Raw genomic sequence first — 72,089 nt, 5'->3', positions numbered from 1 at the left:
CAAAAGCGTGTGCCATTTTGTCAAAAAATAATTATTTTTTATTCGCATCAATCACCAGGAAAATTTTTGTTCGTGACTCGTGACCTCTCTCTATGGCTTCCCTCTCACAAAGATGTTGCTGTTGAACATGTATATTTGGCAAGGAAAACTCTTCTTCTTCTTCTTCTTCTTCTTCTGATCTTAGTAACTATTTGGTTGTGCATGTATTTTCTCATGCCACTTGTCTCATTGCCATATCTGTCTCCTTTCCTCACTTGCAGATCTATTTCAATGCAATATTGGGTTCAAATAATTAGTAGACAATGGTATCTGAAAAAGAGTGGTAACTCAGGATATATAATCTTAAATAAACGCTGCACGAATTATTTTGAACCATTAAGCAAGAAACATATGTATATACGTAAATGTAGAGCCTCTATAACAACACGACTTGCATAGATTTCACTAGCTAGAGCTTCCCATGGGTATCCCATTGCACTTTAATATACATAATATGTTTTTCCAGAAAAATTAGAAACTATATTGTTTCAAAAAATGGTTACAATTATTATCCTTAGCATCGGAGGAAAAGTAGTAAGATCAGAAGGGAAGTCCTCCCTCCCTCCAAAAACCATCCACCTTATGAGTCCGAGCATTATTTGCTAGTCAATTTACTGAGTGATTTGTCACCCTAAATTCATATATCACTTTAAACTTCTCAAACATACTTAGAAATCTAAAATATTTTCAGTAAAATTAAAAAAAAAAAATCTTGAATATTCTCATTTTACTTTTCATATTAGATAATATGATTGATGAAAGTTATACGAGTGCATGGTAACACGATCAAATTCGAATAGAATGAACATAAAGTTATTGTTTAATAACTACAAAACGAAAAATTTAAAACCCAACTATCATTCGTGTTCACAATCCTGTTACCACTCCCAAGCAACATAATGTACCCAAATCTAAGATGCTTAATTGAAGATAAAAATAACTTCCAAGTCTAGCTAGTCTTTCGAAAATGTTAGCCTTGAAACATAAAAGAGATAATCAACATATAAGAGATGACAAACTTCTTATCATGATATAAGGGTTATGACCTTCTCAAAAGTTTTCTCCAAATCAATTTTTGTCATGATATAAGGGTTATGACCTTTAGAATAAAAAAAAGAGTGGCAAGCTCCTGAGACATAAGAACATTATCACAGAAACAAACTATTCCATATAAATCATAGAAGGGAGAATAGTTTTCAAACAGTTGGCAGGGACTTTAACAAAGATACGATAGTTCACATTAAATAAAGAAATATGTTTGGAATACTTAATTTCATGTAGAGAAAAGTCCAATCATGAAATCATTTAATAGCCATAGATACAAAATCCTTAATGATTATTTCTCATTTTTTTTATAAAACTTGATAGTAAAAAACCTTCTTTTACCCTTGTCAATAGATCTCTTAAGACCCCAAAAATTTCATCCATAGAAAAGGATTTAATAATGGAATTTCTATCACTATTGAAAAGCACATTAAGGGAAGGCCTAGAAGAAATACCAAGAGACATAAAATGAGAATCATTTCAAAAATTGATGAAAAGAGAAAAAAAGCATCTCTAAAATATGACTAATGAAATTATTCCATCTACAAATAGAAATAAGGTTGTGATAATACGTAAAATTGTCCCTCTATTTAGTGTTAATCTGCCTAAGAAGAGTTCCATACTATTTGGGCAAGACAAATAGATGGAGATGCTGGTTTTGACTCAAAGAAGAATTGGCCTCATCCCTCTTAAGGGCCACAATCTATGGCGTGGTAAACAGGAGAGATCCAAGTCCACCCAAATAATATTTGTTCCGATAAGAAAGCTCGCCCCTAACCCTACCAAGGTTTTGAGAAAATAAGACAAGGGCATCAAAAGGACTAAACAAAAATTTCAAAGACTGATTAATGATATGCTCGACCTCCTCATAATCATTCTAAAATTTTTGATATTTAACGAAATCTTTTTTATAAGAAGCATGACTAGAGTATTGGATATGAACAACAATTTCAATTTTACAAAATACATGGGCTCAATTTCACTTGTGCCTATCAAATTGGATCAAGATTGTGATTCAATTCAATTGAACCAAATCGATTTAGTTCTGTCTCACTTAACAATTTCAACTTTATCCGACATAACAACTTCAAGAGCCTTTCTCAAGTTGGCAAGCAGTAGTTCAACAATATCTTACATAGAGTAATATATCATTTAGCTAAACCAACAAGACTTAACCAACAAGAAACTTAAATTTACTGACTCTTCCAACAATACTTTAATATCTTTAACAATAACAATACTATCGATCATTCTGCTGATCGAGATTCAGACCATAGGATTGATAGGAGTACATGATCAAATCTCAATAGGATGCACCAGTAACAAAGAAATATTGTCTCTAGTATAAGTAGACGAGTTGGTGTATCCATCAATATCCTTGTAAATATCATTAAATAGGCATAGAAAATTGACTATCCTTTCAAGCAAAGGCACGGATGCTGCAGTCGGATTGAGGCACTCTTCGTTTACATCTTTCCATGCGTCTTCAACCAAAACTTGGAGATTCTCGCATGCCACATGCACATTTGTACCAAACTCTTTCATGTAGCATTGGATTGTGGAGGCAACATGTTCCCTGGTTTGCTCCAGCTGCAAGTTTCACAACATAAAAAAGCATGGAATTCTAAATAATTGAAAGTAATAAACTTAGCTTTGCAGTATATTCTGGAGTTGAAATCATTTTGTCTTGGGAGCAATATCCTCATGCATGGAGTTTTGTAGGATTAGGAGTTCAAATAAAACTATAGGTTAGTGCATAATTAGAGGACTGATGATGAATAAAGTTATATTATTTAGTTTTTCCTCTTCTCCCTTCCAATCTTTATATTATCCTCTCCTGTGATTATATTATTAAGTTTTACATTGTCTACCGTACATAACATCAGGTTGCAAACTGTCGTTTAATAAACTCCTAAAAATTATAGTTCTTTGTTTTGTTTCAGAATTTTTTCTCTTTAAATTTTTGGTGTTTATATAAGAAAATATGATATATTTTATTTTGTAAGATCAATAAGTATGTTAAATAAGGTTTTCAAAATTCAAAATTAATAATAAGTTACCTCATGTGAAACGAAGTCATTGACGATACGAGCAATTAATGCAGAAGCCTTGACGATCTTAGGGAAACTAGCAACCCACTCGAATGCCTCCTTTGTTGCTACTTCCCCCATTCCAACAAAACAAGCACAAACAAGCATAGGATAGGCTGAACTGATGAGCGAGATTTGCAGATGTTCTTCTAATTTTGGCACATACTGTTTGACAGCCCATTTGTTTTCCTCGAGATAGGATCTTGATAAACCTTTCATCTATGATAATGGTGAGGAAACGGTGACATTGTGTAAGAAATAAGAAGCCAAAAAACACTTGAAGTATAGCACGACTTGGAATTTGTAGAGTAGATAAAAAACGAAATGTGCAATCAGATTTTTCTTGTTTACCAAATATTAATTCATTACATTAGTCTAAATTGAAATCCATTAAAATAAAAAAAATTACCGCTTCCTTAAGATAAAATAAACGATACTTCTCACTGGGTGCTAGCAAATTTTTGAATTCCTCAAAGGTATGGATTAGGTTTAGAAAATAGCCCTTCATATACTCTGGTAGCTGATGAACAGCCTTGGCATCCCACCTACATATGAATTAGCTTTATCCACAAATAATCAAACTATTATGCCATATCTGTCATGGCACCCGCTGTTCTAATCAATTGAGATAAGATATCTCATTCCCGACAATAATAAAACAAAAAAACGCTATCCAATAACAAGAGATATCCAAACCTTTGAATTGCTTGAGTGAGTAGTTGACTCTCCTCCAATGTGCTATAGAGATCATAGATATCATCCAAGATAGAAGTCATGGCCATCACCTTGGTGGTAATCACTCGTGCACGAGAATAGTGAGGTTCAAAGTACACCGCAAGTATCCAATAATAACATTCCACCACCCGATCTCGTGCAAAACTTAGATTTTTGGTGAGGAATAAATCATTCCACCATCTTCAATGCAATCCACAAACCACAATGTTGTTGCCAATCCAAACATCGATAAAAAAAGATGAACACAATCAAACTTTTCTACAATAACAGTGTTCTACGTATTCAAGTGTACTCAACCTGAACTCTCAATCAATCTAACTGTGGGAAAGAACTTACATGGAGATGCTCTTAATCTCGTCGCGATGAAGACATTGCAGTAGATTGAGGTCAAGCTTTGCCAGCTCTAGTAAGGCATCATTTTGTGTCGCACACTCTTGGTAGATGGAGATGTAATTTCGTGCCAAGAGCCTTTTCATTCTTCTACAGAGAGGACTCTCAAGGAAGAGTCTCACTTGCGTTGCTAATGGTGGTGTGAGATCACTTAACATGGACGCAAGCTGGTCCCTTGTAAAAGAAATAGCTTCATTGAGTATGGTCTCCTCATGTATCCGTAGATAAGCCGCATTGTATAAGCTTAAAAGTCCCTTTGGATCATCCTTCAAGGTGGACACTAAATTTCCTTCCTCATCTTTGAACTTGTTATCATCTGTTGAGCCATGATAGTAAAAGTTAATCTGTCCATGGATATGAGATTTACGAACCTTTGAATTGCCTCAGTTAGTCTTTGATTCTCCTCCAATGTGCTATAAACATCATATATGTCCTCCAAAATTGAAGGGCAATCACTTTGGTTGTTATCTCTCGTGCACGAGAATAGTAGGGTTCAAAGCATACTCCCAGGATCCAGAAGTAGCATTCCACCAAACAATCTCGAGCAAAACTGAGATGTTTTGAGGGGGTTACAAATCAGTTTAAGTTTGATGGGAGGAGGAACCAATCTCAGCAATTAGCCTGCACTTGTTTACATTTGCAATTTGATTGTATCTTTTTTCTTTATGAAAATCCAGAAGAAATATGGCTCCAAGGAATTCAGAAGTGAGGAGGAGCTTACTTGGTGATGTTCTCAAGTTCCTCGTGATGAAGAGACTACAACAAATTGTAGTCCAACTTTGCAAGCTCCTGGGTGGCATCTTCTTGGCATCATTCTTCTACAGAGAGTTGTCTCGAGGTGGAGAGACACTTGCGTTGTTAATGGTGGTTTAAGATGGCTTCATCAAGAATGATCTCACCATGAATCCCAAGATAGGCTGCGTTGTACATGCTTAGTAGTCCCTTCACATCACTGCCCAACGTAGACATGAAACTCGCTCCCTCAGCTTTGAACTTGTTAAAGGCATCTGCAGAAAAACAAAATATTTTTTGTTTTGAGAAAAAAAAAACATAAAGCCATATTATCAAAATAAATTCGCTGTTCTAAATGATTATGTGATAATCAAAATAATGACTTTTGTGAGTGATTTTTATGTTTATTTTACCAAAGAAAATATTTTTGGTACTGTCAACATCTATGATTGAATTAAATAAAAGATGATAAAAAAAAGATCGTATTGTTTTGGACCACACCTACAAATACTGCTTTATTTGAAGGAATTAAGCATATTACTTGGGGACACATAATATCCTTGTTTCCTTGGGGACACATAAAATACTGCTTTATCATGGATTTGACATAAAATCCTTGGGGACACATAAAATACTGCTTTATCATGGATTTGACTTAATGCTTCGCTTATTCCCTTTTGAAAGTGATAATCCAATCCAAGAAGCTGGATTGAATCAATCAGTTCCATGGTCTGCAGCCGATCAGTAGTATCATTGAACATGCTCTTTACTTGCCCCCTCAGCTCTTCGGCTCTTTATTTCATCCTCTGCTTCATCCTTGAATATATATATATATATATATATGTTCATTTTACTGCAGCCTTCAGTTTCCAAAGGCTTAAATATATTTTAGAATAAATTGATATATTGCAATTCAAACTATTAAATATGGATTTATATCCATACATTCCTTAAACAAGAGATCCTATAGCAAACTAATATAGATAGAGTTTCCTAATGATTTATTGGCTAGAGTTTCCCATGGCTGGCTAGCACAAGAAACTTAAATTTACTGACTCTTCCAACAATACTTTAATATCTTTAACAATAACAATACTATCGATCATTCTGCTGATCGAGATTCAGACCATAGGATTGATAGGAGTACATGATCAAATCTCAATAGGATGCACCAGTAACAAAGAAATATTGTCTCTAGTATAAGTAGACGAGTTGGTGTATCCATCAATATCCTTGTAAATATCATTAAATAGGCATAGAAAATTGACTATCCTTTCAAGCAAAGGCATGGATACTGCAGTCGGATTGAGGCACTCTTCGTTTACATCTTTCCATACGTCTTCAACCAAAACTTGGAGATTCTCGCATGCCACATGCACATTTGTACCAAACTCTTTCATGTAGCATTGGATTGTGGAGGCAACATGTTCCCTGGTTTGCTCCAGCTGCAAGTTTCACAAAATAAAAAAGCATGGAACTCTAAATAATTGAAAGTAATAAACTTAGCTTTGCAGTATATTCTGGAGTTGAAATCATTTTGTCTTGGGAGCAATATCCTCATGCATGGAGTTTTGTAGGATTAGGAGTTCAAATAAAACTATAGGTTAGTGCATAATTAGAGGACTGATGATGAATAAAGTTATATTATTTAGTTTTACCTCTTCTCCCTTCCAATCTTTATATTATCCTCTCCTGTGATTATATTATTAAGTTTTACATTGTCTACCGTACATAACATCAGGTTGCAAACTGTCGTTTAATAAACTCCTAAAAATTATAGTTCTTTGTTTTGTTTCAGAATTTTTTCTCTTTAAATTTTGTGGTGTTTATATAAGAAAATATTATATATTTTATTTTGTAAGATCAATAAGTATGTTAAATAAGGTTTTCAAAATTCAAAATTAATAATAAGTTACCTCATGTGAAACGAAGTCATTGACGATACGAGCAATTAATGCAGAAGCCTTGACGATCTTAGGGAAACTAGCAACCCACTCGAATGCCTCCTTTGTTGCTACTTCCCCCATTCCAACAAAAGAAGCACAAACAAGCAAAGGATAGGCTGAACTGATGAGCGAGATTTGCATATGTTCTTCTAAGTTTGGCACATAATGTTTGAAAGCCCATTTGTTTTCCTTGAGATAGGATCTTGATAAACCTTTCATCTATGATCAAGATGAGGAAACGGTGACGTTGCGTAAGAAATAAGAAGGCAAAAAATGAAAATGGTTAAAGATAGTTTGCTAAATGAAAATGCCAGAAGGAAAGAACAGGGTGAATCTTCTTCTGGGGCATTTGTTATTGAAAAACAAGAAAGACGTGGAAGAAGTCATAGCAGAAATCCACATGGATATAGAGGAAGATCCAAGTCTAGAAGAGATATCAAATGTTTTCACTATAACAGGCCAGGTCACATGAAGAAAGAGTGTAGGTTTTGGAAGCGAAAACAAAATGAAATGAAGACAAATGAGAAAGAGACCAATACGATTGCTACTGAAGGTAATATCACTATTGTCTGTAATGAAGGTTGTGTTAGTCTTGTAGCTCAGGACAGTAATTGGGTAATTGACTCTAGTGCTTCATTTCATGTTACTTTTCATGGTGATTTCTTTAGATCTTATACTGCTGGTGATTTTGGTAATGTCAGCATGAGAAACAGTGGTATATCTAAGATTGTGGGTATTGGAGATATTTGCTTGGAGACCAATATTGGGAGCAAATTGATACTCAAAGATGTAAGGCATATTTCAGATATTCGTCTTAACTTGATATCTACATGTAGGATGATGAGGGTTTTGCACACTATTTTGATGAAAGCAAATGGAAACCTACTAAAGTGTTAGAACCCTTGCAGATTCTAAACTTGGGGTTGATCTCTTTAGGGGATCGGCCTCCTTGGAACTCTATAGGGGTTCCTCCCTCCAAGTTGCTGCTCAAAGGCTGCAGAAAAGATTCATCTATTGCTTAAGAAAAGAGATGGAATACATAGCTATTTATAGGGCTTCTAAACCCTAACTCCTAATAGGACTCCTACTTAAGACTCTTACTTCTAACCAACTCCTAATAGAGCTCCTACTCAAGACTCCTATTCCCTTACAACTCCTAATTCTTCTCTAAGAAAAAACCTCCTACATGAATGCCCCTCACAATTAGGACTCTCGTAGCTAGAGTCCTAATAGAATGTCCCTCTCAATTAGGACTCTCCTAGCTAGAGTCCTAACATTTTTACATGAATGTCCCTCTCAATTAGGACTCTCCAAGCTAGAGTCCTAACAGACCCGCCATCTTCAAATCAGCCTTGTCCTCGAGGCTGATGATTCATGAATTCTGGGAATTTGATCTTCAAGTCGTCATAGTTCTCCCAAGTGGCATCTTCTTTTGGTAGGTTCGCCCACTGTATTAGCACTTCATTAGTGGGTCGTCGTCGTCGAGTCACGATCCGTCGATCAATAATGGCACTTGGCTGGGTCTCGAGTTCTCTTTGGGTAGTCATATTTGGTGGGTGGCTTTGGGCTGTCTCCAAGCACCTGTTTAAAACTTCCGGTTGGCTGTTGGTTTATGAGTGATATGTCGTACTCCTTTTCAATTTAGTACCCTACATATAGAATAACTTTGTCCAAAATCTGCTATTGAAGATACAAGTAGAATTTGTCACAAGCACAATGCGTCCCTTATAGTATAATTCTTTTGAGTCCCAATTGTAATGAGCCATGGGGCTTGGTGCTTCCTCCAATTTTTTTATAATCTTACTAGTATCTGAATCTTCCTGCCATTCCATCTTAATGTCCTCAAGGAAGTCGCTGGTCGGAAGTGAAACGGTCGAAACTTCAACTTGCTCGGGTAGCTGCGAAAGCGCATTTGCAAGAACATTCTCTTTCCCCTTTTTGTAAGTTATTTCAAAATCAAATCCAAGAAGTTTTGTTACCCATTTTTGCTGCTCGGGGGAAGATATCTTCTGCTCCAAGAGATATTTTAGGCTTTTATGGTCAGTCTTGATTTGAAAGTATCGCCTGATCAAGTACAATCTCCACCTCGTTGCTGCGCGCACAATGGCGAGCATCTCCTTATCATATGTTGACATATTTTGATCGGAGGGAGATAATGCCTTGCTAGTGTATGCGAGTTGTCGACCATCTTGCATGAGAATGGCTCCAATTCTGACTCCAGATGTGTCGGCCTCAATAATGAAGGGTCGGTTGAAATCTGGTAGTGTTAGCACCGGCGTCGTCGTCATGGCTGCCTTAAGTTTGTCGAAGGTAGCGGAGGCTCTGTCCAACCATTGGAAGACATCTTTTTCTAATAAGGAAGTAAGTGGTGCACTGATCTTTCCATAGTTTTTCACGAACTTGCAGTAGTAGCCTGTTAAACCCAGAAAGCCATGTAGCAATTTTATGTTTCTCAAGGTCGGCCAGTTTTGCATTACTCCAATTTTGAAGGGGTCCACTGCCACACCTTCCTCTGATATGATATGCCCAAGATATTCCACCTTTTGTTGAAGAAAGCAAAAATTCATGGTTGTTGTGTGTTCAAAAGGTGGTTTTCCGTATGTCTTCTTCGCATGCTCGTATTTGATGATACCCGGATCAAAGGTCCAGCTTTGTAAAGATTTGTGCTCCCTTTCATCTAGCAATTCATCTACTATTGGAATAAAGTATTTGTCCTTGATGATTATGTCATTGAGAGCTCGGTAATCAACACATATTCGCCTTGTTCCGTCTTTCTTGCGTACAAGTAGCACCGACGAAGAGTAGAGGTTGCAACTTGGCCGAATAACTCCTGTTTCGAGCATCTCTTTTATAATCCTTTCTATTTCATCCTTTTGGAGATGTGGATACTGATATGGCTGAGCATTTGCTGAAGATTTGCCTAGAAGAATCATTATACAATGATCATGCCGACAGGTAAGAGGTAGGTTGCGCGGTTCGTCAAATATATTTGAAAATTCAGTAAGCAAAGGAAGTAGATTTGGATCTTCAAATTCTGTTGGCTCTCCCTTAGTTTGCTGCTCAAGTTGTACCAAAAAGCCACTGCATGCTTTATGCAAAACATTCTCCATTTGTTGTGTGCAAATCGTTGTTATGTCGCCCTCACGTTTCCCGTGCAATGTCACCTGTTTCTCCTTACTGTAAAATTTCATAATTAGTTTCATAAAATTCCAAAAAATATCACCTAATGTTGTCAACCATTTAATTCTGAGCATGGCCTCATGATTGTTAAGAGGGAGAAGGAAGAAATCTGTAATTATCTCTTGGTCCTGCAGCAATAGTTTCTCCTGCAAGCGCCTATGATCACAATTCAAAATCCGTCCGTCGGTGACCTTAACATCAAACCTGCAGCGATTATCGATAGGTAATGATATCCGAACAGCAAGCTTACTATTTAGGAAGTTAGTAGTACTGCCCGTGTCGATGAGAACATTGATTGGTTGTTGTTTGAGAAGGCCTCCAATTTTCATCGTTTGCGGGTTTGAGTAGCTAGCTAGTGTATGTACCGTAACTTCGGTCGGTTGTGGCTCTTCTTCTGCATCTTCTTCTTAATGTTCAAGGCTCTTTTTTAGATGTTCAATGACCTCTTCTTCTATCGGTTCAATCATAAAACGTCTCCCTTTACTACAGCGATGCTCACGGCTCCACGGCTCGTCACAATGCCAACATAACCCCTTCGCATATCGCTCCCGAAGCTCTTCTCTTGTTAACCTCTTTAGTGTAGGGACTTGGTCGACAGTAGGGGGGCTAAGGGCTTTAATATTACTGGTTGAGGAGAGACCCTAGTCCTCCGAGCTTCATGGTTCAATTGCTCCTCTTGATGTCGTGCGAAAGAGATGGCTACCATAAGCGTATACGGTTATCGCGCTTTAACTTCTCCTCGGATCTCTGGCTTCAAGCCCTCAATGAAGGTCCACAATAGCTATTTTTGAGACCAATCATGAGTTTGATTAGATAACCTTTCAAACCTGGTTTGGTACTCCTGAATGGTGGAGGTTTGTTGGATCTTTGCTAGTTGTTCGTCAATATTCTCGTAATCGGTTGGTCTGAAGCGAATCAGCAGTCCTTCATTGAATTGTCGCCATGAAAGGACTCCATAAGTATGTTCAAACCAGTTAAACCACTGTATAGCATCCCCTTCAAGATGTATAGCTGTAATTTTCACCATAGATACATCCGCGGTTTTGTGGTACCGAAAATATCGCTCCGCGCGCGAGATCCAACCAATCGGGTCTCCTTCTTCCCATCTAGGGAAGTCCACTCTCATGCATGGATAGTTGGGGTTGGTCATAGAGCTTTCCCTCTCTTGGAAGTCATATCTTCGGGCTTGGTGTGATTGGGCAAAGCTCTCTCCTTGATGTGATTTCTTCGGGCTTAGTAGTCGGCCTAATCTGAGTTCGGTAAAGAGCATCTGAATCTTATCCTCCATTCGCGCCTCCAAGGCTTCGAATTTAGCATCGATTGCCTCCTTAGATGCCATAGTATATGCCTCCAAATCTATGATGTTAAGATCTCTCTTTTGTTGTCAGGTTAAAGGCATGTATAGGTTGAGAGAAGTGATGGTCGAAAGGGTTGGTGGATTGGTGGATGTAGGCTGCGGTTTAGGCTTGTTTTGTGGTTGTTTTGGGTGCAGTTTGAGGGTGTGGTTTAGTAGAGTTTTAGGGCTGTGGATGAAAGTTTTGGATCTGTGGTAGATGGTAGCAAAGGTTTGACAGAAATCCGTGGAAGTTGCAGCAAGTATGTGCTGTCTTGTAAGAGTAGAATTGTCGTCGAAGAAACAATGGTTTCTGCAATGTATCTTTCGTCGTAGAGATGAAAACTTTGTGACGAAAAGTTTATGCAGCAATATAGGAACGATTTTTTTTTTTTTTGGATTTTAGAATAAGGATAACTAAATTGCAGTAGCAGTAAGGTAGGAAACCAGAACCTGTTGCAATTCACGGGCAGATCAAAGGATGATCCGTGGTGGTGGAGATGATGACGGAATTCGGTGACGATCTTTTAAGAAATCGTGGGAATTGCTTTGGATGGTTGTAGAGGGTTGATGGATGGCTGTGGAAGGACAGTGAGACACCAAGAACGCTGCTCTGATACCAGGTGTTAGAACCCTTGCAGATTCTAAACTTGGGGTTGATCTCTTTAGGGGATCGACCTCCTTGGAACTCTATAGGGGTTCCTCCCTCCAAGTTGCTGCTCAAAGGCTACAGAAAAGATTCATCTATTGCTTAAGAAAAGAGATGGAATACATAGCTATTTATAGGGCTTCTAAACCCTAACTCCTAATAGGACTCCTACTTAAGACTCTTACTTCTAACCAACTCCTAATAGTGCTCCTACTCAAGACTCCTATTCCCTTACAACTCCTAATTCTTCTATAAGAAAAAACCTCCTACATGAATGCCCCTCACAATTAGGACTCTCCTAGCTAGAGTCCTAACATTTTTACATGAATGTCCCTCTCAATTAGGACTCTCCAAGCTAGAGTCCTAACATAAAGGTTCTCTGATTGTGGCAAGAGGAAAGAAACTTAACTCCTTTTATGTCATGGAAGCTAAGCTACACAAAGGAGAGATTAATGCAATTCAAAAAAGTGAAAGTATAGATCTTTGACATAAGAGGCTTGGACATATCAACGAGAAGGGACTTCAAACTCTTGCTAGAAAGCAATTCTTACCAGAGTTGCAAGGTACATTTCTTAAATCTTGTGATCATTGCTTAGTTGGAAAAATGCATAGAGTTATATTTCAGACATATCCATCATCTAGAAGATCAGATGTTATTGATTTAGTTCATACTGATGTTTGTACTATGCAAACTAGAACTCTTGGAGGTGCTCTTTATTTTGTTACTTTTATTGATTACCATTCTAGAAAAGTGTTGGGTTTTGCTTTGAAATCTAAAGACTAGGTACTCGATGTTTTCAAGGAGTTTCATGTCAGTGTTGAAAGAGAAACTAGTAGAAAACTAAAGTGTATTCGATTAAATAATGGTCGCGAGTACAGGGGTCCTTTTGAGAATTATTATACGTCTATGGTATCAGGCTTGAGAAAACAGTTTCTAAAACTCCTCAACAGAACGGTGTGGTAGAAAGGATGAACAGAACCATTGAAGAAAGGATTAGGTGTATGCTTTCCCATGCCAAGTTACCAAAGTCATTTTGGGGGGAGGCTATGAGAACTACAGTTGACCTCATAAATCTTTCTCCATTAGTTTCTCTGGAAAGTGATGTTCCAGAGAGAGTATGGAAAAGAAAAGATATATCTTATAATCATTTGAGAGTCTTTGGGTGTAAAGCATTTGTTCATATTCCTAAAGATTATAGGTCCAAGCTTGATAATAAGGTAAAAGCATGTATCTTCTTGGGATATGGTTATGAAATGTTTGTGTACAGATTATGGGATCCAGTGAACAAGAAAATTATTAGAAGCAGAGATGTTGTGTTTCTTGAAGACCAATTATTTGATGATGGTGATAATATTGAGAGGCCAGAAACCTCTGTTTATATTCCTTGGAGTTTGGGTCCAGTTCCTTCACCTGTAGTTCATGATGATCATGGGGGAGATGAACAAGAAGATTGTGGTGAGAATACTAGTGATGATACACCTATAGTTGATGATGTTGAACAAACTGAACAAGCACCTCCACCACCAGTTGAGAATCCATTGAGAAGATCCACTGGAGAGCGACAACTATCTACCAGATATCCTTCACATGAGTATGTTATGCTTACTGATGGGGGAGAGCCAAGAAGCTATTCTACATGAGAATAAGAGTGAGTGGGTTAAAGCCATGCAAGAAGAGATGAGATCCTTGCTTGAGAACCACACCTATGACTTGGTAAAATTGCCTAAAGAGAAAAAAGCTCTCAAGAATAAGTGGGTTTACAAATTGAAGACTGAAAATAATAGCTCACAACAAAGATACAAGGCACGACTAGTTGTGAAAGGATTTAGTCAGAAGAAAGGTATTGACTTTGAAGAAATATTTTCTCCAGTTGTGAAAATGTCCTCTATCCGAGTTGTTCTTAGTTTGGCTGCCTGCTTGAATTTAGAAGTTGAGCAACTTGATGTGAAAACTACATTTCTTCATGATGACTTAGAAGAAAAAATTTACATGGAGCAACCAAAAGGTTTCAAAGTCTAAGAAAAAGAAAATATGGTATGTAAGCTTAGGAAAAGCTTATTTGGACTCAAATAGGCACAAGTTTGATTCATTTATGATGAGCTAAGGGTATGATAGAACCACATCTGATCATTGTGTGTTTATGAAAAAAATTTCAGATGATGATTTTATTATTTTACTGTTATATGTTGATGATATGCTGATTGTTGGCCATGATGTTAGAAAAATTGGAAAGCTTAAAAGAGAGCTAAGTAAGTCTTTTGCCATGAAAGACTTGGGATTGGTGAAATAAATACTTGGCATGAAGATTTTTCGTGATAGGAAGAAAAAGAAGATTTGGCTATCTCAGGAGACTTACATTGAAAAGGTTCTTGAAAGATTCAACATGAGTAAAGCCAAAGTAGTTTGTTCTCCACTTGCAGGTCATTTCAAACTTAGTTCGAAACAATTCTTGTAGTGATCCACTCATATGAGTTGGTTCATTTTGGGATGCTTCATCTTTATTCAATCATCAAACCTCCAATTTGATTAATCGATGAAAAAATTCTCATTTTATAAAATAATAAATTAAAAAAATAACATGACATAACATAACGAAAAATTAAAACACAAAAGGGTTCATGCTAGAGAAGGTGTTTGGGACCAATTTTGAGCATAAGACTGAGTGAGGAATTCCAAATCCTATCAAAGTAGATATTAAGATCAATAGTTTCATTTTGATTTGTTGTTAAGATTAAGATATAACCAAGGAATCTATAGATTTTGTTGTTCGGAGTAATCAAGTTTCAGTAATAGAATTCTCAAATATTTTTCCCACATGTGGATGTGTGTGGTTGGTTGCACGGCATAGTACTAAAGCAGCAATGACTAATTTCAAAGAGATCGTCTCTTTGATATAAATATGTTAACATACAAAAAAAAAAAGTTCACATGAGATTTTTAGATGAAATGATTTGGAAGTTGATTGCCCATATGTTGGCGAGGCCGACATGGGATAAACTTAAATCTATGAATTATTCGAATATATATTCATGCCATCATTACAAAACCCAAGGATGTATGACCTAAGCAATTTTGATCCAATAGAGTATTTCTTTTTTTTTTTCACCATTGGCAAGCAGGATTTGATTTCATGGCCTTACTATTAATCGTCAGGTTTGTTATCAGCTTAGCTGCTGTGTACATACTATTCATTGAACATTTTGGAGATTGTCTAAATCTGGGTGTACGTACTGTTAGATCATCTAAATCTGCTACGTATATACTATTCATCGAACGTTTTGTTATCAGCTAATCTGATATCGTCAAGTGGTATAACATGATAAAAGTAGTCTCCACACACGCTCGGATGAAAGGCTGCAGACTTGCGAACCACAACCTCATCACCTGGACCAAGTGACTGCAATCCCATAGTCTCCATTTTTTACGTGGAAACTAAACCCGGCAGGTGGCGAGAGCCTATTGCCTCGTGTTGGAATTTATAAGGAAAAACATTCGGTAGTTGTAGTAGAAAAACAACTCTTAGCCTCAACTATCCACTTTGTGGAGGTTATGCTCCTCTTTGTCATCCATCAATCGTCTGTCAATTTCCAATAATGAAAAAAAAAGGTTGTATCCATACATGGTCCTGTTGCAGTGGCAACAGTCTAACATTGTTTGCAATCTATAGGGTCAAGTTCTTTCGTCGCAGAGTCTGAGGTCGTATTCCTCGTGGTGGTCCATGACTAACATATAAGGCTTTCTTTTGATAATGGTAGCCCCATCAGTCTCAATGAAACTATGATGGTTACGTGGAAGGAAACCGATCTAAGGTTACGTTCATCTGTCCATTAATAATGAAGAAATAAATCTATCACACTATATAACTCAATTGTGATTTAGCAATGAGATCAATTGGATTTTAATTAAAAAAATATACTCGAATCCAATTTGAATATTTAAATAATAATTAGTTAAACTTAAATTAAAAAAAGGATGTACTCAAAAGCACTCACCAATGTGGGATCGGGATATACAATCTTACTTCTAAATATTTAAGGATTATTTTCCTGACTTAAATCATAAACTTAAATAAGTTAAAAATCGATATGTATTCATCTTATGTGCTTAAAATATATTTAACATATTTAAATAAAAGAAAACATGTTGGAATTCAACTTGAAGATCAGATTTGTATTTTACTTAATATAGAAAAATTATACTCAAAACATGTTGGATTTTACTTGACTCAAATTCAAATAAATACGTGTTTCCATCAAATAAATACAAGTATTCAAATAAATACTTTGTGAGTCTGTTTTCGTGTTTGACGCACGTCGGCGAACACGTAGATGTGCTTATCTCTTCTCCGTGGTGGATGACTTCAATACGGGGAGTCACCTGTAACTGCAGCCTCAAGTGAGATGTACATTTGGACTTAATGTGAGCTACAGCTACAGCTACAGTTTTGTTTTTGTTTTTTTTGTTTTTTTAGAAAAAGAGAATGAATTAGCACTTATAGAAAAAGAGAATGAACTGCAGCCTCAAATGAGATGTAGGCACTTATAGAAAGAGAATGAAGTGGCACTTAAAGAAAGAGAATGAAGTGGCACTTGAAGAAAGAGAGTTACAGCTGCTCGACAAGGCTGTCGAATCAGCCTTCCCAAAAACACAAAAAAGATGATTGTGACCAGAAGTGTTAAGTTGCGTAGGGGATGAAGCTGAACTCGACAACCTTCAGCCTCGTACGAAGGGTAGCATCAGACAGCAGAATCAGAGCATATCCAAATCTTGCTCAAGCCCTGCTGGCTCTGTAAAATGTAGGGCTTCAAGAATTGCTATCTAGGAATCAGATGCGTATGTATAGCCATTTACACAATTGATCATGTTAGCTGAAGCATATTTAGGGCTTCAAAAGAATTGCTAATCCTTTCACTATTACAGTATCATGTGCTTTAATCGTAGTGCAATCAAATTCTCAGCCACCCTTTTTCTTTTAAAAAAAAATACTATTCAGTATTAGAAATAAGAGTAAACATATTCCAAGAGTCTCAAGACATGTTGTATTTAAAAGAAGAGGATTGGGAATCAATTCCCCCATATTAGAGTTGAGGAATTGAAGTAATATTAGCATAAGATTTAGAGCTAAACAAAATTGCAAGCAAAACATCACCGACAAACAAAAATGCAAGCAAAACATAAATTTCAAAATTTTAAAATCATTTTAGTATATATTAGGCTATAACGTAACTCCTGACATTTGGTGGTGGAATTGAGAATGAAAGGGATTGAGAATGTGTAGGTCTTCCTTCTTGACAGCAGCTTCACAATGATTTGTGATCGTAAAAATTGGACTCTTCCATTTAGGTGAGTGACACATTTTATCCGATATATTATGTAAAAAGAAAATATAGTTTTATACATAAACTAATTAGAATAATAGTGAAATATAAGTGTCTCCGATTACGAAAACAACATAACTTATATGAATAAAATATAAATTTTAAATTTTAAAAAATAAATTTGTAGCTACATAATCATTATTTTAATATTCTTTCTCTCTCTTGTGTGAGATTAATGAGTGTTCCATCCACGTCTAAATTCTATCAGTAATATACCTTGTATGAGAATGCAAGCGAAAAAACTTGATTGGACCACTTTCAACAGACTGAACAGAAAATATTTTTAAAAAAATTAATTGAGAAATAAAAAAGAAAAAAAATTAATTCATATTTAGGAATTAAGTAAGGATTCGGTTTTACTGATAAACGACCCCAAACAATACTTCCAAAGAGCCAATTCCGATCCACCTCTTTTTAGTTATTCAAGAATGATCATCATAAAATTGCTAAAAGATTATTTTATAAGAAAATTGTTTTAGAAAATATTTTCAAAAAATAAATAAAAATAGAATTTCTCTTCTCATAACACTTATATATTTGAAGTATAAAGATGGTGGTAACATTGTTGAGCACATAAGTCTATTTTAGAGTTTTACAAATAAGCTGTTAGCTGTGAAAATGAATATAGATGATAAAACACAAGAGTTATTATTTCTTAACTCTTCACCAAAAAGTTTGGAAACATATCTAGTGACAATTTATAACTCCACACCAGAGGAAATTCTAACTATAGATATAGTTAAAAATAATTTACTAAATAAAAATGCTAGAATGAAAGATCAAAAAGAATTTTCTTTTGATGCATTTGTTTATAAAAAAATAAGAAAGACGTGAAAAGAGTTATAGCAGAAATCCATATAGTTATAGAAAAAGATTCAAGTCTAGAAGAGATATCAAATGTTTCCACTATAAAAGGTCAGGTCACATGAAGAATAAGTGTAGGTTTTGGAAACGAGGAACAAAATGAAAGGAAGAAAAATAAGAAAGAGACTAATACACTTGCGGTTGAATGTGATATCATTATTGTCTGTGATGACGATTGTATCATTCTTATATTTCTGGACAGTAATTGGATAATTGACTCTAGTACTTCATTTCATGTTACTTTATAGTGATTTCTTCATATCTTATACTGTTAGTGATTTTGGTAATGTTAGAATGGAAAACAGTGGTACATCTAAGATTGTGAATATTGAAGATATTTATTATGAGCAAATTTATACTCAAAGATATTATGTGTTCCAGATATTCATCTTAACTTTATATTTATAAGTAAACTTGATGATAAGTGATTTACACATTATTTTGATGAAAGTAAATGAAAACTCACTAAAGGTTCTTTAATTGTATGAGTGGAAAGAAACTAAACTCTTTTTATGTCACGGAAGCTAAGCTACATAAATGAGATATTAATGCAATTCATAAGGATGAAAGTATAGATTTTTGCCATAAGAAGCTTAGTCATATCAGTGAGAAGGGACTTTAAACTTTTACTAAAAAGCAGTTCTTACCAGAGTTGCAAGGTACATATCTTAAATCTTATGATTATTACTTAGTTGGAAAAATGCATAAAGTTGTCCTTGATACATATCTATCATATAGAAGATCAGATGTTATTGATATGAATCTTGTGATTATTATTTACTATGCAAACTAGAACTCTTGGAAGTGCTTTTTATTTTATTATCATTGATGACCATTCTAGAAATGTTTGGGCTTTTGCTTTGAAATATAAAAACCAAGTACTCGATGTTTTCAAAGAGTTTCATATTAGTGCTGAAAGAGAAACTGGTATAAAGTTAAAGTGTGTTTGAGCAGATAATGGTGGCGAGTACAAGAGTCCTTTTGAGAATTATTGTAGGTTCTATAGTACCAGGCTTGAGAAAATAGTTCCTAAAACTCCTTAACAGAATGATATGATAGAAATGATGAATAGAACTATTGAAGAAATGATTAGATGTATGATTTCTCATGCCAAGTTACGTAAGTCATTTTGGGGGAGGCTATGAGAACTACAGTTGGTTTGATAACTTTTTCTTCATTAGTTCCTTTGAAAGGTAATGTTCCAGAGAGACTATGGAAAGGAAAAGATATATTTTATCATCACTTGAGAGTCTTTGGGTGTAAAGCATTTGTTCATATTCTTAAATATTAGAGGTCCAACTTGATAATAAGACAAAAGTATGTATCTTATTGGGGTATGGTCACGAAGAGTTTGGGTACAGATTAAGATCTAATGAATAAGAAAATTATTAGAAGCAAAGATGTGTTTCTTGAAGACCAATTGTTTGATGATGGTGATAATATTAAGAAGCTAAAAGCCTTTCTTTATATTCCTTAGAGTTTGGGTCCAATTCCTTCACTTGTAGTTCATGATGATCATGAGAGTGATGAACAAGAAGATTGTGGTGAGAATGTTAGTGATAACGCTCCTACGGTTGATGATGTTGAATCAACTGAACAAGCACCTCCACCATCAGCTGAGATTTCATTGAAAAGATCTATAAAAGAGCGACAACTATCTACCAGATATCCTCCACATGAGTATGTTAACTGTAGGCACTTCAAAGGTCTAAGTTGGTTGACAAAGAGACTTGGATGCTCCTCAAGTCCTAATGTGGACTCGGATGCATGCTCCGTAATCAATCTGTATGAAGGTTAAGGTTGAATGGATTTCCCGACCTGGTCACGGTGACACTCTAAGTCATTTATCTACAAATATGGTGCAATCTTAGTGAATAATCATTGACTTCGATTTGATATGGAACAAATATTGCCCCTATTACATAGCATGACCACAAGATGAGTGATTTGGACCACAAGATGCAGCTTAAGCGACTCTTGGATGGATAATGATATTTTGAATAATATTATTATTAGCAATCCTAGATACTTTCTTGGTCAATTGTGGTTCTTCCAAGGGTATGCACATTCTATCATGGGATTGGGATAGGGATATTCTTTCTAGATATGCTAGGTCTTGGGACTGATAACCTTTATTATGAAATATACACTTCAAGCTCAACAAGGCCAATATCTTTCCATCATTGATAGTGGATGAGATAAAATGGTTAAAACTAAATATGCTGTGATTTATCTTTGGAATATTCAAAATTATTAAGGCAAAACTAGAATCGGGTTTGTTTCTTCTCGCTCTTGAACTTTTAAGAGGAGAGTTCACTAAATTTGTTGGTGATATTTCTATTATTGATATTTCAAAGATAACTATATTTTAGATTCTCGTAGTCCATTCAAGCATGCTTTCAGCAATATACATGCTAGTGATAGATCTTTGGTGGTTCTAATCTCATTGTTAATCTATATATCACATGATGATTTTTAGTTTTAGAAGCTAGATAATAAGAGGGTCTGTTCTGCTAAGTCTGCCTATCATTTCTTGCTTCTCAGTTGGAATGGTTGATCCTAACGTCGACTAGTTGTATTGTTTGTGGAAGCTTCCCGTGTTGCCTTCGGTTAAAAGTTTTTGTTGGAAACTTTTGCACCGCCACCTCTCATTGATCGTCTCAACTAAGAGTGTGCAGTACTGCTACTACTCCCTTCTGTCAATCTAAAGCAGAAACCATTAATCACTTCTTTCTGTGCGTCTTTCCTATTAAATTATGACAACTCTTTAAATCTTCTACGGAGAGGTGTCTCGAGGTCGAGAGACACTTGCGTTGTTAATGGTGGTTTAAGATCGGCTGATGCAGACACTAGGTAATTCCTCGTAAAAGAGATGGCTTCATCAAGAATGATCTCCCCATGAGTCCCAAGATAGGCTGCGTTGTACAAGCTTAACAGTCCTTTCACATCACTCCCCAAGGTAGACATGAAACTCCCTCCCTCATCTTTGAACTTGTTAAAGACAACTACAGAAATACATAAGATTTTGTGTTTTGAGAAAAAAACAAACAGTCATATTATCAAAATTAATTTACCGTTTTAAGTGATTACGAAATAATCAATACAATGACTTTTGTGTGTGATTTTTATGTCTATTTTACCGGAGAAAATATTTTTGGTACTGCCAACGTCTATGAGTGAATTAAAAAAAAGACGATTAAAGAAGATCGTATTGTTTTGGATCACACATACAAATACTGCTTGGGGACACATAATATCCTTGCTGTTAATATCCGCATCATGGATTTGACTTAATGCTTCGCTTATTCCCGTTTGAAAGTGATAATCCAATCCAAGTAGTATGATTGAACATGCTCTTTACTTGCCCCCTCAGCTCTTCAGCTCTCTATTTCATCCTTGCATCACACCTCATCAATGAATATATATATATATATATATATATATATATATATATATATATATATATATATATATATATATATATATATGCGCATGTACACATGCATACACATACTCAAAAAAAATAGCAAAAGTATTATCTAAGATATTCCAGACATATATTTGGCCATAGAATCGTAATATGATTAAATCGGAATATTATTAAGATATTAGCCATTCTACTTTAATACTATTTTAGAAAACATAACAAGTACTAATATACAATATTATATACCACACATCTCATTGAATTTAAATATCATATATAGAGATTTGGTTTTCTTTACTACAAAGAGAAAGGATGAACGATGGCATCTAATATTCTGTATTACAAAGCAAAACAATTATATTAATTTCTCATAATTAATTTTTTCTGTGATTGCATTAGTTGGATCATGTAGATCTACATGTTAATTGAAAGTGATTCATTGTATGATTGTCCTTTGGATTGGTTGGACAACGTGTTGGGATTGTCAAGGAAGATAGTAGCCAATTTGATCTTGATTTCTTTTATCTCTAATGACAATGCATGTATAATTACATCAGTGTAATCTGCTTTCTCTAACTATCACATCAATCTAATTTCTATATAAGAAAATAAAAAATATTATAAGCCTTCCCATCGTCCACATTGCTTGCATGATTCAATTAATCTATGTCCCCATCAGCTGGATCAGCTCTACATAGCTGAGTGTGATTCATTGGACGTGTTGTCCAACATTTGTACTAGATTTCTTAATATAGTATGATTTAAGGAGTTCAGCAAAACTTTGATAATGCAATTGAACGACACATGAAATGCTTTTTAGGTGATAAATAGAAGGAATATTGAAGACAACCTTTAGAGATTATCTATTAAATTTCATTTATGTTCCATCTCATATAATGGAAGAAGGTATGCTATTTTTTTTATGTTATCATATTTCTACTATGAGAGAAATCAATGCAAAATTTAGTATGAAAAATATTTATATGATATAAAATACAGGAGATTATATTATGACCATACCTCATGTGAAGTAATATCATTCATGATATGACCAATTATTGCAGTAGCTTGGACAATCTTTGGGAAACTAGTAATCCACTCAAATGCCTCCTTAGTTGCTATTTCTCCCATTCCAATGAAAGAAGCACATTCGATTATAGGATATGTTGAACTTACGAGGGAAATAGGTAGATATTTTTTCAAAGTTGGCACGCAATGTTGAGCACTCCATTTGGATTCCTCAAAATAATCTTCAGATAAATCTTTCATCTGTACAAAACCATTCCTTAATGTTTGTAATTTATAAGTAGTGTCTATGAGTAGGACAATCTAAGTTCGATACTGTCACATTTGAAAAGTGAAAATAAGAAGAATAAGAAGAATATTATAATCTCATCACTCATCGCTTCCTTTAGATAGGTTATGCGATATTTCTCACTAGAAGTCAATAAATCTTCAAACTCTTCAAAGGTGTGGATTAGATTTAGATAATAATCCTTCATGTACTCTAGTAATTGATGAACAACCTTCGCGTCCCACCCGTATTGGTTTCACTATCTTTAGAAAAACATAACATAAACATAGATGTTATTTTGCTATACATGATGAGTAAAATTATTATGCAATATTTTATTTTATTATGTGATATTATTAGTGGCACTTTTTGTTATCATATTTTGAACCATGATAGTAAAAGGTAATCTATCCATCGATATGAGATTTGTGAACCTTTGAATTGCCTTAGCGAGTTGTTGACTCTCCTCCAACGTGCTATAGACATCATATATGTCGTCTAGAATTGAAATAAGGGAATCACCTTGGTCGTTATCACTCGTGCACGAGAATAGTAAAGTTCAAAGAATACTCCCAAGATCCAGAAGTAGCATTCCACCAATCTATCTCGAGCAAAATTGAGATTTTTTGAGGGAGATAAATCATTCCACCACCTTCAAGTCATTCACAAATCAAAGTATACTCACATGGCAACAGCATGTTCACTTTGTGGAGGCTATGCTCCTCCGTGTCATCCATCAATCGTCTGTCAGTTTCCTGTAATGAAAAATGGCTGCAATCTATAGGGTCAAGTTCTTTCGTTGGGAGTCTCAGGTCGTATTCCTCGTGGTGGTCCATGAATAACATTTCAACACTCTCTTGATGATAGTAGCCCCATCAGTCTCCATGAAACTATGATGGATACGTGGGAGGAGATCGGGTTGAGGAAGTTTATGATTGTGTTCCTCCTATTGTTCCATTAATAATGATTTAACTTCCTATAAAGAAATAAATCTATCACATTATATAACTCGATTGTGATTAAGCAATGGGATAAATTGAAATTTAATAAAAAAATATGCACTCAAATCTAATTTGAATATTCAAATAATAATTAGTTAGACTTAAATTAAAAAAAACACTCTCGTGGGATCATTTTCCTGACATAAATCTTAGACTCAAATTTAAATAAGCTTAAATTATATTTAACATATTTAAATAAAAGAAAACATGTTGGAATTTAACTTGAAGATCAGATTTGCATTTTACTTGACTCAAATTCAAATAAATACATGTTTCCATCAACCGACGACTGAGTTGTTTTCGGCGTCAGGTCTTTGTGAGTCTTTCTATTTGACGCCTTTCGGCGAACACGTGGCGAACACGTGGCTGTTCCAACTGCAGCCTCTCAAATCAAATGGGACGTATATTTGGACTTAATGTCAGCTACAGATACAGCTACAGTTTTGATTTTGGTTTTCGAACAAGGGAATGCATTGTGTGCTTTGATTGCAGCACAGTCAACAGCTCTGACCGATCTGTTGGTAGCTGACTATCAACTTAAGAGTATTCCAGATATTAAACATATATATATATATTATTAAAAAATTCTAGAAATAAAAGATTCTTTTTGACAAAATTTAAAAAAGAAAAACTTCTTTCCAAAATCTATCCAATTATGCTTAAATGAATAGGCAAAAACAACATGTTGGTGGATTTTCTTAATGTATATTAGAAGAAAATTATTGGAATTCATATCTATGATGGGATCTCCAAATATTAAAGACTGCTTATGGAATGTTCCGAACCCCACGGACATGATGGGACGTCTCGTGCCACAATCTATTTCATTGAGAGCTTTTCCATCAGTCGGCCGATGAGTCTGTCCTCGTGTTTCAAGCCTTCCGGCGAACATGTGGCTGTGCTTATTCCCTTCTCTGTGGTGGATGATCAGCTCCACGACTTGGAAGTTATCTGGAACTGCAGCCTCACATGAGACGCATGTTATGTTTGGACTAGAAAAAGGAAACGCATTAGCACCTAAGAGAAAAGATATTACAGTTGTTAGAATTAAAATCGTTCAAGTATTTATTTCATCAAAATTGAGATTTATTGTATTCATTACATCAAGAAGAAAAATAGATTAAATATCTATAAAAGAATAAGTCAAATTGGTTATTAGTTTTTGAAAGGGTTTCTTGAAAGAGAATGATTCATCTTGAATATAATTAATGTAATGTATCTTTGGAGACTATATAAACCCTATATATTAGGTTATGAAAGATATATATAGTTTCTGAAATCGTAAAGAATTTTCTTGAGAGAAATATAGAAGATTGAAGCTTGTCCTACTCTTCCTTGATTTGATAACTATATCCCTTCTTCCTATCAAGATCAACATTTGGTATTAGAGTATAGGTTAAGCTATGACCTCTTCCTCAAGTACCATCTAACTCCAAATCCCCAGATTGACAAAAGAAAATTATGATATATAGTGCATCCAAATGAAGGTTCTTCTAGGCTCCCAAGATGCATGAGAGTTTATAAAAGATAGATTTGCTAAACCAAATCCAGCAAAAGAAGGAGCAATAAATGCAGAAGAAAGAAAACAACTCAAAGAAAGAAGAAAGAAGGAGAAAAAAGGTTTGCTCACAATTTACCAAGGTCTTGATGATACAATATTCAAGATCATCGCTCCAACAAATACTTCAAAGAAGGCTTGAGAAATGTTTCAAAAAGCATTCGATGGTGTTGATAAGGTAAAAAAACTTCGTTTACAAGTTTTACACATCGAGTTTAAAAAATTACAACAAGGTACTTCTGAAACTATTTATGATTACTTCTCAAAAATCTTTTCTATTGTTTATCAAATGAGATGAAATTGTGAACACATAAATAATCAGAGAGTACTAGAAAAAATATTGAGATCTCTAGATCCAAATTTTGATTTTATTGTTGTTGCGATTGAAGAATCTATAGATTTGGAAAAATATCTTTAGAAGAACTTATGGGTTCCCTTCAAATTCATGAACAAAGGATTATAAAAGGAGAAGACAAAACTATGGAGCAAGCACTACAAACTAAGCTTACTCTTGAAAATAAAAGTGAATCAAATTCTCAGAGAGAAAGAGGACGAGGACAAAGAGGAAGAGGAGGCATAAATCATACCAATCAAGAATCTCCAAACAATGAAAATACTAGAGAAAATTCTAGATAAAGAGGCCGAGGTTATGGTTGAGGATGTGGTCGAGGCCATGGACGTGACAGAAACTCTAAAAGATCTGAAATACAATGCTATATTTACAAAAGGTATGAACATTACTCTTATGAATGTTATTATAATCTTAACAATCAAAGTGATAAGGCAAATTTTGTTGAGAAATAAAAAAAGAATGAAAATCAAGTTTTGCTAATAAGTTATGATAATTTGAAAGATGATCAGTCTTTGACATGAGATACAAGAGCCTTAAATCATATGTGTGGCATCAAAGAGCTATTTTAAAAAATGAATACAAGTTATTCTGGGAACATTACATTTGGTGATTTGTCTCAATCAAAGACTAATAAGAGGCAAAAGTAAAATTCTCCTTGAACTTAATAATAGCAAAGACTTGTATATTTCAGATATTTATTATATTCCTGATATGAAAAATAATATTCTAAGCTTAGGACAATTATTTAAAAAAGGTTATGATATTAAGATGAAAGATATAGCTCTCTCAATTTATGACAAGAATAAAATATTGATATCACATGTGAAAATGACAAAGAATATAATGTTTCCTCTGTATTTAAGTATATTTGATCAATCAAATTGTTTTAAAGCTGATATTGATGATATTTCTACATTTAGCATCTTAGATATGCTCACTTAAATTTTGAGGCTTTGAAACTTCTAGAGAAGTATAATATGATAACATGAATGCCAAAAATTGATTGTCCATCAAAATTATGTGAAGTATGTGTCATGGGTAAGCTAGAAAGAAAGCATTTTAAAGTCAAAATAAAAAAAGAGTATGGCATCGACTTGATCTGGTACACTTTGATTTTTGTGGCCCTATCAATCTAGTATCACTTGGAGGAAGCAGGTATTTTCTTGCCTTCATTAATGATCATAGTGGTAAAACTTAGGTTTATATGTTAAAATAAAAGAAAGAAGTTTTAAGAAAATTCAAAAAATTTAAGGATTTGGTTGAAAGATAAAGTTATTACAAAATTAAATGTTTAAGAATAGATAGGGGTAGTGAATATATATCAAATGCATTTAAAATTTTTGTAGAAATAATGGAATTCTACATCAATTCACCATGCCATACACACCTCAACAGAATGGTGTCTTAGAAAGAAAAAATAGGACTATCCTTAATATGGTTTGATGCATGTTAAAGGAAAGAAAAATTCCTAAAGAATTTTAGGGAGATGCTATTGCTTGTATAGTTTATTTGCTTAACAGGTTTCCGACAAAGCAAATTAATAATATTACACTAGAAAAAGAATGAAGCTTATAAAAACCAAGAGTTGATCATTTGAGAATTTTTGGAAGTATTGCATTTGCTAAGATACCAGAAGAAAAGAGAACAAAATTAGAAGATAAAAGTCAAAAATATATTTTGTTAGGTTATCCAGAGAATTTCAGTTGTTACAAACTCTACGATCCTATCACTTGGGATACTATAGTGCTCCCGGATGTGGCTGAGCAATTCCTCAATCACAACATAGTCAAAATCATATAATGACTTTGAAACTTGAAGGGCTCGCCCGGTCCTCTCGTTCAACGGGGAAATACTGGTCTCTAAGAAAAAAGTATGTTGTTCTAGTGGTCAATCGTTTATTAGTGCCAAGTTTCCAAATGCAGCATTTTAGGAATACCAATCTTAGATATTTGCTCATACATAATAGCACCATACGTATCACTGATTTTATTTTTATTCCAAGTACCAATTTGAATTAACTTTGAACTAAAGTAATGCTCAGAATAAGTGTTATAAGAAATGCAGGCTTCAAGTAAAAGGTATATCAAACAACGACCCTTATGATTAAAGGGGGAAGGGTGGTACGAGGTTTTTGGATAGAGATGCTAGTCACAGGTGCAGGTTGCTACTTCCCCCATTCCAACAAAAGAAGCACAAACAAGCAAAGGATAGGCTGAACTGACGAGCGAGATTTGCATATGTTCTTCTAATTTTGGCACATAATGTTTGAAAGCCCATTTGTTTTCCTCGAGATAGGATCTTGATAAACCTTTCATCTATGATAAAGATGAGGAAACGGTGACGTTGCGTAAGAAATAAGAAGGCAAAAAACACTTAGAAGTATAGCACGACTTCGAATTAGTAGAGTAGATAAAAAAAAAGAAACGTGCAATCAGATTTTTCTTGTTTACCAAATATTAATTCATTACACTAATCTAAATTGAAATCCATTAAAAAAAAAAAATACCTCTTCCTTAAGATAAAATAAATGATACTTCTCACTGGGTGCTAGTAAATTTTTGAATTCTTCAAAGGTATGGATTAGCTTCAGAAAATAGCCCTTCATATACTCTGGTAGCTGATGAACAGCCTTGGCATCCCACAATTAGCTTAGTTTTGCTTTATCCACAAAGAATCAAACTATTGTGGCATATTTGTCATGGCACCTGCTGTTCTAATCAATTGAGATAAGATATCTCATTCTCGACAATAATAAAACAAAAAAACGCAATCCAAAAACAAGAGATTTCCAAACCTTTGAATTGCTTCAGTGAGTAGTTGACTCTCCTCCAATGTGCTATAGAGATCATAGATATCATCCAAGATGGAAGTCATGGCCATCACCTTGGTGGTAATCACTCGTGCACGAGAATAGTGAGGTTCAAAGTACACCGTAAGCATCCAATAATAACATTCCACCACTCGATCTCGTGCAAAACTTAGATTTTTGGAGAGGAATAAATCATTCCACCATCTTCAATGCAATCCACAAACCACAATGTTATTGTCAATCCAAACATCGATAAAAAAAGACGGAAACAATCAAACATTTCTACAATGACAGTGTTCTACGTATTCAAGTTTACTCCTCAACCTGAACTCTCAATCAATCTAACTGTAGGAAAGAAATTACATGGAGATGCTCTTAATCTCGTCGCGATGAAGACATTGCAGTAGATTGAAGTCAAGCTTTGCCAGCTCTAGTAAGGCATCATTTCGTGTCGCACAGTCTTGGTAGATGGAGATGAAATTTCGTGCCAAGACCCTTTTCATTCTTCTACAGAGAGGACTCTCCAGGAACAGTCTCACTTGCGTTGCTAACGGTGGTGTGAGATCACTTAACATGGACGCAATCTGGTCCCTTGTAAAGGAAATAGCTTCATCGAGTATGGTCTCCTCATGTATCCGTAGATAAGCCGCATTGTATAAGCTTAAAAGTCCCTTTGGATCATCCTTCAAGGTGGACACTAAATTTCCTTCCTCATCTTTGAACTTGTTAAAAACATCTGTTGATTCATAAAGTTTTGAGAAAACACATAAAGTGGTTTTATTTTATTTACTTTATTGTAACAATTTCACAAAAAATGACCCTTTGATTCTCTTGAAATCAAACATAGTAATTTTATCTCTATAATATTTCAAATATAGGTCAAATATAAATCATGGTATACGCCAAAGATGGTTTCAATAGGAACTTTCAGTGACAAATGCGTATTATCTGATTGCAAGGTCATGAAAAGGAAAACAGTTACTATACTAGTAAGGCAGCAACAATTATAGATGATGTATATATATATATACATATATATACATACATATATATATATATACATACATATATATACATACATATATATATACATATACATATATATATACATATATATATACATATACATATATATATACATATATATATACATATACATATATATATACATATATATATACATATACATATATATATACATATATATATGTATATATACATATACATACATATATATACATATACATACATATATATATATATATACATATATATATATATATATACAAATATATATACATATATATATATATATATGTATATATATGTTGTTAGAAGCCATCGGATTGGATTTGTCAGTGACTTCTTTTTTGATGGGCTGATTAAGTTGTTCTCCTAAAACAAAAATCCTTCATCATATCTAATAAACAAATCGATTTACTTCTGCAAACATAATATTTCTATGCTTGAATTAAACACATGGCGAACACAAAATTATAGAGAAAACATACAAATACATCTACTCCAAGGAAACGTCAGAGCATATTACCAGGGGTCACATGATACCCTTGTTGTCTCAGCAGTCGAAACCGGAGAGCAGTCTCGTAGAGACCATGACAGTTCAAATCGGCATCATGGACTCGTTTTAATGCTTCACTTATTTCTTTGTCGAAGTGATAACTCAATCCAAGAAGCTGGATTGAATCGACCAAGTCCATAGTTTGCAAGATGTCGGTAGTGTCCTTGAACATGCTTCTTACCTGCTCCATCAGTTCTGCAGCTCTCTCTTGCATCCTTGTATCGCACTCCTGCATCCTCCATAGCAATTAATTGTTCAACCAACAAAACCAAAAGACAGTAGCAACCGCACAATTTTCATGTTAATGAAACATTAACACCATTCGTTCTCGGAGAGTTTCTTGCTTAAAACTTAGAACATAAGTGAGATATATGTGTATATACATGCCTGTGTACCGGGGGAGGACTGGGCCTGTAAGATAAAGTAATCACCCCAAACGGTGGGATGGTAGCTTGCAGACTTGCGAATCACCACTTCATCACCTGGAAAGTGTGGCTGCGAAATCATGTTCTCCATTCTGATCTGGATGCAAGTGATGAGAGGATGGCGAGAGCCTGCAGCCTTGTGTAGCAATTTATAGAGTCTCGAATCTGGTTTGGTTCCGTAAGTAACACGTTTTATGAGAAGAAGATAACGAAAGGGCCATCAGGGACTGTACGCTCCTGTTTGCTTGCCTTATGTTTTAGCTTATCCATCATCTTTAATTGACGTCCGACAGAATATCTTGCAAGTGGTATGATTAGTTTTGAATCCAATAATATAGGAAAAAGACGAGATACAATTAGTTTTGCATCCATCATCCTTGCTCTCACTCTCGTAATGGAAACTATAAATCATGTATATAATCGTATATTAACTTAAGTTTTGTTACAAACTCTAAATAGTGTCAAACTCATCCGTCTACTCACTCTCAAACTATAAATATAGTTGAACTTTCAACATTTCTTCCATGTGTGTATCAATCGAACTCTCTTTTAATTTAAAGGGCTAAATTTCTTTCAAAATCTATCTACATGTTCTTGTGGGAGTGATCCACTCATATGAGTTGGTCCATTTTGGGATGTTTCATCTTTATTCAACCATTAAACCTCCACTTTGATTAGTTCAAAAAATAATTCTCGTTTTATTCGCATCAATCACCAAGTAAGTTTCTCTTCGTGCCTCGTGACTTCTCTAGATGGCTTCCCTCCCACAAAGATGCTGTCGCCACACCAATTGCCATGTTCAATGTCAGGATTTTGTCCCCTGACATAGTTATTTGTATATTTAATCACAATGCGCCGCATGCAAGGGTATATAAAATAATTAATTAAAAAAATAACACCACATAATATAACGAAAAAATAAAACACAAAAGGGTTCATTCTAGAGAAGGTGTTTCAGTGGCAACAGCCTGGTCTTGTTCGCAATCCATAGGGTCAGGCTCTATAAAGAAATAAATCTATCACTCTCTATATGTCTGCTACAGCTACAGTTTGGACTTAATGTCAGCTACAGCTGCAGTTTTGTTTTTTTTTCTGAAAGAGGAAATGAATTAGCGCTTCAAGAAAGAGAGTTACAGCTGCTAGGCAAGGCTGTCGCATCAGCCTTCCAAGAAAAGATGATTGTGAGCAGAAGTGTTGAGTTGTGTGGGGGATGAACCTGATCTCAACAACCTTCAGCCTCATCCGAAGGGTAGTATTATCGAAGACAACTGAATCGGAGCATAGCCATATCTTGCTTAAGCCCTCCTCCTCTGTAAAATTTAGGGCTTCAAGAATTGCTAATCCATGATCTATTATCATGGTGAAGGGTCTATGATCTATGATCATGGTGGCATTGATATTTTTGGGAATGAGGGTTTTCTCCCAACGGGGTGAAATGTAGTAATCATTGTGAAAGCTAGATAATGCCTAATGAATCAGGACTTTTAATTCATTCTAGAACTAAAATTTGACAATGAAACTGTTTGGTCCGAGACTTTTGGTGAGGCCTATTGGTTGGGAGCAACAATAATCTCATCCAATGAGAATGGTTTATGAAGGCTGATATGATTAGTAGAGAAAATACTTGGATATTAGGACAAGTCTGCCATTAGAGAGGACAGACGTGTTAATAGAAGTCCAAAGGTTGGTGTACCAACAAGAAGCAAAAGAAGAGAGAATCAGTGTTTGACTTCATTCCAGTCATGGTTAATAATATGGTGGATAGAGTTCCTCTCCTTCTTGAGGTTGAAAATTTTATGGTGGATAGAATTCCTCATCTCCTTGAGGTTGAATATTTTATGAAAAATTTAGAGTTGAGTAACGAAGTTGTCTGTTTAGGATTATGCGCTTATTACATAGTAAAGTGAGTTTAGACCCTTCCTGAGAGAGGGAAAGAGAGGCATCCTTGGCTTCAAGAGTAGTGATCTCTTGGGAGTTAGATTTTATGAGGTTTTCCGCCTTGTTGTAATAATGATGTCAGCTATATTATGGTTTGGTGACTAAAAAATAGTCTTTTTTTATGTCGGCGCTAAAATATTTCCATTCTTTGATCATCAAAACTGTCTTTGATACGTGTAGATATAGTACTGCCAAGTTGGATTGAAATAAATGGTGACAACAAAGTCCAAATTATCTGTCAGACAAGGTAAAAATACAATTATCAGGATAAAACATACAAATTCAGCTACTTAAGGAAATGAACATGTTACCAGGGAGACATGTTGGTCCAGCCTATATGTGGGCGGGCTTGGGCAATTGGGTCTATTGAACCGAAATCACTGATTGAAAGAAAGGACAAAAGGGACAAAAGATGAGGGTAACAAAATTAGAGTGCATCGTGCAGCGTGCGCATGTGTGCAGGTGTATGTGTAGTGCGGCGGCGTGTAGAGAAAAGAGAGAGAGAAACAAAGAGAGAAAGTAAAGTATTTGAGTTTTCTGTTTGACGATCGGTGGTCAAACGTTGTCAGTTTGGGCCCAAATTTTATGTGAAGAATCCTCGTAGCAAACTCTACAATCCTAACAGTGTAATCTATATTTTACCCTCTCTAAGATACTTTTTTGTTATATCCACTTTGTGAGACTTAGAATTCTCTTACGAGGAGATCTATGATCTTGATGTTATTGTGATTCTCTGATTATTCTAGAGAAGATCGATGTAAATATGTTATCATTACTATTGATAGTGGAAGTTTGAGGTGGACTACGGTCCCATGATTTTTCCCACATTGGGTTTTTCACATTAAAATATTTGGTCTTACTGTGTGATTGATTATTTGCTCTATTGTTTATGTTGTGCTGGTTGATATTTTCATTTGGATATCAAGTTGGTATTTTGATGAGGAACCCATTTTGATACACAAAGAGGGAAAAGAATATTCCGCTTTAACAAGTTTTTTCCCCATAAGTGGTATCAGAGCAACAGGTTGTTTGGTGCTAATTTTTCTTATGTGATTGAAATGGAGCAGGCAGGTGGTATGATTAAATTGAACTTATCAAATTATTCTACTTGGAGGCGTCTGATGGAAGGTTTGCTATATTACAAAGATTTGTATAAGCCTATCAAGGTTAAAGATAAACCTTCTACTATGGACGATAAAGAATGAGAAGTTCAATATAGAAAAGTCATTGCCTATATTAGAAGATGGTTGGATATAAACTTGCATGAGCATATTTCAGATGAAACCAGAGCTGATGTTGTTTGACAAATGTTAGAAAATCTCTTTGCGAAAAAGACAGTGGGAAATAGAATTTTTCTCCTCAGAAGGTTTGCAAATTTGAAGTATAAGGATGGTGGTAACATTGTTGAGCACATAAGCCTATTTCAGAGTCTTGCAAACAAGTTGGTTGCTATGAAAATGAATATAGATGATGAGATACAAGGATTATTACTTCTCAGCTCTTTACCAGAAAGTTGGGAAACGTATGTGGTGACTATTTGCAACTCCACACCAGAGGGAACTCTAACTATAGATATGGTTAAAGATAATTTGCTAAATTAAGATGCTAGAAGGAAAGAACATGGTGAATCTTCTTCTGGGGCATTTGTTACTGAAAAACAAGAAAGACGTGGAAGAAGTCATAGTAGAAATCCACATGGATATAGAGGAAGATCCAATGCCAGGTCACATAAAGAAAGAGTATAGGTTTTAGAAGTGAGAACAGAATGAAATGAAGAAAAATGAGAAAGAGACCAATACAGTTGCTGCTGAAGGTAATATCACTATTGTTTGTGATGAAGGTTGTGTTAGTCTTGTAGCTCAGGACAGTAATTAGGTAATTGACTCTGGTGCTTCATTTCGTGTTACTTCTCATGGTGATTTCTTTAGATCTTACACTGCTGGTGATTTTGGTAATGTTAGAATGGGAAACAGTGGTACATCTAAGATTATGGATATTGAAGATATTTGCTTGGAGACCAGTATTGGGAGCAAATTGATACTCAAAGATTTAAGACATATTCCAGATATTCGTCTTAACTTAATATCTACAGGTAGACTTGATGATGATAACTTTGCATACTATTTTGGTGAAAGCAAATGGAAACTCACTAAAGGTTCTCTGATTGTGGCAAGAGGAATTAAACTTAACTCTTTTTATGTCATGGAAGCTAAGCTACACAAAGGAGAGATTAATGCAATTCAAAAAGGTGAAAGTATAGATCTTTGGCATAAGAGGCTTGGACATATCAGCGAGAAGGGACTTCAAACTCTTGCTAGAAAGCAGTTCTTACCAGAGTTGCAAGGTACATCTCTTAAATCTTGTGATCATTGCTTAGTTGGAAAAACACATAGAGTTGCATTTCAGACATATCCATCATCTAGAAGATCAGATGTTATTGATTTAGTTCATACTGATGTTTGTACTATGCAAACTAGAACTCTTGGAGGTGCTCTTTATTTTGTTACTTTTATTGATGACCAATCTAGAAAAGTGTGGGCTTTTGCTTTCACATCTAAAGACCAAGTACTCGATGTTTTCAAGGAGTTTTATGTTAGTGTTGAAATAGAAACTGGCAAAAAACTAAAGTGTATTCGATCAGATAATGGTGGCGAGTACAGGGATCATTTTGAGAATTATTGTAGGTTTCATGGTATCAGGTTTGAGAAAACAATTCCTAAAACTCCTCAACAGAACGGTGTGGCAGAAAGGATGAACAGAACCATTGAAGAAATGATTAGGTGTATGCTTTCCCACGCCAAGTTACCAAAGTCATTTTGGGGGAGGCTATGAGAACTACAGTTGATCCGATAAACCTTTCTCCATCAGTTTCTCTGAAAGGTGATGTTCTAGAGAGAGTATGGAGAGGAAAAGATATATCTTATAACCATTTGAGAGTCTTTGGGTGTAAAACATTTGTTCATATTCTCAAAGATGAGAGGTCCAAGCGTGATAATAAGGCAAAAACATGTATCTTCTTAGGATATAGTCATGAAGAGTTTGGGTACAGATTATAGGATCCAGTGAATAAGAAGATTATTAGAAGTAGAGATGTTGTGTTTCTTGAAGACCAATTGTTTGATGATGGTGATAATATTGAGAAGCTAGAAACCTCTGTTTATATTCCTTGGAGTTTGGGCCCAGTTCCTTCACCTGTAGTTCATGATGATCATGGGGGAGATGAACAAGAAGATTGTGGTGAGAATACCAGTAATAATACACCTACAGTTGATGATGCTGAACCAACTGAACAGGCACCTCCACCACCGATTGAGATTTTATTGAGAAGATCCACTAGAGAGCGACAACCCTCTACCAGATATCCTCCACATGAGTATGTTATGCGTACTGACGGGGGAGAGCTAGAAACTTATCAAAAAGCTATTTTATATGAGAATAAGAGTGAGTGGGTTAAAGCCATGCAAGAAGAGATGAGATCCTTGCTTGAGAACCACACCTATAACTTAGTAAGATTGCCTAAAGAGAAGAAAGCTCTTAAGAATAAGTGGGTTTACAAATTGAAGACTGAAAATAATATCTCACAACAAAGATACAAGGCACGACTAGTTGTGAAAGGATTCAGTCAGAAGAAAGGTATTGACTTTGAAGAAATATTTTCTCCAATTGTGAAAATGTCTTCTATCCGAGTTGTTCTTTGTTTGGCTGCCCGCTTGAATTTAGAAGTTGAGCAACTTGATGTAAAAACAACATTTCTTCATGGTGACTTAGAAGAAGAAATTTACATGGAGCAACCAAAAAGTTTCAAAGTCAAGGGAAAAGAAAATCTAGTGTGTAAGTTTAAGAAAAGCTTATATGGACTCAAACAGACACCTAAATAGTGGTACAAGAAGTTTGATTCATTTATGATAAGCCAAGGGTATGATAGAACCACATCTGATCATTGTGTATTTATGAAGAAATTTTCAGATGATGATTTTTTTATTTTACTGCTATATGTTGATGATATGCTGATTGTTGGTCATGATGTTGGAAAAATTGGAAAGCTTAAAAGAGAGCTAAGTAAGTCTTTTGCCATGAAAGACTTGGGATCGATGAAACAAATACTTGGCATGAAGATTCTTTGTGATAAGAAGAAAAGACAGATTTGGCTGTCTCAGGAGACTTATATTGAAAATGTTCTTGAAAGATTCAACATAAGTAAAGCCAAAGCAGTTTGTTCTCCAGGTCATTTCAAGCTTAGTTCGAAACAATGTCCTACAAGTGAGAAAGATAAAAAAGAAATGTCCAGAGTGCCTTACTCATCTGCAGTAGGCAGTTTGATATATGCTATGATTTGTATTAGGCCAGATATAGCTCATGCAGTTGGAGTTGTCAACCGATTTCTCTCAAATCCTGGAAAGGAACATTGGACAGCAGTGAAATGGGAATTAAGATATCTAAGAGGTACTTCTAGGTTATGTTTAAGTTTTGGTAATGATGAACCTGTGTTAGAAGGGTACACAGATGCAAACATGGCAGGTGATACTGATTCCAAGAAGTCTACTTCATGATTCTTGATGACATTTGCAAGAGGAGCAGTCTCTTAGTAGTCTAAGTTATAGAAGTGTGTTGCTCTATCAACCACAGTAGCAGAATACATAGCAATTACTGAAGCCTGCAAGAAAGCTTTATGGATGAAAAAATTTCTACAGGAATTGGGCTTGAAACAGGAAGAATATACTATTTACTATGACAGTCAGAGTGCCATTCAACTCTCCAAGAATTCAACATATCATTTTATATCCAAGCATATTGATGTGAGATATCACTGGATTCTTGATGTGCTTGAGTTGAAAGAATTACAGTTGGAAAAAGTGCATACCAATGAGAATGTTTCAGATATATTGACTAAGTCTTTGCCTAAAGAGAAGTTTGAAGCATGTAGGCAAAGAGCGGGCTTAGTACAGTTGGAGGGGGAGAATTGTTGGGTCTAACCCATATGTGGGCTTGGACAATTGGGCCTATTGAGCCCAAATCACTAATTGAAAGAAAGGGCAAAAGGGGCAAAAGGTGAGGGTAGTAGTGCATCGTGCAACGTGCGTGTGTGTGCAGGTGTACGTCCAATGCGACGACGTGTAGAGAAAAAGAGGAGAGAGAAAGTAAAGTTTTTGAGTTTTCTGCTTGATGATCGGTGGCCAAACGTTGTCAGTTTTGGCCCAAATTTTATGTGGAGAATTCTCGCAGCAAACTCTATAATCCTAATGGTGTTGATCTACATTTTACTCTCTCTGAGATACTTTCTTACTATATCCACTTTGTGAGATAGAATTCTTTTATGAGAAGATCCACCCTATGTGATGAAGATATACTATTCTTGAGCCAAGATCTATGATTTTGATGTTATTGTGATCATCTGATTATTCTAGAGAAGATTGATTGTAAATCTGTTATCATTACTATTGATAGTGGAAGTTTGAGGTGGACTACGGTCCCGTGGTTTTTTCCACATTGAGTTTTTCACGTTAAAATATTTGGTCTCACTGTGTGATTGATTATTTGCTCTATTGTTTATGCTGTGCTGGTTGACATGTTTAACATGTTTTTTCCCAATAAAACATAATATATATCCTTGTTGTCTCAGCCGTCGATATCGGAGAGCAGTGTCGCAAAGAACATGGTCGTCAATATGGGCATCATGGATATGGTTTAACGCTTCACTTATTTCCTTCTCGAAGCGATAATCCAATCCAAGAAGCTGGATTGAATCGACCAAATTCATAGTTTGCAAGATGTCAGTATGATCCTTGGACATGCTTCTTATCCGCTCCATCAGTTGGACATGCTTCTTATCTGCTCCATCAGTTCCGCAGCTCTCTCTTTTATCCTTGTATCACACTCCTGCAATAGACGAGAAAAGGGAGTTTTTTCACGGTACTGAAACCTCAGGAAACCCCAACTATGTCGATGAAGGACCAGTTTAAGTATGAGTGCTATTTAGCTGGAGCTAAATTATCAACACCCCTCTTTACAGGTGACCTTCTTGCTGAAAGCTGGAAACATCTTTGGCAAATAGGATGGCCGGGTTACATACCGATGTTGTAGTGACGGACCGGCCATGTTGGATAAAGTAGTCCGCCCCAACCCTCGGACGATAGCTTACAGACTTGCGAACCATCAGCTCATCATCTGGAACAAGTGATTGCAGACTCGGACTCTCCATTCTTATTTTATGTGAAGACTAATTAAACATGCGAGGTGGCGACGGAGAGCCTGCTGGTTTGTGTTGGAATTTATGAGGACACAACATCTTCGTCTGTTCAGGAGGAAGACAAATACGAGCCACGACTCTCCTCCACTTTGTGGAGATTACCTATTAAACCAAGTTTCACACGACGCGAAAGAGAACAGATATTATCATCATATATCTCTGCTCACAGTTCATACTATCAAAATTGAAGTCGGCTGTATCTGTTCTAACAAAAATAAATATCAACTTCATGATGATAGGGAAGCGACGCAAGAATTACAAATGTGTAAATTTGGTTACCATAGCCACCGACAAAAGATATGAAGAGACATTAGCGTTACAAATGCCAATTGGTTTCCATCATCGACGTAAGATATGAAGAGACGTAAGGATAAAAAATGTGCAGGTCTTTTTGTGTTTTGTTGCCTCGGCCTATAATCTTTGATCATGATGGCATTGATGTTGTAAAGGAGACGCACGTTACAAAAGATATGAAGAGGCGTAAGCGTTACAAATGCCAATTGGTTTCCATGCATGGGCGCCATCGACATAAGATATGAAGAGACGCAAGGATTCCAAATGTGCAGGTCTTTTTGTGTTCTATCATGCGAATGGGATAGGGATATTCTTTCTAGATATGCTAGGTCTGACTGATAATCTTTCTTATAAAATATACACTTCAAGCTCAACAGAGATCATTATTGATAGTATAAGAGATAAAATTGTTAGAACTAAATATACTATGATTTATTCTTGGAATATTCAAAATTATTAAGGCAAAGCTGGAATTATTCTCACTCTTGAACGTTTAAGAGAAGAGTGTTGAACTTTACGGGAAGAAGGGATAGAATTATCAAATAGAGTAAAAGTAGGACAAGCTTCAATCTTCTATATTTCTCTTAAAAAAATTATTTACAGAAACTCTATATATTTTATGACCTAACATATGGGGTTTATATAGTCCCCAAAAATATAATACATTAATTGTATTCAAAATGAATTATTCTCTTTTAAGAAACTTTTCAAGTATCAATAACCAATTTGACTTATCTTTCCATAGATATTTAATTTATTTTTTCCTCTTAATGTAATAATCTCCCTCGTGATACAATAAACCTTTCTTTTGATAAAATTAATCTCTTTATGATACTTGAAAAAATTTAATTCCAATATTTTCTCTACTTAAACTTGTTCCATCTAACATGGCAAGCTTCTTTCAAAGTCGTTGAAATATTTCAAATTTGAGAAGTTTTATAAGTATATTGGCCACTTATTCACTTGTCTTGACTTGATATAGCTCAACTTCTTTATTTTTGATATTATCTCTTCTAAAATAAAATCTTATCTCAATATGCTTCGATCTTTCATGATAGATTGGATTCTTAGCTAAGGCAATAGCTGATTTGTTATCAACGTAAATCTTGGTTGACTTCTCCTATGGCTTATGAAATTCTTGGAGTAATCTTCTTAGCTAGATTGCATGACAAACACTAGAAGAAGCTGCTATATATTCTGCTTCACAATTTGATAAAGCAATGATATGTTGTTTCTTTTAAGACCAAGTGAATGTAGTTTCACCAAAATAAAATACAAATCCAGTTATACTTTTCTAATCATCATAGCTTCTAGCCCAATTACTATCACTATATCCAATGAGCTTCAACCTTTTAGATGATGAATAAAACATTCCATACTCAATTGTTCCTTTAATATATCACAAAATTCTTTTAACGATATTTAAATGAGATGTCTTAAGAACTTTCATATATCTACTTATTAAACTAACTCCAAATAGTATATTAGCTCGAGTGCATGTCAAATACCTTAAACGTCCAACTAGACTTTTATAATAAGTTGGATTAATGTATTTACCTTTATCTTCCTTAATTAACTTGGTGCCATATTCAACAGGTATATTTATAGGATGATAATCTTCTATAGAAAACTTTTTTAGAACTTCCTTTATGTAATTTCTTGTGAGATAAAAATCTCTATTGTCTTGTATAACTTTAATATTGAGAAAATAAACCATTAAGCCCAAGTCGATCATCTCAAACTCCTTTTTCATAGAGTGCTTAAAGTATTTAATCATGGAGCTACAATTACCTATAAATATTAAATCATCTATATACAGGCATACAAATAAGTTATCTCCATTAGAGTTAGATTTCGTATAGAGAGCATGTTCATATGGATATTTAAAAAAATTATTTTGAATAAAATAAACATCTATTCGAGAATTCCATACCTATGGGCTTGTTTAAGCCCATAAAGAGCTTTCTTTAAATTGTATACTTTATCTTCTTATTCATAAATAATAAAACTATGGGGTTGTTGAATATATACCTCTTCTTTAAGAACTGCATTAAATGTTGATTTGACATCTATTTGTAAATTTTTTTATTTCATTTGAGCTGCTAGAGAAATAAATAATCTTATTATCTTTAATCGAACAACTGATGTAAATACTTCTTCATAGTCAATCCTATATTTTTGTTTGTATCCCTTTGCAACCAATCTAGTTGTGTACTTCTCCGCCTCTACTTTTACATTTATTTTTGTTTTAAAGATCCATTAACATCGATAGCTTGGTAGTCTTCTGGAAGTATAGTAAACTCCTATGTATTATTTTTGTTAATGGCACGAATCTCCTCATTCATGGCTTGTTGCCATTTTTCTTCTCTATAAGCTTTTTTGAAAGTTAATGGATCATATCCTATAAAAAGATAAAATAAAAAAAATTCATCATTATTATTATCAATCATTCGAGTCATATCATATAGCTCCTGAATTGATCTTATCTTTCCTATAATCAGACTTCTTGAATCATGTGATCCAGTTGATCTAGGTGATGATTTTGGCAAAGCCACTTCAATGCTTGCTTTTATTATATCATTCTCTTCTGAAGCTATAGCTTTCTTATGCTGCTCATCACTTTTTCAGTTCTAAATATGTTGTTTATCAAACTCAACATCTCTTGACATCATAATTTTGTTTGTGATAGGATTGTAGAGTTTGTAACCATTGAAATTTTATGAATAACCTAGCAAAATATATTTTTGACTTTTATCCTCCAATTTGGTCTCTTTTCTTCTGGTATCTTGCCAAATGCAATACTTCCAAATATTCTCAAATGATCAACTCTTATTTTTTTTAAGCTCCATGCTTCTTCTGGTTTAACATTACTAATTCATATTTTTGGAAACCTGTTAAGCAAATAAACTACATAAGCAATAACATCTCCCTAAAATTATTTAGGAATTTTTCTTTCCTTTAATATGCATCGGACCATATTAAGGATAGTTCTATTTTTTATTTCTAAGACACTATTTTGTTGAGGTGCGTATAACATAGTGAATTGATGTAAAATTTTATTTATTTCTATAAAAACATTCAAATTCATTATATATATATATATATATATATATATATATATATATATATATATATATTCACTACCCCTATTTGTTCTTAAACATTTAATCTTACAACTTTGTCTTTCAATCAAATCCTTAAATTCTTTGAATGTACTTAAATTTTTTTTTTCTTTTAATATGTAAACCCAAGTTTTGCCACTATGATCATAATGAAAGTGAAAAAATATCTATTTCCTCCAAGTGATACTAAACTGATAGGGCCACAAATATCTGAGTGCACCAGATCAAATCGATACTATGCTCTTTTTGTTCTTCTGACTTTGAAAGACTTTCTTTCTTGCTTACCCATGACACATATTTCATATAATTTTGATGGATGATCAATACTTCATATTCATGTCACCATATTATACTTCTCTAGAAGTTTTAAAGTTTCAAAATTTAAATGAGCATATCTAATATGTCATAGTGTAGAAATATCCTCAATATCAGTTTTAAAATAATTTGACTAATCAAAAATATATAAATGTAGAGGAAATATTCTATTCTTTATCATTTTAACATGTGATATCAATGTTTTATTCTTATTACGAATTGAGAGAGCCATCTCAATATCATAACATTTTTCAAGTAATTGTCCCAAGCTTAGAATATTATTTTTTATTTCAGGAACATAATAAACATCTAAAATATATAATTCTTTGTCATTATTAAGTTCAAGGAGAATTTTACTTTTGCCTCTTACTAGTCTTTGAAACAAATCACCAAATATAATGTTCCCAGAATAACTTGTATCTATTTCTAAAAATAGCTCTTTGATGTGTCACATGTGATTTGAGACTCCTATATGTAGATATCATATCATAGACAGATCCTCTTTCAAATTAACATAACTCATTAGCAAAACTTGATTTTCGTTCTTTTCTTTCTCAACAAAATTTGCCTTATCACCTTAATTGTTATGATTATAATAGCATTCATAAGAGTAATGTCCATACCTTTTGCAAACATAGTATTATATTTCAGACCTTTTATAATTTCTGTCATATCCATGGCCTCGGTCACGTCCTTGATTATAACCTCAGCCTTTTTGGCTATAATTTTCTCTAATTTCATGAAGTTAAAGGTAACCGATAAGTTATTCGATCGATATTTTTTTAAAATTTTTAGATTCTTCAATCGCAACAATAATAAAATCAAATTTTAGATCTAGAGAACTCACTATTTTTTTCTATTACTCTTTGATCACTTATTTGTTCACCATTTTATCTTATTTGATGAATAATATAAATAACTTTTGAGAAGTAATCAGAAATAGTTTTAGAAGTACCTTGTTGTAATTTTTCAAACTCGTCTTGTAAAACTTATAGACGAAGTTACTTTACCTTATCAATATCACCGAATATTTTTTGAAGCATTTCCCAAGCCTCTTTTGAAGTATTTGCTGGAGCGATAATCTCGAATATTGTATCATTAAGTCCTTGGTAGATCATGAACAAGGCCTTTTTCTCCTTCTTCCTTTTTTCTTTCAGTTGTTTTCTTCCTTCTACATTCATTGCTCCTTCTTCTACTGGACATGCTTCAACAAATCCATCTTTTATAAACTCTCATATATCTTAGGAGCTTAGAAAAACCTTCATTTGGATGTACCATATATCATAATTTTCTTTTGTCAATATGAGAATCTGGAGTTGAATGATACTTGAGAAAGAGGCCTAGCTTAACCTATGCTATGATACCAAATATTGAACTTGATAGGAAGAAGGGATAAAGTTATCAAAGAAGAAGAGTAGGACACACTTCAATCTTCTATATTTCTCTCAAAAAATATCTTTATATTTTATGACAATTGTGGTTCTTCCAAGGGTATGCACATTCTATCATGGGATTGGGAAAGGGATATTCTTTCTAGATATGCTAGGTCTTGGGACGATAACCTTTCTTGTGAAATATACACTTCAACTTCAACAGAGGCCAATATCTTTCCATCATTGATAGTATATGAGATAAAATGGTTAGAACTAAATATGTTGTGATTTATCCTTGGAATATTCAAAATTATTAAGGCAAAGCCGGAATCGGGTTTGTTTCTTCTCGCACTTGAACCTTTAAGAGGAGAGTTCACTAAATTTGTTGGTGATACTTCTATATATCACATGATGTTTTCAAAGATAACTATATTTTAGATTCTCGTATTCCATTTAAGCATGGTTTCAGCAATATACATACTTGTGATAGATCTTTGGTGGTTCTAATCTCATTGTTAATCCATATATCACATGATAATTTTTAGTTTTAGAAGCTAGATAATAAGAGGGTTTGTTCTGCTAAGTCTGCCTATCATTTTCTTGCTTCTCAGTTGGAATGGTTGATCCTAACATGGACTAGTTTTATTGTTTGTGGAAGCTTCCCGTGCTGCCTCAGGTTAAATTTTTTTGTTGGAAACTTTTGCACCGCCACCTCTCATTGTCGGATTGATTGTCTCAACTAAGAGTGTGCAGTAATGCTACTACTTGTCCCTTTTGTCAATCTAAAGCAGAAACCATTAATCCCTTCTTTCTGTGCGTCTTTCCTATTAAATTATGGCAACTCTTTAAATCTTAACTAGATATTCAATTTTTAATGAGGGGGTGCAGTGTCCCAATTCTGATGGTCAAACCTTGTGGGTTCTAAATGATATTGGTCTTTGGTGAATATGGACGGCTATGAATTATCTTGTTCTCGCTAATGACATGGCCAAATCTTCTGATAGTGTCCAACATATGATATCACTAACTTATCCAAAATGTAGCTTGAATATATATGTTTCCGAATTGTAATCATCCCAAACTTAACTAAGAAGTATCTTGATATCTGATGTAGGCATCTACAAAACCCAACCTGACCATCCCTACACTCTATTTAGCATAGCAGCTTCAAGAGCCTTTTCTCAAGTTGGCAAGAATGAAAAGAGTGAAAATTGCAAATAGCTAATATAATTTTGTAACACATACCAGCAACTTGCAAATTGCTTTGAACTACTGCTAAGCAAGGATTTCTGTTTTCCACAGATAATACTGGCTTGAGCTTCCCAGGGCTAGTACAGTACATGTTCATTTACAAAGGCTTACATATATTTCACAATAAAGGATTCGTAGAAGAAGCAAGCATAGTACAATACACATTCATTTACAAAGGCTTACATATATTTCAGAATAAAGGATTCATAGAAGAAGCAAGCATAGTACAATACACATTCATTTACAAAGGTTTACATATATTTCAGAATAAAGGATTCATAGAAGAAGCAAGCATAGTACAATACACGTTCATTTACAAAGGCTTACATATATTTCAGAATAAAGGATTCATAGAAGAAGCAAGCATCGTCATACAATCAAAGTGGAACAGGATGTACAAGTAACAAAGAGATATATTCCTTCGTCTTTGTAGAGGAGTTAGTGTATCCATCGATGTACTTATAAATATTTTCTGCCACTCGTGAATAATTAATAATCCTTTCAAGTAAAGCAATGGAGAATGCCGTCGGATTGAGGCACTCTTCGTTTATCTCCTTCCATGCATCGTCAACTAGACCTTGGAGCTTCTTACATGCCACATGCACATCTGTTCCGTATTCTTTCATGTAGCATTGGACTGTGGAGGCAACATGTTCCCTAGTTTGTTCCAACTGTAAATTTCATGAAAAAAGAGGATTAATGATCTACCAACTGAATTCTAATGGATCCTTTCAGGATTTACATGTTCATTATATTAAAACAAATTGATAGATTATTATCAATAATAATGTGTAGATGAAAGGAATTTGGGAATCTACCAATGTGGAAGCTTACGAATGGGAGTTTTTTTGTTTGTACTAGATTTCTTAATATAAAATCATTTAAGGAGTTCAGCAAAACTTTGATAATGCAATTGAGTGACACAAGAAATGCTTTTGAGGAGATAAATAGAAGGAATATTGAAGATAACTTTGGAGATTACCTATTAAACCCCAATTATGGTCCATCTCATCTAATTGGAGAATGTATGTTATTTTCTTTTTCTTTTTTTTGTGTTATCATATTTCTACTACGATAGAAATCAGTGCAAAATTTACTATGAAAAATGTTTATATGACATAAAACACAGGAGATTATATTATGACCATACCTCATGTGAAGCAATATCATTCATGATACGACAAATTATTGCAGAAGCTTGGACAATCTTTGGGAAACTTGTAATCCATTGAAATGCCTCCTTAGTTGCTATTTCTCCCATTCCAATGAAAGAGGCACATTCGAGCATAGGATATGCTGAACTTATGAGGGAAACATGTAGATGTTCTTCCAAAGTTGGTACGTAATGTTGATCTCTCCATTTGGATTCCTCAAAATAAGCTTCAGATAAATCTTTCATCTATACCCAAGTAAAACAAAACCATTCCTTAATGTTTGTAATGCATGAGTAGCGTCTACAAGTGGGACAATCTAAGTTCAATACTGTGAAATGCTTATTCTTTGTATTGGCCAATAGTGGATTCATTTATTGCTTATGTAATGCTAATTAATAAAAGTGAAAATAAGAAGAACCTTATAATCTCATCACTCACCGCTTCCTTCAGATAGGTTATGCGATATTTCTCACCAGAAGCCAATAAATCTTCAAACTCTTCAAAGGTGTGGATTAGCTTTAGATAATAATCCTTCATGTACTTTGGTAATTGATGAACAACCTTCGCATCCCACCTGCATATGTATTAGTTTCACCATCTTTAGAAAAATAGGACATAAGCATACATGTTATTTTGCTATACACAATGACTAAAACTATTATGCGATATTTTATTTTCTTATGTGATATTATCAGTGGCACCTTTTGTTATCATCTATTGAGCCATGATAGTAAAAGGAAATATGTCCATCAATATAAGATTTACGAACCTTTGAATTGCCTCAGTTAGTCGTTGACTCTCCTCCAATGTGCTATAGACATCATACATGTCGTCCAGAATTGAAGTAAGGGCAGCCACCTTGGTCGTTATCACTCGTGCACGAGAATAATAGGGTTCAAAGTATATTCCCAGGATCCAGAAATAGCATTCCACCGATCTATCTCGAGCAAAACTGAGATTTTTTGAGGAGGCTAAATCATTCCACCACCTTCAAGTCGTTCACAAATCAAAATGGCATTACATATCAATTAAAGTTTGATGGGAGGAGGAACCATTCTCAGCAATTAGCTTGCACTTGTTTACATTTGCAACATGATTGTATCTTTCTTTCTTTATAAAAATCCAGAAGAAATATAGCTCCAGGGAATTCAGAAGTGAGGAGGAGCTTACTTGGTGATGTTCTTAAGTTCCTCGCGATGAAGAGATTGCAGCAAATTGAAGTCCAACTTTGCAAGCTCCAGGATGGCATCATCTCGTGTGACATCCTCTTGGTATATAGATATGTATTCTCTTGCCAAGAGCCTTCTAATTCTCCTACAGAGAGGTGTCTCGAGGTCAAGAGACACTTGCGTTGTTAATGGTGGTTTAAGATCAGCTAATGCAGACACTAGGCTATTCCTCGTAAAAGAGATGGCTTCATCAAGAATGATCTCCCCATGAGTCCCAAGATAGGCTGCGTTGTACAAGCTTAACAGTCCTTTCACATCACTCCCCAAGGTAGACATGAAACTCCCTCCCTCATCTTTGAACTTGTTAAAGACAACTACAGAAATACATAGAGTTTTGGTTTCGAGAAAAAAAAAACATACAGTCATATTATCAAAATTAATTTACTGTTTTAAGTGATTACGTGATAATCAATACAATGACTTTTGTGTGTGATTTTTATGTCTATTTTACCGGAGAAAATATTTTTGGTACTGCCAACCTCTATGATTGAATTAAATAAAAGATGATTAAAGAAGATCGTATTGTTTTGGAATTAATATATATATGTATATATATATATGTATATATATATATATATATGTATATATATATATATATATGTATATATATATATATATATATATATACATATATATATATATATATATATATATATATGTATTTATATATATGTATTATGTTTGCAAAAGTAATATATGTAAATATTACTTTTGCAAACATAATTATAGATAAAACATACAAATACATCTACTCCAAGGAAACGTAAGAGCATATTACCAGGGGTCACATGATACCCTTGTTGTCTCAGCAGGCGAAACCGGAGAGCAGTATCGTAGAGACCATGATCGTTAAAATCGGCATCATGGACTCGGTTTAATGCTTCACTTATTTCTTTCTCGAAGTGATAACTCAATCCAAGAAGCTGGATTGAATCGACCAAGTCCATAGTTTGCAAGATGTCGGTAGTGTCCTTGAACATGCTTCTTACCTGCTCCATCAGTTCTGCAGCTCTCTCTTGCATCCTTGCATCGCACTCCTGCATCCTCCATAGCAATTAATTGTTCAACCAACAAAACCGCAAGAAAGTAGCATGCGCACATTTTTCATGTTAATGAAACATTAACACCATTCGTTCTCGGAGAGTTTCTTGCCTAAAACTTAGAACATAAGTGAGATATATGTGTATATACATGCCTGTGTACTGGGGGAGGACTGGGCCTGTAAGATAAAGTAATCACCCCAAACGGTGGGATGGTAGCTTGCAGACTTGCGAATCACCACTTCATCACCTGGAACGTGTGGCTGCGAAATCATGTTCTACATTCTGATCTGGATGCAAGTGATGAGAGGATGAAGAGAGCCTGCAGCCTCGTGTAGCAATTTATAGAGTCTTGAATCTGGTTTGGTTTCGTAAGTGTCACGTTTTATGAGAAAGAAGATAACGAATGGGCCATCAGGGACTGTACGCTCCTTTTTTATTGGCTTATGTTTTAGCTTATCCATCATCTTTAATTGACGTCCTATGATTAGTTTTGCTTCGAATAATATAGGAAAAAGACGAGATATAATTAGTTTTGCATCCATCACCCTTGCTCTCACTCTCGTAATAGAAACTATAAATCATGTATATAATCGTATATTAACTTAAGTTTTATAATAAACTCTAAACAGTGTCGAACTCATCATATCAGTCTACTCACTCTCAAACTATAAATAATATTATCTAAACTTTAGTTTAACTTTCAACATTTTTTCCATGTGTGTATTAATCGAACTCTTTTTTACTTTAAAGGGTTAAATTTCTTTCAAAACCTATCTACATATTTTTGTAGGAGCGATCCACTCATATGAGTTGGTTCATTTTGGGATGCTTCATCTTTATTCAATCATGAAACCTCCAATTTGATTAGTTCAGCGAAATAATTCTCGTTTTATTCGCATCAATCACCAAGTAAGTTTCTCTTCGTGCCTCGTGACATCTCAAGATGGCTTCCCTCTCACAAAGATGCTGCCACAACACCTACTGCCATGTTCAATGTCAGGATTTTGTTACCTGACATAGTTATTTGTAATATGTAATTACAATCACATTGCACCCTATGCAAGGATATATAAAATAATTAATTAAAAATAACATGACATAACATAATGAAAAATTAAAACACAAAAGTGTTCATGATAGAGAAGGTGTTTGGGACCAATTTTGAGTATTAGACTGAGTGAGGAATTCCAAATCCTATCAAAGTAGATATTAAGATCATTTTGATTTGTTGCTAAGATTAAGATATAACCAAGGAATCTATAGATTATCTTGTTCGGAGTAATCAAGTTTCAGTAATAGAATTCTCAAATATTTTTCTCACATGTGGATGTGTGTGGTTGGTTGCATGGCATAGTACTAAAGCAGCAATTACTAATTTCAAAGAAGGCGCACGAGAGATCGTCTCTTTGATATAAATATGTTAACATACAAAAAAAAAAAGTTCACATGAGATTTTTAGATGAAAGGATTTGGAAGTTGATTGCCCACGTGTCGATGCTCTCACATGCTTGGCGAGGCCGACAAGGGATAAACTTAAATCTATGAATTATTCGAATCTATAATGATATATTTATGCCATCATTACGAAACCCAAGGATGTATGACCTAAGCAATGTAGATCCAATAGAGTTTTTTTTTTTCACCATTGGCAAGCGGGATTTGATTTCATGGCCTTACTATTAATCGTTAGGTTTTTATCAGCTAAGCTGCTTTGTACATTGAACGTTTTGGAGATTATCTAAATCTGGGTGTACGTACTATTAGATCATCTAAATCTGCTGCTTATGGAAGGTTCCGAACCCCACGGAAATGATGGGACGTCTCGTGCCACAATCTATTTCATGGAGAGCTTTTCCATCAGTCGGTCGATGAGTCTGTCCTCGTGTTTCAAGCCTTCCGGCGAACATGTGGCTGTGCTTATTCCCTTCTCTGTGGTGGATGATCAGCTCCACGACTTGGAAGTCATCTGGTACTGCAGCCTCACATGAGACGCATTAGCACCTAAGAAAGTGAGTTACAGCTGCTAGGCAGGGCTGTTGCAACAGCGTTCCAAAAGGAAGAGTACCTCGTGAGTTCTCCCCAAACAAATGCAAGATGGTGATTGTTAGGGATGAAGCTGAACTTAACAACCTTCAGCTTCGCACAAAGGATAGCAATGTAAAAGACAATGCCATCTAGGAATCAGGGAGTGTATATTGTGCTGTTTACGTCGGTGACGATGTTAGCAGAAGCATATTTAGGGCTTTAAGAATTGCTAATCCTTCCATTATGACACCATCTTGTGCTTTAATTGTATACAATCAATTTCTCTCATCTATCGGCACTCTTTTTTTTCAAACAAAAATATCATTCGGTATTGAAAATGAGAATAAACATATTATAAGAGTTTCAAGACATGTATTTAAAAGAAGAGGATCTGTGAGGATGGGGAGCAAGAAAATGATAAAAACAGAATATTACAATGCAATTAAAAGAGAAACTTTTTTAATAAAAAAATAAAATAATATTAAACAAGAGGTATGATTAAGAACACTCATAAAATATTCCTATATGCACACATCTTTGTTTCATGAACCATAGTCATATTTAATTTTAACAGTAAATTTTTTTTATATAATAATATCATAATTATAGTTTTTATGCTTATAATTACTATTAGAGTCTCGACGGCATGCCCTGATCATGATGTCGCTGCATGTCGTAGCATAGCAAGGCAGGGTGCTATTTTTGATCGATAATTACAATGATGCCACTATGATGACGTGTATTGGCCATGGCCGATATTGATGGGACGTTGGAGTCTCAAGGGGCATCCGTCGACATGGACATATGTGGCCAATGAGTCTCGTATAATGATGATAGCCGTGCACGAGGGAAAGGAACATCGATGAGGGATTGGTTATGAATGATGATTGGCGGGCAATGGCTATATTGCGAGCGAATGACCATTCACATGGGCGTCACCAAGGGAATCTAGACTGACAATGTGTAGGTGATGGATGGTCGCAATAGCTAGCGAGGGACATGCCATGCATTACGGTGGCCACATGCCTTAAGCAATTATGGTTTCATCCATTAAAATTACATTTTTACTTTTATAAATTCTTTTAATTTCAGCCTTAACAGCTTTGCCCTTTAAAAATCAGATATTTTTACTACATATTCTGAAAAATTATAGTTTTGTCTTTCGAATTAAATATTTTTGACTTATATCCTAAATTATAAAATTGACTAATTTGACCTTCTTTAATCAAATTTGATTTTGACCATATTTTAACTAATTGACTAAAAGTAGATTTGATCAATCTCATTTTGATCGAATTTAGAAAAAAAATCAATTTTTGATTAATTTTTATCTTTTGTTAATTTTAATTTAGATTGGTCTAATTGGGCTGATATTAAATTTAATTTTGAGAACTATCTATTTAAATAGGAGGATTGACCGGTCTAATTTAGGGTGCCATACGGAATTAAAAACTATAATTTTTTTATAGTGTTCTTATATAATATATTCATAAAAATTTTACTTGTTAAAAAAATATAACAAGTGCTAATATAAAATTTTACTTACTACCCGTCCCACTTAATTTAAACCTCATATATAAAGATTATGATTTCAGTTCTGTTTGACTCCAAAAGAAAGGTTGTCTAATGGCATCAGTCTAATATTTGTACTATAAAGAACAACAATAATATGTCATTAATTATTTCTATGATTGCATTAATTATTCCTTTGGATTCGTTGGATAATGGATTGAGATTGTCAAGGTTGCCATATCCTTCAAAGACAACGAGGAAGTTACAAACCTGTCTCTATTCATCACTAGATTCGATCAAATGAAGTTTATCTAACCTTAACCTGTTTATTAAAAAGCTCCCACAAGAAAGATAGTAGTCAATTGGATCTTGATACCTTTATCTGGAATGAGAATGTATGTCCGATCACATCAATCTAATTTCTGTAGAAGAAAATAAATAAAAACCTTCCCATCATCCACATTGCCTGCATGATTCATTTAATCTATGTCGATGTCGGTTGGATCAGATCTATATAGTTGAATGTGACCAATCTTGTCGTAGAAAAACAAACCATAATAACGTTACAAATACAATTTATCGTATCAATTTAGAAATATAACTAAAGCATGAGCCAATTGTATCATGTGTATTATATAGGGATGAATTAAAAAATAATATAATAATTTCATAGCACTATAAACTATTGTTCTTCAAAGTCGAGTTTAACAAAATTGCACTTAGAAAATATTTTTTGTTTATATATGAAAAGTTGTACGTCTCTCTCCTTCCCTTTTCCATTCCAACTCTCCGATTAATTGTACGAGGAGCACCAAGATTAGTCGTTTAGGTTCCAAAATACAAAATGCTTTTTTTTAATGTAAAAATTGCTAATAGATTTTTTATATTATCATATCCAAAAATACAAAGGACTCTTCTTCGTAATAACTCGGAACACATGTTATATATTGTTACATAAACCCATGCTTGCATACACATAGACATACGCACGAATATGCGCATGTAGACGTGCATGCCCATACTCACGTGCGCATACTCATAGAAACATAGCAGAAGTAATATAGTCTAAGATATTCTATAGCCAAACATATATTTTGGCCATAGAATGGTAATATGATCAAATCGGAATATGATTAACAAGTATCAAAAAGATATTATCCATTTTACTTTAATACCATTTTAGAAAACATAACAAATACTAATATAAAATTTTATTTACTACACATCTCATTTAATTTAAATCTCATATATAAAGACTATGATTTTAGTTTTTTTTACTTCAAAGAGAAAGGATGTACAATAGCATCAATCTAATATTCTGTACTACAAAGCAAAACAATTATATTACTTCCCCATCATTAATTTTTTCTATGATTGTATTAATTGAAAGTGATTTATTGTATTATTGTCTTTTGGATTGGTTGGAGACGTGTTGAGATTGTCAAGAAGGATAGCATCCAATCACATCAATCTAGTCTCCTTTCTCTCGTGATCACATCAATCTAATTTCTATAAAAAAAAATAAAAATATCATAAACCATCCCATCATCCACATTGCTTGCATAATTCAATTAATCTATATCCACATCAGCTGGATCAGCTCCACATAGCTGAGTGTGACTCATTGGACGTGTTGTCCAATCTTGTCGTAGAAAAAGGAATCATAATAACCTTATAAATACAATTTATGACAGCAATTTAGAAATGTAACTAAAACATAGGCCACTTGTATCATGTGTATTATATAGGGATAAATTAAAAACATATATATAATAATTTTATAGGGCTATAAAATATTTTGCTAGAAAGTCGAGCTAAATAAAATTGGAGTTAGATAACATTTTTTTGTTTATATATGATCAGAATATTGAAAAATATATTCGATTTTATTATTGAGAAGTTGTAGGTCTCTATTTTTGACAAGTCTCTCTCCTTCCCTTTCTCATTCCAACTCTCTCTCTCTCTCTCTCTGATTAGTGGTTTAGGTTCCAAGATACAAAAAGCTTTCTTTGTAAAAATTGCAAAATATAATTTGTATATTTTCACACCCGAAATACAAAGGACTCTTCTTCATAATAACTAGGAACACATGCTATATATCATTATATGCACGCATGCATGTATATACATAGCCGTATACATGAATATGCGTATATACACAAGCGTACTCGTACTTCTGTGCACACACTCGTAAAAACATGACAAAAATATCAAAATCTAAGGTAACATATATTTTGGCCATATAATGATAACATGATCAAATCGGAATAAGATTAACAAGTATCAAAGATATATTATCCTTGGTATAACCAAAATAGTTGGTCTATCCATGAACATGAACTTGGTACATTGATGTTTAATTGATTATGAGTGTGTGCACATAAGTACAAATAAAAAATACAATGACAATGTACCTATAATCACAATGTACCTATAATCACATCAATCGAGTCTCCTTTCTCTCGTGATCACATCAATCTAATTTCTATAAAAAAAATAAAAAATATTATAAACCATCCCATCATCCACATTGCTTGCATAAGTCAATTAATCTGTATCCACATCAGCTGGATCAGCTCCACATAGCTGAGTGTGACTCATTGGACGTGTTGTCCAATCTTGTCGTAGAAAAAGGAATCATAATAACCTTGTAAATACAAATTATGGCAGCAATTTAGAAATGTAACTAAAACATAAGCCACTTGTATCATGTGTATTATATAGGGATGAATTAAAAAATTAATATAATAATTTTATAGGACTATAAAATATTTTGCTAGAAAGTCGAGCTAAATAAAATTGGACTTAGACAACATTTTTTGTTTATATATGATCAGCATATTGAAAGAAATATATTTGGCTTTGTTATTGAGAAGTTGTATGTGCCTTTTTGACACCTCTCTCCTTCCCTTTCTCATTCCAACTCTCTCTCTCTCTCTCTCTCTCTCTCTCAAAGTGATTAATTGTACATGAGGCAGCAAGATTGGTGGTTTAGGTTCCAAAATACAAAAGGTTTGATTTTGTAAAAATTGTAAATATATTTTTTATATTTTTACACCCAAAATACAAAGGACTCTTCTTCATAATAATTAAGAACACATGTTATATATTATTACATGCACGTATGCATGTATACATATAGACGTGCATATGAATATGCGCATGTACACGTGCAAGCCCATATTTATGCGCACACACTCATATAAAAATAGTAAAAGTACCAAAGTCTAAGGTAACATATATTTTGGCCATATAATGATAACATGATCAAATCAGAATAAGATTAACAAGTATCAAAGATATATTATCCTTGGTATAACCAATATAGTTGGTCTATCCGTGAACATGAACTTGGTATATAGTTCCAATCATTGATGTTTAATTGATTATCCTTTCAAGTAATGGCAGGGGAATACAGTCGACTTAAGGCACTCTTGGTTCAGTTCCTTTCATGCGTTTTCAACCAAGTTTTGAAGCTTCTCGCATGCCACAGGCATGCTTGTTCCATACTCTTTCATATAGCTTTCCACCATGGAGGCAACATTCTCCATAGATTGCTCACGCTGCAAATTTCATGAAACAAGATGAAAAATAGCAAGTCGTTTGACTTGTATTGATTCTTTTTTTTTTTTATGACTATGTAAACTTAAACATTGGATATTTTTACAAGCATTGCAGGTTCTTTTGTATAGTTTCACAATTTTTCTAAAAATGTTTTTATGGTATTCATGTAAGAGAATGTAAGTTATGGTTGGATTTGGAGGTTACGTAATAAAAACTTTTTTAATGCTACCTGCCAGGTTGGCATTGTGTTTCATCGCATTTTGATTGAATTGGTAAGGTGAGTCTCGAGGGGTTTCGCTTATAGCTGTCGACTGGAGAGACCCATTATGGGTTCGTAAAAACTCAACAATGATGACTCAATACTTAATATAATCAGAAATATTTTCGGTTTATTGCCCTCTTTTGATGAATTTTATATTATCCATATTTTTCAAAAGGTAATATGGTCGTCCATGGATCCACAAATTTTGAGAAACTAAATAGGGAATTATCGTTTTGGCAAGGGAATTCAGAATTGAAAAGGGAAAGGCTGTTCAGGATGACTGATGTAATCGCAGGATTTTGATTTAATATAATTTAAAAAATATAATAACTAGGTTAAGAAAGATCTATATCCAAAATAATAATAAATTACGAAGCAATGTGAAAAGGAACAAGCCAAACAAGCACCTTCATGCAATCCACTAACTATAATGTTACTGTCAAATTCAAAGATAGATCTAAAACACGTAACCTAACAGCTTCTGTGGTCTTTTCAAATCAAACTGCTTTATAACAAGCTGAAGATAATATGAAAAAGTAAAACCTACATGGAAGTCGCCTTGAGCTCCTCACCATGAAAAGACTACAGCAGCTTGGCAAGCTCTAGTATGGCATCAAGTTAAAGTATATAGATATCAAATATCACTAGATTCGAAATGTAATCGAAGACAATTACAGTTTCAAAAAATTCATACAGATGATAACGGAACAAACATATTGACAAAGACTTTATCAAAATAAAGACAGGAGATATGTCGACAGTTGATCGTCATAGCTTCACATTGAGGAGTCATGAGACAACCTCCTTTATGGGCTAAAAGGAGAGATTGTTTGGTTGATAACGGAACAAACATATTGACAAAGACTTTACCAAAATAAAGACAGGAGATATGTCGACAGTTGATCGTCATAGCTTCACATTGAGGAGTCATGAGACAACCTCCTTTATGGGCTGAAAGGAGAGATTGTTTGGTTGATAGCCCACAGCCTACCCTCTTTCAAGTGAAACCTTAGATCTAATAGGGAGTGTGGTGGCTATGAAAAAAAGAGAAGAATTGTAGCAACGAGGTAGATTTTTACAGTAGCTAATTGATTTCAAAATAGCAGGAGAAAAGGGTAGAAAAACAAAAGAAAGAAAGTGAAGAATACAAGGACAATATAAAAAAACTGTTCTCAATCATCCAGCAATGTTCTCATCTCAAGTGTGATCAGATTTACAATAGATACTTGCTGTGATTGCTTAGGGAGAATTTAGATATTGTGCACAGTGACATAATTCTTGTATCCCAGTTATTCTCTTGAGATTGTTGCTAGAGTTATGGGCAAAAGATTAAGATTCATATATTCATTATTATTATAGTGGATTATCTCTACTTTATCCCATGATTTTTACCCTTCACGTTGGAGGGGTTTTCCACGTAAATTTTTATGTTCTATTTGATTGTGATTCAATTTAATTTCACTGCATGTTATGACTTACTAGTATTTATTCATATACAAAAGTTTATTTCTCTTTATATATCATCATCTTACTATATGTACACTTTGGATAGGAGAGCTAAAGGGACCCAACTAAAACTCCAAGTGTCGTATTCAATTAACCTACGCTTTAAAATTATTTAAATTTGTAACATCAAGTGGATCCGGTCGAAACTCACAAATGCAAATGTAATGTTGAGATCATGTAGAGAATTAAACGGTCCTGATTACAACTCATAGAAACAAAGAAAAGTATCTAAGAGATAATTAAAATGGAATATCTTATGGTTTTATCTATCACCCATTCCATCATGTAACAGCGAGGATCCATGATTGTTTGAGAAATATACAAAAAAAAAATAAAGAGTTAAGTATGATAGCGTAGAGACATAAGGGCAGTCTTTGGTTTTATGTGGCTTAGCATGGATTTTAGTGGGACAAGCCGTAGTGGAATCCACATCCTTCCTTGTAGGGAGATGAAGGGAGATGGAAGTAAAGTAAAATGGGAGAGCAACTTTGATGGGCCTTTTACGGGAGGGATTAGTTTCTTTATCAGACATGCGGATAGGGCGAGATTATAAGAAAGAGCATGGAGTAGTGCAGTTGCATTCTTTTGAAAGAATTAAGCTTACAAATGGGGAAGGAATAAAGCCTTGAAGAAAGATGAAAAATCTCCATGGTGTATGGTGATCCATTTGAAACTTGTTAAATTTTGAAGGAAGTAAATTATCTCATAATTTTAGAAAATCCAATAAATGTGGTCATTAGTTAGCTTCATAGGCTCTAACTTTTATTATCACTGTAAAATCTTGAGATTAAATTTCGTCTTTACCGCTTACTATTAAAAAAAAAAAAGTTTAATTAACTTCTTCTGGGCAGCTTTATCTAAGGCGCACTGCACCATCACATTTATTTGCGTTCCCAAAGATCCAATGTTTCGTGGTCTTGCTCGTGTAATGTGAGTTTTGAAACTGACTAAGAATCCTCAAGGATTTATTTTTTTATAAAATTAAATGTATAAATAAGCAGGAATGATAAATGATATACGGACTTATCGCTTGGATCCGTCCCAAACGCATTGAACAACTACCCTAATTTGCATGTAAGCAAGCCGATACTTGAGAAGATAGCATTCCATTAATTACGTCGGTTGGTGACATACAGGCTTGGTCTCCCATCAACACAGTAAATTAGATAATAATAATGATGATGATGATGATGGTACAAGATACTACAAGCATAAGATTAAACAAGATGATTCCAAAATGAATAGTTAATGGATGACGCCTATTCGTTTTTGCAACTTGCGCAGTAGCAACAACAATTGTACTTCGTCGCTTTGGCAGAACTTTTAGTTTATATTAGGGACAGTTTATTCAAACGAAACTCTTAAGTAATGATCAACATTTTTCTCTTAACTTCGTTTATTAATCTTTTACACAAAATAGAAATCAATCATTAATCGAATCATAGTTAAAAAAACCAGATGGGATAAAACCAGAAATTCAACTGATCCATCTGGTCCATTTATTAGGCTGGCTTCTTGGAAAACTAGAACAGATGAATTGATTCATTTGCTGGAATCGTCTGATTCAAATTAAAAAGGATCGTTTTTTTAATATACTTAAACTACTTAAATAAATTTAGTTATTCTTTTACTATTTGTCATTAAGGAGTAATAAGAATGGCAACATGATGAATAGGATATGATGTAAGTAACAAAGGGCTGAACTTGTGAAATTGGTGTATGCATCCATATGAACTTGTTAGTTTGGCAAGTCCCATAGTCCCACATCGGGAAAATCAGACTTGTTGTCTCGTCTTGGAACTATAAATAAGGGCCTGAGCTTTGATGTTAGACACACCACGAGAAGTACCACAGACACCACAAGAAGTACAGCAGGCATCACAAGAAAACCTGCTTATGGTTTGAAGTCTTCTTGTTTAGGAAGCTGAAGGTGTTTTATGGCCTAGGAACATTTCCTAAGGCATTTGTAAGTGTCCCTCTTTTATAGTAGTAATTTGCTCCTCTTTCTTCCGTGGATGTAGGTCAAAGTCAATTGACCGAACCACGTATATCTGGTGTTCTGGTGTTTTATTTGTTCTTGTCGCTTTATTCTTTCCGCTTTATTATCTTGTTGTGTTGCCAAAATTATCCTTTGGTAAATATCCTGGGGCTAGCTCTAACAAACTGGTATCAGAGCCTGGTTCTGGGATCTTTTGGCAACAATGACAATATCAAAGATCGTTGTCGAGAAATTCGATAGAAATGTCAACTTCGGCATGTGGCAACTCAAGATGGAGGCCATTCTGGTTCAAGACGGAGTTGATTTGGCACTTCAGGGTGCTGAGAACATTCCAGATGGTACGTCAAAAGAAGATCTTGCGGGTATGGATAAGAAGGCCCGATCCAGCATCATTCTAAATCTCTCTGATGAGGTTTTACGGGAGGTAGCTACGGAGACTACGGCTAAGAGCATGTGGGACAAACTTAAAGCCTTGTACATGAAGAGGACAGTGGAGAATCGTCTCTACTTGAAGCAGAGTCTGTATATGCTTCGGATGGTTGAAGGTACATCTATACTCTCGCATCTTGATAAGTTTGATTCTTTGGTTATGGATTTAGAGAATATAGATGCAAAAATTGATGATGAGGATAAGGCTTTGTTGCTCTTGTGTTCTCTTCCCCAATCTTTTAAGCATTTCCGTGATACTTTGATTTATGGAAAAGAAACAGTTTCGTATCAAGAAATTAAATCTGCACTGAAATCTAAGGAGCAGATAGACAAGAATATCACTGGGGAAAGTAGAGAGAATCAGGCTGAGGGTCTGGTTGTTAGGGGGAGAATGGATAAAAGAGAATTTGACAGTAGTAGATCTAAATCTAGATCTAAATCCAGACATAGAAATTTGGAATGCAGATATTGTCATAAAATGGGGCACATTAAATCTGATTGCTTTAAATTGAAAAATAAATTAAAGCAAAAGGAAAAATTTGTTGAGAAAACTATTAAATCCGCTGAAGCTAGTGTAGCATCTGATGAGAATTTTGGAAATATTTTCTTTGCTATTGATGACAGGACAAAGTCTAAAAATGAATGGATTTTAGATTCAGGTTGTTCTTATCACATGTGTCCCAATAGGGATTTGTTTTCCACATATGAATCTTGTAATGGTGGAATTGTTTTGATGGGCAATAATGCCGCATGTGATGTTGTTGGTAGAGGAACAATCCGAATTAAAATGCATGATGGTATTGTGAGGACGCTCACTAATGTTAGACATGTTCCTGATTTGAAAAAGAATCTCATCTCTTTAGGCACCCTAGAGGCCCTTGGGTGTAAATACACAGCTGAAGGTGGAGTTATGAAAGTTTCTAGAAGTGCTCTTATTGTTATGAAAGCTTGTAGGTCTGGTAGCTTGTATATTCTGCAGGGAACTACTGTCACAGGTTCAGTTGCAGTTTCGTCATCATCATTGTCTGATTCTGACATCACCAAATTATGGCATATACGTCATATGAGAAATATTCGACCACCACAAAGGTATGCAAATTTGGTTGCATATGCTTTGTCTGTTGCAGAAGAAACAAGTGAAGTTGGTGAGCCTACTTCCTATTCAGATGCAGTTTCTTGTGATAATTCCGCTAAGTGGTTGATTGCTGAGGGAAAAGTCCTTGTTCAGAAAATTCATACGAAGGACAATCCAGCTGATATGTTTACGAAGCCTCTTCCGGTTTACAAGTTCAAGCAGTGCTTGGACTTGGTTGGTGTTCATTGTTGGTGATTGCCCGTTGGGGCTTTTGTGAAGAAGGTGGAGCAAGTTTTGTTGGGACATGCCAAGGTGGAGATTTGTTAGTTTGGCAAGTCCCATAGTCCCACATCGGGAAAATCAGACTTGTTGTCTCGTCTTGGAACTATAAATAAGGGCCTGAGCTTTGATGTTAGACACACCACGAGAAGTACCACAGACACCACAAGAAGTACAGCAGGCATCACAAGAAAACCTGCTTATGGTTTGAAGTCTTCTTGTTTAGGAAGCTGAAGGTGTTTTATGGCCTAGGAACATTTCCTAAGGCATTTGTAAGTGTCCCTCTTTTATAGTAGTAATTTGCTCCTCTTTCTTCCGTGGATGTAGGTCAAAGTCAATTGACCGAACCACGTATATCTGGTGTTCTGGTGTTTTATTTGTTCTTGTCGCTTTATTCTTTCCGCTTTATTATCTTGTTGTGTTGCCAAAATTATCCTTTGGTAAATATCCTGGGGCTAGCTCTAACAGAACTTGATATAACACTTCTAATCATTCATGTATAATTTACTATAGTTTCAGGCAATGGAACGGGAAATGCATTTCGGTTGAGACACTTTTGGTTCCGTGTGTCCTCAACCAAATCTTGAAGCTTTTAACATGCCACATAATGATGGAGCATTGTACAGTGGAGGTAACACGCTCCCTAATTTGTTCATGCAGCAAATTTTATGAAATAAAATAAGATTCCATGTTCTTTGACTTGTATTGACTTTATACAAATATTGCTACCTGCATTAGAGGTTCGCCAATATCACATATAGAGAAGATTATTAAACTATCATCGATAGAGTTCTTGCAAGTAGATAAGCTTTTCCATGTGCCAATACGATATTACATCAAGTAACAATACTTATCCATTAAGATGCACAAATTTAATCATAAATTAATATATTATAGTTTAAAATATTAAATATGGATATATATATATATATATATATATATATATATATATATATATATATATATATATTCCTTAAACAAGAAGCTTTACAGCAAACTAACATAGAAAGACTTTCCTAATGATTTATTGGCTAGAGCTTCGCATGGCTAGCACAAGAAACTTAAATTTACTGACTCTTTCAACAATGATTTAATATCTTTAACAATAACAATACTATCGATCATTCTGCTGATTAAGATACAAACCATAGGATTGATAGGAGTACATGATCAAATCTCAATAGGATGCTCTAGTAACAAAGAGATATTGTCTCTGGTACAAGTAGATGAGTTGGTGTATCCATCAATATCCTTATAAATATCATTAAATAGACACAAAGGGTTGAGTGTCCTTCCAAGCAAGGGCATGGATATTATAGTCGGATTAAGACACTCTTTATTTACATCTTTCCATGCATCTTCAATCAAAACTCGGAGTTTATCGCATGCCACATGCACATTTGTACCAAACTCTTTCATGTAGCATTGGACTGTAGAGGCAACATGTTCCCTGGTTTGCTCAAGCTGCAAGTATCACAAAATAAAAAAGCATGGAACTCTATATATTTGGAAGTAATAAACTTAGCTTTGATCAATATCCTCATGCTTGGAGTTTTGTAGGACTAGGAGTTCAAATAAAACTATAGGTTAGTGCATAATTAGAGGACTGATGATGAATAAAGTTATATTATTTAGTTTTACCTCTTCTCCCTTCCAATATGTATATTATCCTCTCCTGTGATTATATTATTAAGTTTTACATTGTCTACCGTGCATAGCATCAAGCTGCAAACTGTCGTTTTAATAAACTCCTCAAAATTATAGTTCTTTGTTTTGTTTGAAAATGTTTTTTCTCATTAAATTTTGTGGTGTTTATATAAGAAAATATGATATATTTTATTTTGTAAGATCAATAAGTATGTTAAATAAGGTTTTCAAAATTCAAAATTAATAATAAGTTACCTCATGTGAAACGAAATCATTGGCGATACGAGCAATTAATGCAGAAGCCTTGACGATCTTAGGGAAACTAGCAACCCACTCAAATGCCTCCTTAGTTGCTACTTCTCCCATTCCAACAAAAGAAGCACAAACAAGCAAAGGATAGGCTGAACTGATGAGCGAGATTTGCAGATGTTCTTCTAATTTTGGCACATACTGTTTGGAAGCCCATTTGTTTTCCTCGAGATAGGATCTTGATAAACCTTTCATCTATGATAAAGGTGAGGAAACGGTGACGTTGTGTAAGAAATAAGAAGGCAAAAATCACTAAGAAGTATAGCACGACTTGGAATTTGTAGAGTGGATAAAAAAAAGAAATGTGCAATCAGATTTTTCTTGTTTAGCAAATATTAATTCATCACACTAATCTAAATTGAAATCCATTAAAATAATAAAAAAATTACCGCTTCCTTAAGATAAAATAAACGATACTTCTCACTAGGTGCTAGTAAATTTTCGAATTCTTCAAAAGTATGGATTAGCTTCAGAAAATAGCCCTTCATATACTCTGGTAGCTGATGAACAGCCTTGGCATCCCACCTACAAATTAGCTTAATGTTGCTTTATCCACAAAGAATCAAACTATTATGGCATATTTGTCATGGCACCTGCTATTATAATCAATTGAGATAAGATATCTCATTCTCGACAATAATAAAACAAAAAAACACTATCCAAAAGCAAGAGATTTCCAAACCTTTGAATTACTTCAGTGAGTAGTTGACTCTCCTCCAATGTGCTATAGAGATCATAGATATCATCCAAGATGGAAGTCATGGCCATCACCTTGGTGGTAATCACTCGTGCACGAGAATAGTGAGGTTCAAAGTATATCGCAAGTATCCAATAATAACATTCAACCACCCGATCTCGTGCAAAACTTAGATTTTTTGAGAGGAATAAATCATTCCACCATCTTCAATGCAATCCACAAACCACAATGTTATTGTCAATCCAAACATCGATAAAAAAAGATGGACACAATCAAACATTTCTACAATGACAGTGTTCTACGTATTCAAGTGTACTCCTCAACCTGAACTCTCAATCAATCTAACTGTAGGAAAGAAATTACATGGAGATGCTCTTAATCTCGTCGCGATGAAGACATTGCAGTAGATTGAAGTCAAGCTTTGCCAGCTCTAGTAAGGCATCATTTCGTGTCGCACACTCTTGGTAGATGGAGAGGACTCTCAAGGAAGAGTCTCACTTGCGTTGCTAATGGTGGTGTGAGATCACTTAACATGGACGCAAGCTGGTCCCTCGTAAAAGAAATAGCTTGATCGAGTATGGTCTCCTCATGTATCCGTAGATAAGCCGCATTGTATAAGCTTAAAAGTCCCTTTGGATCATCCTTCAAGGTGGACACTAAATTTCCTTCCTCATCTTTGAACTTGTTAAAAACATCTGTTGATTCATAAAGTTTTGAGAAAACACATAAAGTGGTTTTATTTTATTTACTTTATTGTAACAATTTCACAAAAAATGACCTTGATTCTCTTGAAATCAAACATAGTAATTTCATCTCTATAATATTTCAAATATAGGTCAAATATAAATCATGGTATACGCCAAAGATAGTTTCAATAGGAACTTTCAGTGACAAATGTGTATTATCTGATTGCAGGGTCATGAAAAGGGAAAACAATTCCTATACTAGTAAGGCAGCAACAATTATAGACGATATATATGTATATATATATATATATATATATATATATATATGTATGTATATATATATATATGTATATGTATATGTATATATATACATATATATATATATATATATATATGTATGTATATATATACATATACATACATACATACATACATACATATATACATATATATATATAAATATATATATACATATATACATATATGTATATATATATATACATATACATATATATATATATACATATATACATATATATATATATACATATATACATATATATATATATACATATATATATACATATATATATATATATACATATATATACATATATATATATATATACATATATATATATATAAGTACATCTTTTTAATATAGTTGAAAAATATGTATAGGAGATCAAAACGTTTTGAGAAGTGTGAGGTCACTCATGTACAGAGAAGAAATTATGAAGCAAAATGACCAGCTAATATTGTTAGAAGCCATCGGATTGATTGTTCAGTGACTTCTTTTTTGATGGGCTGATTAAGTTGTCTTCTTAAAACAAAAATCCTCCATCATTTCTAAAATACAAATTAAATTACTTTTGCAAACATAATTATAGAGAAAACATACAAATACATCTACTCCAAGGAAACGTAAGAGCATATTACCAGTGGTCACATGATACCCTTCTTGTCTCAGCAGTCGAAACCGGAGAGCAGTCTCGTAGAGACCTTGACAGTTCAAATCGGCATCATGGACTCGTTTTAATGATTCACTTATTTCTTTCTCGAAGTGATAACTCAATCCGAGAAGCTGGATTGAATCGACCAAGTCCATAGTTTGCAAGATGTCGGTAGTGTCCTTGAACATGCATCTTACCTGCTCCATCAGTTCTGCTGCTCTCTCTTGCATCCTTGCATCGCACTCCTGCATCCTCCATAGCATAGCAATTAATTGTTCAACCAACAAAACCGAAAGAAAGTAGCATGCGCACATTTTTCATGTTAATGAAACATTAACACCATTCGTTCTCGGAGAGTTTCTTGCCTAAAACCATATGTGAGATATATGTGTATATACATGCCTGTGTACTGGGGGAGGACTGGGCCTGTAAGATAAAGTAATCACCCCAAACGGTGGGATGGTAGCTTACAGACTTGCGAATCACCACTTCATCACCTGGAACGTGTGGCTGCGAAATTACGTTCTCCATTCTGATCTGGATGCAAGTGATGAGAGGATGGCGAGAGCCTGCAACCTTGTGTAGCAATTTATAGTCTTAAATCTGGTTTGGTTTCGTAAGTAACACGTTTTATGAGAAAGAAGATAACGAATGAGTCATCAGGGATTGTACGCTCCTTTTGGCTTGCCTTAAGTTTTAGCTTATCCATCATCTTTAATTGACGTCCTATGATTAGTTTTGCTTCGAATAATATAGGAAAAAGACGAGATATAATTAGTTGTGCATCCATCACCCTTTCTCTCACTCTCGGAATAGAAACTATAAATCATGTATATAATCGTATATTAACTTAAGTTTTATAATAAACTCTAAACAGTGTGAAACTCATCATATCAGTCTACTCACTCTCAAACTATAAATAATATTATATAAACTTTAGTTTGACTTTCAACATTTTTTCCATGTGTGTATTAATCGAACTCTTTTTTACTTTAAAGGGTTAAATTTCTTTCAAAACCTATCTACATATTCTTGTAGGAGTGATCCACTCATATGAGTTGGTTCATTTTGGGATGCTTCATCTTTATTCAATCATCAAACCTCCAATTTGATTAATGTTAGAATCCTTGCAGATTTTAAACTTGGGGTTGATCTCTTTAGGGGATCGGCCTCCTGGAACTCTATAGGGGTTACTCCCTCCAAGTTGCTGCTCAAAGACTGCAGAAAAGATTCATCTATTGCTTATCAAAAGAAGAGAAATACATGACTATTTATAGGGCTTCTAAACCCTAACTCCTAATAGGACTCCTACTCAAGACTCCTATTTCTAACCAACTCCTAATAGGACTCATACTCAAGACTCTTATTCCTTTATACAACTCCTTATTCTTCTCTAAGAAACAACCTCCTAATCCTAGCCAACCTCTTCACCTCTTTAATAGGGGTCGGCTTAGGTAGGTTTTACATGAATGTCCCTATCAATTAGGACTCTCCTAGCTAGAGTCCGAATAGACCCACCCTCTTCAAATCAGCCTTGTCCTCGAGGATGACGATTCATGAATTTTGAGAATTTGATCTTCAAGTCGTCATAGTTCTCCCAAGTGACATCTTTTGTTGGTAGGTTCACCCACTGTATTAGCACTTTAGTAGTTGGTCATCGTCATCGAGTCACAATCCGTCGATCAATAATGGTACTTGGCTTGGTCTGGAGTTCTCGTTGGATAGTCATATTTGGCGGGTTTCTTTGGGCTGTCTCCAAGCACCTATTTACAACTTCTGTTTGGCCGTCGATTTGTGGGTGATATGTCATACTCCTTTTCAATTTAGTACCCTGCATATAGAATAACTTTGTCTAAAATCTGCTCGTGAAGATGCACGTAGAATTTATCATAAGCACAATGCGTCCCTTATAGTGTAATTTTTTTGAGTCCCAATTGTAATGAGCCACGGAGCTTGGTGCTTCCTCCAAATTTTTTATAATCTTACTAGTCTTTGAATTTTCCTGCCATTCCATCTTAATATCCTCAAGGAAGTCGCTGGTCGGAAGTGAAACAGCCGAAACTTCAGCTTGCTCGGGTAGTTGCGAAAGCGCATCTGCAAGAATATTCTCTTTCTCCTTTTTGTAAGTTATTTCATAATCATATCTAAGTAGTTTTGTTACCCATTTTTGCTGCTCAGGGGATGATATCTTTTGCTCAAAAAAGTACTTGAGGCTTCTTTGGTCGATTTTAATTTGAAATCGTCGACCGATCAAGTAGGGTCTCCACCTCGTTGCTGTGTGCACAATGACGAGCATCTCCTTATCATATGTTGATTTATTTTGATGGGAGGGAGATAATATCTTGCTAGTGTATGCGAGTGGTCGACCATCTTGCATGAGAATGGCTCCAATTCCGACTCCAGATGCGTCGGCCTCAATTATGAAGGGTCGGTTGAAATCTGGTAGTGCTAGCAACGGTGTCGTCATCATGGCTGCCTTAAGTTTGTCGAAGGCAGTGGAGGCTTTGTCCGACTATTGAAAGATATATTTTTTCAATAAGGAAATAAGTGGTGCATTGATCTTTCCATAGTTTTTCATGAACTTGCGGTAGTAGCCTATTAAATCCAGAAATCTATGTAGCAATTTTATGTTCCTCGGGGTCGACCAGTTCTGCATTGCTTCTATTTTGGAGGGGTCCACCATCACACCTTCCTCTGATATGATATGCCCAAGATATTCCATCTTTTGTTGCAGAAAGCAAAAATTCATAGTGGCCGTTGTGTGTTCGAAAGGCGATTTTCGGTATGCCTTTTTTACACACTCATATTTGATGATACCCAGATCGAAGGTCCAGCTTTCTGAAAATTTATGCTCCCTTTTATCTATCAATTCATCTACTATTGGAATAAGGTATTTGTCCTTGATGGTTATGCCATTGAGAACTCAGTAATCAACACATATTCGTCTTGTTCCGTCCTTCTTGCGTACAAGTAGCACCGGTGAAGAGTAGAGGTTGCAACTTGGCCGAATAACTCCTGTTTCGAGCATCTCTTTTACAATCCTTTCTATTTCATCCTTCTGGAGATGTGGATACTGATATGACTGAGCATTTGCTAAAGATTTGCCTGGAAGGATCGTTATATAATGATCATGCCGACGGGTAAGAGGTAGGTTGCGTGGTTCGTCAAATATATTTGAAAATTCAGCAAGCAAAGGAAGTAGATTTGGATCTTCAAATTCTGTTGGCTCTCCTTTAGTTTGCTGCTCAAGTAGTACCAAAAAGCTGCTGCATGCTTTATGCAAAACCTTCTCCATTTGTTGTGTGTAAATCGTTGTTATGTCGCCCCCACGTTTCCCGTGCAATGTCACCTGTTTCTCCTTACTGTAAAATTTCATAATTAGTTTCATAAAATTCCAAGAAATATCACCTAATGTCGTCAACCATTTAATTCTGAGCATGGCCTCATGATTGTTAAGAGGGAGAAGGAAGAAATCTGCAATTATCTCTTGGTCCTGCAATAATAGTTTCTCTTACGGGCGCCTACGATCACAATTCAAAATCCTTCCGTCGGTGACCTTAACATCAAACCTGCAGCGATTCTCGATAGGTAATGCTATCCGAATAGCATTCTTACTATTTAGGAAGTTAGTAGTACTGCCCGTGTTGATGAGAACAGTGATCGGTTGTTGTTTGAGAAGGCCTCCAACTTTCATCGTTTGCGGGTTTGAGTAGCCGGCTAGTGCGTGTACTGTAACGTCAGTCGGTTGTAGCTCTTCTTCCGCATCTTCTTTATGTTCAAAGTTCTCTTCTGAATGTTCAATGACCTCTTCTTCTATTGGTTCAATCATAAGAAGTCTCCCTTTACTACAGCGATGCTCACGGCTCCACGGCTCGTCGCAATGCCAACATAACCCCTTCGCATATTGCTCCCGAAGCTCTTCTCTTGTTAACCTCTTTGGTGTAGGGACTTGGTCGACAGTAGGGGGGGCTGAGGATTTCAATATTGCTGGTTGAGGAGCGACCCTAGTCCTCCGAGCTTCATGGTTCAATTGCTCCTCTTGATGTCATGCGAAAGAGATGGCTGCCATAAGCATGTACGGTTGTCGCGCTTTAACTTCTCCTCGGATCTCCAGCTTCAAGCCCTTAATAAGGTCCTCAACAGTTGTTTTTGAGACCAATCATGATTTTGATTATATAACCTTTCAAACCTGGTTTGGTACACCTGAATGTGGCGGTTTGTCGGATCTTTGCTAGTTGTCCGTCAATATTCTCATAATCGGTTGGTCTGAAGCGTATCAACAGTCCTTCTTTGAATTGTCGCCATGAAAGGACTCCATAAGTATGTTCAAACCAGTCAAACCATTGTATTGCATCCCCTTCCAGATGTATAGCTACAATTTTCACCATAGATGCATCTGCGGTTTTGTGGTACCAAAAATATCGCTCCGTGCGTGAGATCCAACCAATCGGGTCTCCTTTTTCCCATCTAGGGAAGTCCACTCTCATGCATGGATAGTTGGGGTCGATCATAGAGCTTCCCCTCTCTTGGAAGTCATATCTTCGAGCTTGGTGCAATTGGGCAAAGCTCTCTCTTTGATGTGATTTCTTCGGGCTTAGTGGTCGGACCAATCTAAGTTCGGTAAAGTGCGTCCGAATCTTATCCTCCATTTGTGCCTCGAAGGCTTCAAATTTAGCATTGATTACCTCCTCAGATGTCATAGTATATACCGCTAAATCTATGATGTTAAGATCTCTCTTTTGTTGTCGGGTTAAAGGCATGTATTAGTTGAGATAGGTGATGGTCGAAAGGGTTGGTGAATTGGTGGATGTAGGCTACGGTTTAGGCTTGTTTTGTGGCTATTTTGGGTGCAGTTTGAGGGTGTGGTTTCGTGAAGTTTTAGGGCTGTGGATGAAAGTTTTGGATCTGTGGTAGATGGCAGCAAAGGTTTGATAGAAATCAGTGGAAGTTACAGCAAGTATGTGCTGTCTTGTAAAAGCAGAATTATCGTCGAAAAAATAGTGGTTTCTCGACATAATTTCCACCAAAAACTTGAGAAAATTGAGGAGAGAATTGATAGCAAAATCACAGTTTATATGATAGCAAGGATGACTAATTTAATCAAGAAAATTTCAGCAGTATAACAGCAAGGAAATTGGAGCAAGTTGCGATAGCAGAATTCTCGTCGAAAAATTTCAGCAGTATACGATGAAAATTTGCAGCAACACAAAATCGTTTTTAGAGATGAATTCCTTAAAAGATCAATCTTAGATGGAAGCCAAGATGATCTATGAAGTGTGTAAGAAATTTCATTCAAAAAAGATTGCAAATAGATGGGTTAAGGCAACAGTATGCGGCTGAAATTTTCTGCAGCACAGATTTTTAAGTATAACAGATTGGATGTAAAAGATCAGTAGTTTATATTGAGAATTTTTTGATGAAACCAAAGAGAAATCCACTATTAGGAAGTGTCAAAGCTATCATAAAAATTTCATAGTGTTATGCGGCTGAAATTTTACAATGCAGATTTTCAAGTATAGCAGATTAGACGTAAAAGATCAATGGTTTATATTGAGAATTTTTTGACAAAACTAAAGGGAAATATGTTGTTAGGAAGTATCAAATATGTCATAAAAATTTCATGAAAATTTGAATAGAAAAAACACAGTAGCAAGATCAAACAGATAGTGCTATGCGGTTAGAATTCTGCAATGTATCTTTCGTCGTAGAGATAAAAAATTTGTGACCAAAAGTTTATGCAGCAATATAGGAATATTTTTTTTGGGATTTTCAAATAAGAATAACTAAATTGCAGCAGTAGTAAGGTAGGAAACCAGAACCTATTGCAATTCACTAGGAGATCAAAGGATGATCTACGGTGGTGGAGATGACGGCGAAATTTGGCGATGATCTTTTAAGCAATTGTGGGATTTGCTTTGGGTTGTTGTGGAGGGTTGATGGATGACTGTGCAAGGGCAGCGAGATGCCAAGAACGCTGCTCTGATACCAAGTGTTAGAACCTTTACAGATTCTAAACTTGGGGTTGATCTCTTTAGGGGATCGGCCTCCTTGGAACTCTATAGGGGTTCCTCCCTCCAAGTTGCTACTCAAAGGCTATAGAAAAGATTCATCTATTGCTTATCAAAAGAGGAGGAATACATGACTATTTATAGGGCTTCTAAACCCTAACTCCTAATAGGACTCCTACTCAAGACTCCTACTTCTAACTAACTCCTAATAGGACTCCTACTCAAGACTCCTATTCCTTTACAACTCCTTATTCTTCTCTAAGAAACAACCTCCTAATCCTAGCCAACCTCTTCACCTCTTTAATAGGGGTTGGCTTAGGTAGGTTTAAATGAATGTCCCTCTCAA

At 34.8% G+C, this 72,089-nt stretch overlaps 4 protein-coding genes across 4 annotated transcripts; all 4 read right to left on the bottom strand.

The window, feature by feature from the left end:
* Positions 1 to 2,343: 2,343 nt before the first annotated feature.
* Positions 2,344 to 4,824, bottom strand: LOC135679732 (alpha-humulene synthase-like). Its single transcript, XM_065193716.1, has 6 exons — positions 4,803 to 4,824; positions 4,245 to 4,614; positions 3,870 to 4,088; positions 3,583 to 3,718; positions 3,144 to 3,392; positions 2,344 to 2,673 (listed from the first exon to the last, which is right to left on the bottom strand). The coding sequence occupies exons 1-6, from the start codon at positions 4,822 to 4,824 to the stop codon at positions 2,380 to 2,382; spliced, it is 1,290 nt and encodes a 429-aa protein (XP_065049788.1). The 3' UTR covers positions 2,344 to 2,379.
* A 24,203-nt stretch (positions 4,825 to 29,027) lies between these two features.
* LOC135680012 (alpha-humulene synthase-like) lies at positions 29,028 to 30,949 on the bottom strand. The gene is made up of 3 exons (XM_065193994.1): positions 30,789 to 30,949; positions 30,372 to 30,630; positions 29,028 to 29,558 (listed from the first exon to the last, which is right to left on the bottom strand). The coding sequence occupies exons 1-3, from the start codon at positions 30,915 to 30,917 to the stop codon at positions 29,182 to 29,184; spliced, it is 765 nt and encodes a 254-aa protein (XP_065050066.1). The 5' UTR covers positions 30,918 to 30,949; the 3' UTR covers positions 29,028 to 29,181.
* A 14,605-nt stretch (positions 30,950 to 45,554) lies between these two features.
* On the bottom strand, positions 45,555 to 49,064 carry LOC135679731 (alpha-humulene synthase-like). Its single transcript, XM_065193715.1, has 7 exons — positions 48,964 to 49,064; positions 48,528 to 48,793; positions 47,691 to 48,063; positions 47,290 to 47,508; positions 46,959 to 47,094; positions 46,517 to 46,765; positions 45,555 to 46,037 (listed from the first exon to the last, which is right to left on the bottom strand). The coding sequence occupies exons 1-7, from the start codon at positions 49,062 to 49,064 to the stop codon at positions 45,744 to 45,746; spliced, it is 1,638 nt and encodes a 545-aa protein (XP_065049787.1). The 3' UTR covers positions 45,555 to 45,743.
* A 6,714-nt stretch (positions 49,065 to 55,778) lies between these two features.
* LOC135586260 (beta-eudesmol synthase-like) lies at positions 55,779 to 66,266 on the bottom strand. The gene is made up of 5 exons (XM_065193714.1): positions 66,138 to 66,266; positions 65,739 to 65,980; positions 63,789 to 63,924; positions 63,346 to 63,594; positions 55,779 to 55,892 (listed from the first exon to the last, which is right to left on the bottom strand). Exons 1-5 carry the CDS (start codon positions 66,264 to 66,266, stop codon positions 55,779 to 55,781), a joined length of 870 nt encoding a protein of 289 aa, XP_065049786.1.
* Positions 66,267 to 72,089: the final 5,823 nt, after the last annotated feature.

Source organism: Musa acuminata, chromosome BXJ1-7 (assembly GCF_036884655.1).
Source record: "Musa acuminata AAA Group cultivar baxijiao chromosome BXJ1-7, Cavendish_Baxijiao_AAA, whole genome shotgun sequence".
In the NCBI taxonomy this organism is placed as follows: Eukaryota; Viridiplantae; Streptophyta; class Magnoliopsida; order Zingiberales; family Musaceae; genus Musa; species Musa acuminata.
The sequence above is the reverse complement of the archived record's forward strand: the minus strand, read 5'-3'. Positions and strand labels throughout refer to the sequence as shown.

Excerpts from the sequence above, each read along its gene's own strand:
- LOC135679732 (XM_065193716.1), bottom strand. The coding sequence starts at position 4,824 with ATGCTACTTCTGGATCCTGGGA. Across the intron at positions 3,393-3,582 it reads TATTTTATCTTAAGGAAGCG|ATGAAAGGTTTATCAAGATC; the intron begins GTAATTTTTTTT and ends CCATTATCATAG. Across the intron at positions 2,674-3,143 it reads ATGACTTCGTTTCACATGAG|CTGGAGCAAACCAGGGAACA; the intron begins GTAACTTATTAT and ends TGAAACTTGCAG.
- LOC135680012 (XM_065193994.1), bottom strand. The coding sequence starts at position 30,917 with ATGGAGAACATGATTTCGCAGCCACACTTTCCAGGTGATGAAGTGGTG. Across the intron at positions 30,631-30,788 it reads AGTCCTCCCCCGGTACACAG|GAGTGCGATACAAGGATGCA; the intron begins GCATGTATATAC and ends TGGAGGATGCAG. Across the intron at positions 29,559-30,371 it reads AGGGTATCATGTGACCCCTG|ATGTTTTTAACAAGTTCAAA; the intron begins GTAATATGCTCT and ends ATGAATCAACAG.
- LOC135679731 (XM_065193715.1), bottom strand. The coding sequence starts at position 49,064 with ATGATTTCGCAGCCACACGTTCCAGGTGATGAAGTGGTGATTCGCAAG. Across the intron at positions 48,064-48,527 it reads AGGGTATCATGTGACCCCTG|TTGTCTTTAACAAGTTCAAA; the intron begins GTAATATGCTCT and ends GTATTTCTGTAG. Across the intron at positions 47,509-47,690 it reads GAACTTAAGAACATCACCAA|GTGGTGGAATGATTTAGCCT; the intron begins GTAAGCTCCTCC and ends AACGACTTGAAG.
- LOC135586260 (XM_065193714.1), bottom strand. The coding sequence starts at position 66,266 with ATGGAGAACGTAATTTCGCAGCCACACGTTCCAGGTGATGAAGTGGTG. Across the intron at positions 65,981-66,137 it reads AGTCCTCCCCCAGTACACAG|GAGTGCGATGCAAGGATGCA; the intron begins GCATGTATATAC and ends TGGAGGATGCAG. Across the intron at positions 55,893-63,345 it reads ATGATTTCGTTTCACATGAG|CGTGAGCAATCTATGGAGAA; the intron begins GTAACTTATTAT and ends TGAAATTTGCAG.